The sequence below is a fragment of the Danio aesculapii genome, chromosome 18, assembly GCF_903798145.1.
Source record: "Danio aesculapii chromosome 18, fDanAes4.1, whole genome shotgun sequence".
Taxonomy (NCBI): domain Eukaryota; kingdom Metazoa; phylum Chordata; class Actinopteri; order Cypriniformes; family Danionidae; genus Danio; species Danio aesculapii.
The window spans coordinates 28,752,564-28,824,652 of record NC_079452.1 but is presented as its reverse complement, the minus strand read 5'-3'; the positions used below and the strand labels follow the sequence as shown (position 1 = coordinate 28,824,652).

The window sequence follows — 72,089 nt, the reverse complement described above, 5'->3', positions numbered from 1 at the left end:
CGCCATTCTCTCCATTTAGAAAATATTAAGAAGTATTATTGCAAACTAGTTTGATTTACATCTCTTACATTTTATTATTATTATTATTATTTTTATTGTAGTTTTGTGTTTTAGTATTTAAAGTTTTCAATGAGTTGAATATGTACAGTCATCCTCAAACGTTTGCACCTTGTTTTATTATGAATAATGAATAAAAGAAAACATGCAAAAATATGCAGTTGGCGATTAATTGTATACTAATTTTATTAATTATATATATATATATATATATATATATATATATATATATATATATATATATATATATATATATATATATATATATATATATGAATATATATACAATTAAAGACTTTTCATATATATAATATAAAGTCTTGTCACCTATCCAAGTTTTTTTTGGCCTTTTTTTGATAGGACAGTATTTAGACAGGAAGTGAAGTTGGAGAGAGAGTGAGAAGGGGGGGGGGGTGTCCTTAAGCTGGGATTCGAACTCAGGACACCTTGACGTGCTACTGCAACATATGTTGACACGCTAACCACTAGGCTATTGCGGCAATCTATCCAAGTTTTAGGAACAACAAATAATAACTTGACTTCCAGTTGATCATTTGGTATCAGAAGTGGCTTATATGAAAGGCAAAGGCCTCTAGATTACACTTATTTTAGCAAAATAAAATATAATCATGCCTTGATTATTAATGATTTTATTAGGACAGTAAGGTCTGGCTTTGCTTAGAAAAAAGTCTTGTCAATGAACAGAAATAATGTACAGTATAGAATATAAAGTCATGCTGCAGTGGAAACAGAACATGCTCAATAATGTTCATGTCTGGCGACTGGGCTGGCCAATCCTGGAGCACCTTGACCTTCTCTGCTTTCAGGAACTTTGATGTGGAGGCTGAAAACTTCTGTTTTCTATTTTTTTTTAAATATATTTATTATCTGTTTTATGTCCTGTCTCTGTTATCCTGTTGCACTGTAGAAGCTCTGTCACCAAAACAAATTCCTCGTATGTGTGAACATCCCTGGCAATAAAGCTCTTTCTGATTCTGAAGTATGAGACGGAGCGCTATCCTGCTGAAGAATTTGCCCTCTCCTGTGGTTTCTAATGTAATGGGCAGCACAAATGTCTTGATAGCTCAGGCTGTTGATGTTGCCATCCACTCTGCAGATCTCTCTCACGCTCCCATATTGAATGTCACCCCAAACCATGATTTTTCCTTCACCAAATTTGACTGATTTCTGTGAGAATCTTGGCTCCATGCAGGTTCCAGTAGGTCTTCTGCAGTATTTGTGATGATTGGGATGCAGTTCAACAGATGATTCATCAGAAAAATCTACCTTCTGACACTTTACCAAATGATCAACTAGAAGTCAAGTTATTATTTGTTACTCTTACAACTGAGATCAATGACAAGACTTTTGTCAGGTAGTGTAGTATATGAAAAATCTTAAATCACTTAAGAGATTGTGTTGTTTTCTGCAAAAATCTATATAAAAATAATAAAAAGCTGTATAAATATAAGAAGTGTGTTGGGTGGTTCAGGAATGTAACTTTGTTTTCCCTTTAATTAAGTTTATATTTCTGACTCCAGTGGCATATATATTTTCTTGTTTAACCAATAACTTAAATTTTCACTTATACTTAATAATTTGTCATACAACATAGTAATAATGTCACTTTGCTTCTCAGGTACTTATTCAGCATGTTTGGGCATTTATATTGGAAAACCTCATAAACAAATTGAGTAAGATTATGTTTGCAGTGTATTTTGTTAGGGCAGCATAGTGACTTAGTGGTTAGTGATGTCGCCTCACAGCAAGAAAGGTACTGGTTCGAGTCTCGGCTGCACTCTGTGTGGAGTTTGCATGTTCTCCCCGTGTTGGCGTGGGTTTCCTCCTGGTTCTCCGGTTTCACCCCACAGTCCAAACACATGCACTATAGGGGAATTGAATAAGCTAAATTGCGTATGAGTGTGTCAGTAGTGTGTAAATGAATGTTTGAAATGGGTTGCATCTGGAAGGGCATCCGCTGTGTAAAACATATGCTGGATAAATTGGTGGTTCATTCCGCTGTGGTGACCCCTTATAAATAAGGGACTAAGCTGAAGGGAAATGAATGAGTGAATGTATTTTGTTATATATTAATTTATTGGTATTATATCATGCAGTTCGCACTATCGTGCCTCATATATCTAAACAGAACAGGATATTTCACAATTATATTTACTTAAGCAAAGATGGTTTACACACGTTCACCAACTAAAATATTTGCTAAGAGGCTGAATTATTTTTCCGATGTTTAAGTTGCATGTCTTGAGGCACAAACCATAAATATGTGAATGTCATGTTATACCGCATTATATGATTCGAGTTCATCATATTATCTATAAACAAGCTCCACTAATGACTAGCAAACTCTTTTAGTTCTTTATCTGATCTGTTGTTTGCTCGTTTTAGACTCACTGTCAAATTATTAGCTCGGAAAGTGTGCTTGAGTGTCTTTATGTAAATAAATGCAGCTTGGTTTGGTTTTTCTCATCGAATGTAATGACATTCACATATTTTAACCTCCTAGGGCTTGAGTGTCCACATACTTAGCGGCTATTTACTTAAGTGGTTATTTAAAATACTTTCAATGCTTTATATTCTGTTACAGACATACAGTGTCATCCTGCAACTGTTTTGCAGCGTATGAAATGTCCCAAACCCTATTTTTAACTGTCCAAAATGGGAAAAAATGTAGTTTTTACTCTCTGATAGTCAAAGCAAGTGCAAAAAAAAATTCTATGTTAAATATGCATTAAAAAACATTCAGGAAAACTTGTTTGATGTAAATTTGGACCACGAGTCCACATATATGGACATCATTTTTCTCTAAAAGTACATCATATCAGTCGGCGCCAATAGCCTAGTGGTTAGTGCGTCGACATTTAGCACCCAGGCGCTCGTGGCGATCCCAGTTTGATTCCCGGCTCTAGGTCCTTTCCGATCGTTCCCCACTCTCTGCTCCCCACACTTTCCTGTCTGTTAATCTCCACTGTCCTATCATTAAAGGTGAAAACCCCTAAAAACAATTATAAAAAGTACATCATATCAGAAGATGATACTTAGATTTTTATTCTAATTAAAGAGAAGAAAAAATGCATGTAAAAATACACCTTGGACCTGAAGAGGTTATAGTGTGACAAAAGGTGTCCTGTACTGTTGGGGGTCGGTGTGTGACAAAAGGTATCCTGTACTGTTGGGGGTCGGTGTGTGACAAAAGGTGTAATGTACTGTTGGGGGTTGGTGTGTGTATTTCATATTTCTATTTTGCATTTAAATAAAAACATCAGGTGACTATTGTCCCACAGTGTAAACCATAGGTCTCAAACTCAATTCCTGGAGGGCCGCAACTCTGCGACTCTTTTCTCCAACTCTAATCAAACACAGCTGATCTAGTAGTGTCTAGTAGTCTAGAGCACCTTGGCTGTTTCTCAATATGCGTTCTTGTGTCCTTGTGTTCTCGTGTAACGTCATCATCAGCTGCCAAAGTTCAGTTCCAATACTCAAGACCGCAAGAATGGAGGACGCGTGAAACTTCCCGGATGTGATCTTGATATCGAGGACGCACCAATGCAGACTTGAGCACCGAACTCCCTCTAGAAGTCTCAGAAGTCATTGTGACTGGAGGAGGGAAGCGCAGCATTTTATTTAGATTTATTATTAAAGTTTAGAGACATCACTTATTTACCTCAGGAGTTTCCCTAAATGAAACGGTAAAAGTAAACATGACCATGGACATCTTAATAAAGGAATGAACACATTAAGGGTGTTTGTTTGCTGAAATTAGTATTAAAATCTGTTTTATTTATAGTGTGCAACGAATATTTATAATGTTTTTATGCAGAGTATATATTTTGAAAAGGGGAAAACAATAAATCGTGTATGAATGCTGTAATGTTTAAATAATTTTCGTGAAGGTCACGTGACCATCAGGAAGAACGCAGCATCTCATTTCTCACAGGACGCGTTTCTCTGTTCTCGTGGTCTCCCGAGTTCGTTCTTCCGAGGACACCTGGCAAGACCGGTCTCCACAAGAACGCAAGTCCGTTCTCTGCATTCTTGGAATTGAGAAACAGCTCTTGATTAGTTGGATCAGCTGTGTTTGATTAGGGTTGGAGCAAAACTGTGCAGAGCTGCGGCCCACGAGGAATTGAGTTTGAGACCTATGGTGTAAACAGTATAGAAATAACAACAGCACAATTGATTAGAAAATGGGCGGGATGGTGGCTCAGTGGTTAGCACTGTCACCTCACAGCAAGAAGGATGCTGGCCAGCTTGGCCAGTTGGCGTTTCTGTGTGGAGTTTGTTCTGGTTTCCCCCACATGACTAGGACACTCTAGGACTATAAGACGCGCACTATTGGTGAGTTGAGTAAACTTGGCCGTAGTGATGTCAAACTCCTGGAGGGTCGCAGCTCGGCACAGTTTAGTTCCAACCCTTATTAAACACACCTGATCAAACTAATTGAGTCCTTCAGGCTTGTTTGAAACCTGCTGGTAAGTATGTTAAAGCAGGACTGGAACTAAACTGTGCAGAGCTGCGGCCCTCCAGGATCTGAGTTTGACACCCTTGCTGTAGTGTATAAGTGTGTATGGGTGTTTCCCAGTACTGGGTTGCGACGGGAAAGGCATCCGCTGCGTAAAACATATGCTAAACCGAAGAAAAATGAATGTATGATTAGAAAATGCATTTTCAGGCATTCACAACCTTTTGATTACGAAAGTATGATGTAATATCTCATATATTAGCAAAGACTCAATCAGGTTATTTTGCACCATCACCTTCAGCTCTCCAGCTTGATTGGCTTTGTTTAGTTATATAATAGGTAAGTCCTAAACGTGAATCAGAAAGCTCACTTTAAATCGTAGGATATAATAAGATCATTTTATTTCTGTTAGGCTAAAAAGTCAGCCATTAGAGATCACACTTGGGAAACCAAAGTGGGCAATGCTAATGATAAAAGATCATTAATGAAAGTTTTCTATTGTCCATCAGTGTTTTTCTGTGATAGCCTAAATTGAAATGCATTAGTTGCTTATTTTAATGTGCTTTCAGTGTTGACTGATAAAATCATGACTAAACAGAATAAAATGACTTCACTTATATAATAAAATAATTCACTTCAGTAGGCTATTTAGAAAACAATATTTAATATTTTCAGTTATTTCAATTGCTCTTAGGAAAATGTCCTATTTACATCCCTCCAAAGTTATAAAACAAGTTTATTTTGTCGAATTATACATTTGCTGTGTCCCAATTCGCATACTTATACTACAACCTAAAAGTATGTGCTTTTTTTAGGAAGGAGAAGTGCACACTTTTGAGTGTGTAACAAGAGGATGCAAGCTTTTGGGATCATACTACCCCAAGTATAGTAAACCATACGGGAACCTTTGGCATACTCTTTTCAACATACTACGATTTGGGACATACTAATTCTACTTTCAAATATTATTTAGGACAGATAGTATGCGAATTGAGATGCAGCATAATTCTCAGTGTCATCACGCGTTTTTTTTCTTCTTCTTCACATATTCGTTCTTTCTACCGCGCTTTTTTGCAAGCCTACTCCGCTCTGATTGGTCAGCAGGCCATCCAGACTTTACTCTGATTGGTCAGACCGCCGTGATAGAAACGTCTGTTACTTGTAAATAAAATTTACCTCAGGATGCTTGCTTTCTTTTCTCGTTGCTTGTAAATACTGTAAAAAAATTAACCTGACCCCGAACAGGACAAATATTTTGTTAACAAGCTAGTAAAGAACTAACTTAGTCAGTTTAGCAACCCAAACCACTGACAACAAGACTTGAGCAAGAAGTTTCCAAATGGTAAGTTCAAACTTTGTGGCACTTTATGTTGTAGTTATGTAATTCACCACCATTATTAATGTCAAATACTACAGAATACACTTTTAACACCTTAAGACCTTAAAAAGGCTTTGTTAATGAGCCCATTCCTATGATTAAGGTTGCAAGGGCTAACTTAAGTGATCAAAAATGCACCTGTAAGTTATAGAAAGACAACAAATATTACGATTAAATGTGTATATGAAGGAAAATTTCATTACATTTAGGTCTGCACGTATTTTGTTTGTACTTGTAGCTTGCTGCAGCGGTGAGAATAATAACCAATCACACACATTTATGTTGAGTTTTGGAACGCGGTAGCCAATCAGATGCGTTTAAATTAGTCGCTGATGTTTTATTGAGTCCACGCGAGCTCACCGGCCAATGACAAACAACAAGAGCAAAACCGCTTAATTTTAAGAAGGGAAGTGTTAGAAAAACACAACATGGACACTTTAAGAATGTTTAAACAATACAAAATATACTGAGAGCCCATGTATGAGAGGAATTGTTCATTTTGGCTTGCATTCAGATGTATATACATCATATTTCCATGGAAGTTATGTATTTCAACGCACAGATGCAACAGAAGCAAGAAGCTACTAGATATGAATGAGTCAGAGGATGTGCTGCTGTACTTACTACTACTGAACTGGAGGGATTTACTGCTAAAATAGTTTTACAGACTTTGATAGTGAAAGTATTGCCTTCAATGGAAGTTTCATCACAACATACTGAGGTAATTGAATCATATATAATGAAATATGCATATGTATTTCGTAATTTCCCGTTTCCACTGTATTATTTGTTTTCCCAATTGTGTTTGTAACTGAGTAAGTAATGATAGGCAAGCATAACATTTGTCTTTTGTTACTGACACTCACAATTTATATAAAGAGAGTATTTTGTACATGTATGCTTAATACAACATATGAAATGAATACCCATAGTGAGAGACACATTTTTCTTACATGAATAAACTTGATGACAAGGTAAAGTAAAACTCAGCTTTACAAAGATTTGCTTTCATATATCATTATAATGTTTATTTATATTGTTGAAATAAATACATTTACTGCAGTATTTGAGATCTGGATATTCATTACATTTCTTTATTTCTATATCTTTTTATAGGCTTAAGTGCAATAGGACTGGACAATGCATTGAATATTCACCATACTCTAGCTATTCAGGTAAAAAAAAATACTACCATCCTCAAGTTTAAATGAATTAATACAGTAAAACAGTCAATAAGATATTATTACAATTTAAACTAACTATTTTCTTTTTGAATGTATTTTAAAATAGGGCTGCACGATATTGGAAAAGTCTGACTGTTATGAAGCGGACAGGAGACAGAGGTAAGGAAACGTTAGGGTGTTTATTAAATGACAACAAGGAGCACATGAAGGATAGCCAGGAGGATCAGGAATGATGTTGGGGTCTTTTCCTCCGTGGCTGGGTAACAGGAATACACGAGGATGGACAGCACACACCAGATACAGCTGACAGAGGATGACACAGACTTGGAAGGACTGGAAGACAGGACGATTCGGGAGGACCAGGAAGACTAGGAGGAATACAAAGAGAACAGGTAAGTAAATCGTTTGTTTTAGCTGAGGATGACTACGCTGAGTGGTCGCTCAGTTGTCCGCTTTCGTCGAGACGAGCCCGGACAATGAGCGACTGGAGTGCTGTGCTTTTATCTGGTGCTCGTGAATGTGATGCAGCTGTGTGCTCATTAGAAGTCAGGTGATGGTGATCTTCGTGAGTGGGGGTCGTGAGAGCCTGACCAATCCATGACAGTACCCCCCTCCCCAGGGCCCGCTCCTGAGGGCCGACACCTCCGACGCCGTGGTGGTCTCCCTCTGCCTCTAGGCGCTGGGAACTCAGGGTGGCTCTCATGAAACTCCACCATGAGACTAGGATCGAGAATATCAGCTCTGGGAACCCATGTCCTTTCTTCGGGGCCGTACCCTTCCCAGTCCACCAGGTACTCCAACTGGCCACCACGACGTCGGGAACGCAAGATCTCCTTCACTGCGTAGACGGCTCCTTCTTCTAGGAGCAGTGGAGGAGGGGGTTCCTCTTCGTGGTCAGGCTCTGTGGAGGGAAGAACAGGATCGTGATAGGGTTTCAGGAGTGATACGTGGAATGTAGGGTGAATACGGTAGTGAGAGGGTAATTGCAGTTTGTAGGTGACGGGGTTAACCTGTTCCACGATGGTGAAGGGACCAACAAATCGGGGACTTAACTTGCGAGAGGGCAGTCGCATGCGTATGTCCCGGGTGGATAGCCACACCTTTTGTCCGGGTGTGTATCTGGGTTCTTCAGACCTTCTCCTATCGGCGGTTACCTTGCTTCGACGGACTGCCCTCTGCAGATGTTGATGAGCCTCGTCCCAGACTCTCTCGCTCTCCCGGAACCAGTGATCCACTGCGGGGACATCAGATGGTTCGCCATCCCAGGGAAAGAGCGGTGGTTGGAAGCCCAGGACGCACTGGAATGGCGTGAGTCCGGTGGAGGGTTGCCGCAGTGAATTTTGGGCATATTCTGCCCAGCCCAAATACTGGCTCCAGGAGTTCTGGTGACCACTGCAGAAGGTCCTCAGGAACCGTCCCACCTCCTGAATCTTCCTCTCTGTCTGCCCGTTGGTTTGGGGATGATATCCAGAAGAGAGGCTGACGGCCACACCTAGGAGCTTGAAGAAGGCTTTCCATAGACGTGAGATGAACTGTGGACCTCTGTCCGACACAATATCTTCTGGAATACCAAATGACCTGAAGACTTGATTAAAGATATTGTCGGCAGTTTCAAAGGCTGTGGGAAGACCTTTCAGAGGGATTAGTTTGACAAACTTTGAGAATCTATCTACTATGACTAGAATACAGGTATTACCTTCTGACGAAGGGAGGTCAGTGATAAAGTCCACTCCTAGGTGTGACCAGGGACGGTTCGGAATCGGCAAGGGATGGAGCTTTCCAGCGGGTAGATGACGTGGGCTCTTGGATTGGGCACAGTCCTTACAGCCCTGAACATATTGCCTCACATCCCTTGCCATGTTTGGCCACCAGAATCGTTGGGATACTAGCGAGAGAGTATTGTTGATCCCTGGATGTCCAGTGCCTAGCGAGGTATGTAAGGAGTGGATCAGATCTACCCGGTGTTCAGGTGGTATGAACTGCCGATGAGGAGGGCATCCCGGCGGAGCAGGGGCTTCCGGAGTGGCAACGACTGGAGGAGCGTTCCAGGTGATCGGACAAATGGAGATGTGTTCGGGAAGAATCTTCGTTGGGAGTTCTTCATGATCGTGATGCTCGTGTAAACGAGAGAGAGCGTCTGCTCTTAGATTCTTGGGTCCTGGACGATAGGAAATGGAGAAATCAAAACGTGAGAAGAAAAGTGACCATCTGGCTTGACGTGGACATAGTCTCTTGGCCTCTTTGATGTATTGGAGGTTTTTGTGATCTGTGATCACCTGGAACGGATGTTTGGCTCCCTCCAACCAGTGACGCCACTCCTCCAAGGCTAGCTTGATTGCTAGAAGCTCCCTGTCTCCTATGCTGTAATTCTGCTCCGCCGGGCTCAACTTCCGAGAGAAATAGGCACAGGGATGCAGTCGGGGCGGTGTATCATGATGTTGAGATAATACTGCCCCGACGCCGGTGGTGGATGCGTCCACTTCCACCACGAAAGGAAGATTTGGGTCAGGATGAGTCAGGAGTGGGGCCCTTGTGAACTCCTTCTTAAGAAGGCGGAAGGCTGCGGCTGCTTCTTTGGTCCACTCCAGTCCTTTGGGTTTACCCTTGAGGAGATTAGTGAGAGGTGATGTAATCCTGCTGTAGTCCTTGATAAACCGTCTATAAAAGTTAGCAAACCCAAGAAACCTCTGGAGCTCCTTAATGGAAGTGGGTTCTGACCAGGATAGAACAGCCTCAATTTTCTTCCCATCCATACGTATACCGGTTTGGTCAATGATGTATCCCAAGAAATGAATCGACTTCTGGTGGAATGAGCATTTCTCCGCTTTGAGGTAGAGGTGATGTTCTCTCAATGTGTGTAGGACCTCCGCAACGTGTTGGCGATGTTCGGCCTCACTCCGGGAGTAAATGAGGATGTCATCTATGTACACTATTACACAGTGGTGAAGAAACTCCCGGAGGACTTCATGAATGAAGTTTTGGAATACGGAGGGGGCGTTGACCAGACCGTAAGGCATGACCTCATATTCATAGTGGCCAGTAGGGGTCACGAATGCTGTCTTCCATTGGTCCCCCTCACGTATTCTTATCAGATTATACGCGCTGCGGAGGTCCAATTTAGTGAAGACTTTAGCTTCTCGGAGCTGTTCCAAAGCGGCTGGTACCAGAGGAAGGGGATATCGGTATTTTACTGTACCGTTATTTAGGACCCTGTAGTCGATGCATGGACGCAGCCCTCCGTCCTTCTTGGCCACAAAGAAGAAGCTTGAGGCGGCTGGTGATTTTGAGTGACGTATGTACCCCTGACTCAGAGCTTCCCTTATGTAATCTTCCATTGCCTGATTCTCTGGAAGCGAGAGCGGGTAGATCCTACCTCTTGGCAACTGGGCATCTGGAACTAGGTCGATCGCGCAGTCCCATGGCCGATGCGGCGGTAGCTGGGAAGCTCTCTTGGGGCAGAAGACATCATGAAAGGAGCTGTACTCCTTAGGAATGTGGATAGACTGCTTCTCAGGAGGGCTCTCGACCGATGTTGCAAACAAAGAAATGGGGTTCCGACCTTGAAGAGGGAGATTTGGAAAACAGGCAGGTGTACATCCAGATCCCCATTTCTTTATCTCTCCTGTGCCCCAAGAGATGATGGGATCGTGCTTCACCAGCCACGGGCGCCCTAGAATGATGTCCATATTTGCACCCTCCAGAACCAGAAATTGAATCCTCTCTTGATGTAACAACCCCACTTGAAGAAGGATGTCTTCGCATTGTCGATGGATACGGGTCGAAGATCGAGTGCACTGGGTTATCGGTTGTATCTGGTATATATGCGAGGACGCCTCAGTACGGAGGTGGAGTTGACGACAGAGGGATTGGGAGATGAAGTTCCCTGCTGACCCGGAGTCGATGAGGGCTGTGACAAGGAGAGAAATAGAGGCAGTAGTTATTTGTACGGTGGTAGTAAGTGGTTTACATTGTTCAATATTCGTACTGAATACACTCACTGAAGTCCGAATGGGACGAAGGGGACACTCCATACGGGTGTGTCCACTGACACCGCAGTATAGACACAGACCCCGGGTCAGCCTCCTCTGTCGTTCCGCTGATGTCAGTCTTCCAGACTCTATTATCATGGGTTCTGGTTCTGGAGAGGCTGTTGACTCAGGCGATTGGAGGAGTGCAGACGAGGGGGTGATGGTGTCCTGTTGATAGGAACGGAGACGATCGGAACATCGGAGAGAATGTTGGATGAATCTCTCCAGACCCATTGTATCATCTAATGTGGCCAGTTGGATTCGGAGAGTGGGTTCCAAGCCGAGCCGGTACGTGGTCAACAACGATCTCTCATTCCATCCACTTGCAGCTGCTAGAGTGCGAAACCGGAGAGCATATTCCTGTGTAGATAGAGTACCTTGCTTTAGATGATACAGCTGCTCTCCAGCGGCTACTTCCCCATCAGAACGTCCAAACACCTCTTTGAAATACTCCGTGAAGGTAGTGATGGAATTCATGACCGGCCCGGCTTGGTTCCAGATCGTCTCAGCCCATTTAAGTGCAGGTCCAGAGAGTAGAGATACGATGTAGGCGATCTTCGACTTATCTGTGGGATATAGAGAAGGTTGCATTTCGAATATGAGGGAACATTGTAACAGAAAACCATTGCACTCCCCCGCTCCGCCTGAGTAGGGCGCTGGTCGGGCCATGGGACTGGAAGGAAGGGCCGAAGAAGAAACTGTGGAGGCGGAAGTGCTCGGTGCTGGTGGTGCGTTGGAAAGTGGAGCTGGTGGCTGTAGAATCCGCTTCAACTGGTCCACCAGCTCTTGAAGGTGATCGGGGGTGCTCATGTTGTCGTCGTTATGGGTCCGGGCTTCTGTTATGAAGCGGACAGGAGACAGAGGTAAGGAAACGTTAGGGTGTTTATTAAATGACAACAAGGAGCACATGAAGGATAGCCAGGAGGATCAGGAATGATGTTGGGGTCTTTTCCTCCGTGGCTGGGTAACAGGAATACACGAGGATGGACAGCACACACCAGATACAGCTGACAGAGGATGACACAGACTTGGAAGGACTGGAAGACAGGACGATTCGGGAGGACCAGGAAGACTAGGAGGAATACAAAGAGAACAGGTAAGTAAATCGTTTGTTTTAGCTGAGGATGACTACGCTGAGTGGTCGCTCAGTTGTCCGCTTTCGTCGAGACGAGCCCGGACAATGAGCGACTGGAGTGCTGTGCTTTTATCTGGTGCTCGTGAATGTGATGCAGCTGTGTGCTCATTAGAAGTCAGGTGATGGTGATCTTCGTGAGTGGGGGTCGTGAGAGCCTGACCAATCCATGACACTGACATTGCGATATTTTTTTTTCTTCTGCGATATATGTTGCGATATGAATACAGTTTCACTAGAAATAAAGAAATCATTCATTAGGATTGATTGGGGGATTTTCCAAAGGGTGTAAATTATGTATAAACAATAATAAACAAATTGCAAGCAAAATAATTACAATAGAGCCGTGAAATAATCAAATAAACTGCTTTTCCAGAGAGTCAAAGAATATTCAGATATGGAAATTAAATAATGTAATGTAAAATAACACTGTATAGTCTTCATTGTATTGAAAATGAAGCACCCGAATGCTCTAAACTCTCTTGAAATGCCTTTAAAACACATGCAACTGATAAACTTTCACTCTGTTATGGTTCTACTTTACAGTGATTCCACAAACGCATGTATTCTCAACTGTTGTGCTGATCAACTATAATCCCAACTCAACGTTGCATATCCGGCAATGTGACTATTGCAGACACAAGCAAAAAACAGAAGTGTGCGCACATCAGACAATCTCAAAGACAGGTGCTCGATCAAAAAACAAACATTTGTAGAAAAAGATCCAAAGGAAATCGGCACACTGCCACTTTAGCTCTCAAAACTATTTTTAATATCACAACGATTCAACCAACATGGTCTTCATCAGGTAAAGCATTTCAAATGGAAGTACTCAAGAAATAGTGAAACAACTCTACACAGCACCTGCAGTCAATCATCACAGTCAGCCAACAAGCCAACAAACAGGAGCATTTACATACAATAATATACATATGACAATGAGATGCATACATACTATTACACAAAAGATTTAAAATACAGATCCAAATTTTAACTTTCTCGGAGTCATAGAGAGTATTCAATATATAAATATAGCGCATCACACCTGCACAAAATCACATCAATCAACCACAAGACCAGTGGACCTAGGGGAAAACAATTGTGTACACATATTTAGTGTAGAATATAAATACACTTACAAAAAGGATTTTAAATCAAAATCCATATTTAATCCTCTCGGGGATAAAGTATTGAGTGTGTAAATGTAAAACGCTTCCCTCTGTAAGAAAAGTCTGTCAATGTCCCCACCCCTCCTCGGCACCTTCACTTGTTCAATGCCGATATATCGTAATGTCGCAAGGTTATGTTTCGATGCATTAAAATGAACAGAAATAGGATTTCGTTGATCGTTTTATTGTATATTACTTCTGTGTTCAGCAATTCTTAATTTACCGATGTAGGCTAAACCACAAGGACATTTAATCATATAGATCACATTTTTTGTATTGCATGAAATCACGGCTTTAATTTTTAATTGCTTAACTGAATGGGGATGACTAAAAAACTGACATTTGGTTGTAAAATTACACTGCGCGCATTGACCACATCTATAATTACCTTCAGGGACTGAGAAAGGATTATCAGACTAGACACACACATTGCGATATACATGAAACGATACATTGCGCAGTCCTATTTTAAAATGTAGTTTATTATTAAGTATTCATCGATTAGTCTGCTAAATGACTAAATGTCATTGTCACTCGTTTGTGAAAAGGAAATGCATGTTCAAAAAAATGTAACAACAAAAAACAATTTGCTTTTCAATTAATTTACAATTTCACATATTTTAATATGAAAATCCACAGAAACTCACATCACATGCTATTCAGGACACACGATATACAGATTGTTACATGATATTCCCTAAAAATATTAGGAAATAAACATCGTATTTTATAAACAAAACATTTTTTTCCCTGCAACATATATACATAAAGTACAGTATAGACATACAAACATTATATACAGCTTTAGGTGAAAATATGTCCCTTTAAATTGATATAATTATTATTTTAACACACTGAATTTTTTCAGTTGAATGCCCTTTACATGCTACTTTAAATGTAGATAATTGTAGCTTTACTTCAGTTAAAAAAAAAAATGAAATTACTCACAGTCACAGCTAGAAGTCAAGTTAAAATATGTGTATACCCGTTAAGTGTGAATGGTGAACTGTCATACATTTTAGGCTGTATAGTTTGTATTGAGATTATTTTTTTTTAATTCAGTGGAAACGCCAGTCTGAATGAGGAGTGGTTTCATTCTAAGGGTGCTTTCACACCTGTAGAACGATTGTTTTGTTCTGAAACAGGGATTAAAATTGTTACAATGACTACATTTACATGGACATCAGTAATCAAATTATTTGCCTTAATCTGAATGAGGCAATAATATGATAAAGGTGTTTACATGTTTGAATGTTCCTTTCGTGATCTCGTTTTACATGTTATAGCACATAATTCGATTAACGTCATTGCGTCACCACAATATCCACATTTCCTCCGGAGTTTCATGTACTTTCAGGTTTTTGATTTTTAATTTGTCGACTTTAACTGCAGTTTGGCACGTTCACTTTCATTCAGGAATATTTCATGCATGCCCCCATGACAAACGAGAAATTGGGTGCGAGTATGAACTGCTGGAAGAGGGTAGTTTTAATGGAGTTTGATACCGCACGCCGTATGGGGGAAAAAAAGACACATTTCACAATGCAGGTGTCTGTGGTCCTTCACTGACTCAGTAGATGCAGAGAATAGTGTCAAACAGCCATGTGTGTATAGATAATCCTGTCACAAAATGTGATGAAAAGTCCTACACAATGATAATAGATCGATTGCGTTGTTAACATGTCTGTACTGCACTTCAATACTGTCACTTCACATGTCTTAATCCGATTTCTGTTTAGTTCGATTACGACTGTAGTCGGATTAAGGTCATCAAAAATCACATGGTTTACATGGTAGACTCTTAATTTCTTAATCGGATTATTGGTGTCCATGTAAACTTACTCATTGTTGTACTTTGTTCTTGGTGCGGTTAGCTTTCTTACAGCAAAGTTTCTAAATGGACCAAAATAGTTAAAACTGACTTGTTTTAACTATTTTGGTCCATTTAGAAACTTTGGTAAACTCTCCTCACATTGGTCAGAGTTCCACGGTTTGTTTTTCCGTCCTGCTCAGCTGCCATGTTAAATTATGAGGATGAGCAATAAGACATTATAAGTAAAAAGCTTTGCTTTAATTTTGAGCGGTGACACCCAAAGACATAGTCACCAAATATAAATCAGAGGTAAGACTTTGTCATTCATAGCCGTTGGCTTATGCATTACAGACTTTACATTATAGAGAGAAATAAAGGATAAACCAAGACTGCTATTCAGTCTATTTTCCTAACGGATAAACAGCTCTCGTTAATAGTTCAGCATGCGTATTTGCTTTCAAATACGTAACAGCTTTCGTATTTGACATGAAATACATATTTACCAGTAGGAATGACATCCCACCCTACTCATAATTCTCTCTTCACATAGCCGTATATGCCTATTACATACACTGTGATATAGCCTGGTTCATTAGTTTGTTGGATCGCATTGCTTTCTCACTAAGATTAAGGTTTTAACGGTATTACTACTTTTATCGGAATCAGAATCAGAATCAGAAAGAGCTTTATTGCCAGGTATGTTCACACATACTAGGAATTTGTTTTGGTGACAGAGCTTCTACAGTGCAACAGGATTACAGAGACAGGACAAAAAACAGATAATAAATATATTTAAAAAAATATAAGTAAGTAGTGAGTGCACAAATTGACAAGTGTATGTACAGTTATATTACTATATACAACGTTATATGTGCAGCTGTTATGTGCAAATTGGCATGTAAAGTGTGTTGTTAAATAAGTGTATATGTGTATAAAAGTGTATAGCAAGTAGTGATGTTGGTTCAACAATTATTGTCATCAAGTGTTCATGAGATGGATTGCCTGAGGGAAGAAACTGTTTCTGTGTCGGGCTGTTCTGGTGCGCAGTGCTCTGTAGCGTCGACCAGAAGGTAAAAGTTCAAAGAGGCAGTGTGCTGGGTGTGAGGGGTCCAGAGTGATTTTGGCAGCCCTTCTGCTCGCTCTGGATAAGTACAGTTCTTGGGGAGTAGGAAGGGTTGTACCAGTGATTCGCTCAGCAGTCCGAACTATTACCGAATTATACCACTTATCGGTACGGTACTTTAACGGTTGTGTTTTTGTTATGAAAAAACAAATTGAACAAAATTAACAACACTTTATTATTACGTTTTTAATATAAAATAAAACAAAACCAATAATCATGAAACAAAAAAATATTTTTTTTTCCTGTAAATGAATGCACAATGGTTTGAAGGAAAAGGACTTTCAGTTTTTAACCATTCTTCTGGAGAAAAATCAACATGTTTGCCTTTTCTGGCAGAAGTCGGGATCTTTCTTGATTTATTGTGCTCCCTGTAATTGAAAATGCCCTCTTTGAGTTGCAAAATGCAGTTAAATGAGATAATGTTTAAGATTTTTCATTACCACATCCACATAAATTATTTAACTGTATTTCGGAAGTTAACTGTGTTTTTTAATAGTTTTGGAGCATCTTGCAATGTAAACAATCAGTTTTTTTTATAATTTCTTAATATGCATAGTTTATTATTAGGCTATTCATAGGCTATATTTGTAAATACAGCTGATGTAAAAGCATTTTAATGTTTAAGATTTATTTTGGCTACTGCAGAAAAAAAATACTGTTTTCAGTGTAACCGAATGTGTGTGTTAAACCGAATGTGTGTGAGTGCACGTGCACAGCTGAAAACTGTGAAGGCTTTTATACTTAATTCCTCATGTGAGATTGCCAACTGTGCATACGAATATCAAATATTGCACATTAGAATAGGTTGGTTAAATAAATAATGCTACTGTAAGTAATGTTTATTCAGCAAAAATTCTCCAGTACCGATAGCAGAACCATCAACGCCAGAGCTTTTTTTTTTCCACATTTTTTTCCGCATCTGTTTACATTTACAGATATTACCAACATTGTGAACTTGCTGTATTATTACATTAAGCTTGTGTATATTTAAAAATTGACAGGAAAGAGATCAGTTGTCTTTCCATGAGCATTTATCAATTGTAAATACACACAAACCAATGTTAACCCAACTGTTAATGTGTGAAACGTCAGGATTCATCATAAACATTTGGTAGCATGACTAATCTATTTCAAAGTAGTTTCAGTACGTTGAGATGGATTTATTATAGTGTTGGCTTGATGTCTTTTTGATGCTTTTTCTGAAGCTCTGTCCTGCCATGAAGTAGAGGATTGGGTCAATGCAGCTGTTGAAACTGACCAGAGGCCGTGTGGCCTTGTAGACATTATTGGAAAGCCGTATTATGGTGCAGTTCGCTTGATCCTGGTAGCGGAGTGTGTAGTATATACTGCGGTTCACATGAAAGGGCAAGAAGCACAGCATGAACGCCAGAAGCACGATTATAATCATCTTTACAGACTTCTGCTTGGATCGCTGGGATGTTGGTCCATTGCCAACACCTGGTTCCCGAAGTTTCCTAACGATGAGGAAATTGCAGACCAACACGACCCCAAATGGCAGGATAAAGAGCAGGAGCATCACCACCGAGCTGTAGACCAGAAAATCATCGAAGAGCTCCTTGATAGTGGTGTCGTGACAGACCAGAACTTCTTTATTCAGTCTTGTCCTGGAGAAATAAAGAAGTGGGGATTGTAAGATGAGTATGATCACCCATATTCCCACAGAGATCCAACGAGCAAGACGGGCATTCATCCAGGATAAAGATCGCACCGGATGGCAGACGCCTATGAATCTGTGCACGCTGATGCAGCTGAGGAAGAGGATGCTTCCGTAGAGGTTCGTGTAGAAGAAAAAGCGAATGAATCTACACATCGGGTCACCAAATGGCCATGCGTTCGCACCAGCGTAGTAGTAGATGAGAAACGGAAGCGTGAGGATGTAGAGAGTGTCACAGGCGTTGAGATTGATCATGTAGATGGTGTTGGGTTTCCAGTGTTTGGTTCGAAATATTATGAAATACATGGCGGTGATGTTCAGTCCGAGGCCGAACACAAACACCAGACTGTAGCTTACCGGGAGGAGAATGTACTTGAAGTCTTCCTTTAAAGTACAACGGTAAATGTCAATGTCATTCGTTGATACAGTGGTGTTGTTCATTGCCATTCTGATCCAGATCTGTCTGAGAATAAGACAAAGAAAACATATTCATTCATTCATTCTTTTATTTTCCTTCGGCTTAGTCTCTATTTCAGAGGTCACCACAGTGGAATGAACCGTCAGCTATTCCAGTATATGTTTTATGCAGCGGATGCCCTTCCAGCCGCAACCCAGTACTGGGAAACACCCATACACACTTATTCTCACACACTCATACACTACGCCCAATTTAGTTTTATTCAATCCTCCTATAGCGCATGTGTTTGGACTGTGAGGGAAACTGGAGCACCCGGAAGAAACCCACGCCAACACAGGGAAAACATGTAAACTCCACACAGAAACTGGTCCAGCTGGGACTCAAACCAGCGACCTTCTTGCTGTGAGGCGACAGTGCTAATCTAAGCCACCGTGCCGCCCAACAAAACATATATATATATGTATATATATATATATATACAGTGTTGGGGAAAGTTACTTTAGAAAGTAATGCATTACAATATTGAGTTACTCCTCAAAAAAGTAACTAGTTGTGTTACTTAGTTACTTTTTTATGGTAAGTAATGCGTTACATAACTTTTTGTGTTACTTTTTAGTACCTGGCTGAGGCTTGATCTCTTTCAGAATTAGTATTTCTTTTTGTTTCTTCTTTTAAATAGAGGAACACTGCAATTAACAACATACCCTATAACCTTCACCTACATTTACACATAAAAATATATTTTAGGATAATGAAATCTGAGAACTTCCTGACTTTAGAGCTCTACATGCCGTATATACAGATTAGTGATTTATTTATCTTAAAATTACTGTCTATTGAGACGGTCACCTTTTCCTTTTCTTCGATGCGTTCAAAATAATGAACGCTTCCTCTCATTGACTCATTGAATGAATTCATTTAATTCATTTTTTAAAAGTTAATTAATTAAACTAAAAAGTAACTCACATTACATTTTCAAAAAACATAACTCAAATATTATTACTTTTTTTTTAAAGTAATGTTACTTTACTCGTTACTTGGAAAATTAATATTATTATGTAACTCACTCGTTACTTGTAATGTGTTACCCCAACACTGTGTGTATATATATATATATATATATATATATATATATATATATATATATATATATATATATATATATATATATATATATATATATATATATATATATATATATATATATATATATATGATGTTTAACAGAGCAGAGAAATTTTCACAGTATGTCTGATAATATTTTTCTTCTGGAGAAAGTCTTATTTGTTTTATTTCGGCTAGAATAAAAGCAGTTTTTAGTTTTTTTAAAACCCATTTTAAGGACAAAATTATTAGCCCCTTTTAGCAAGTTTTTTTTTTACAAACCATCATTATACAATAACTTGCCTAATTACCCTAACCTGCCTAGTTAACCTAATTAACCTAGTTAAGCCTTTAAATATAACTTTAAGCTGTATAGAAGTGTCTTGAACAATATCTAGTCAAATATTATTTACTGTCATCATGGCAAAGATCAAATAAATCAGTTATTAGAGATGAGTTATTAAAACTATTATGTTTAGAAATGTGTTGAAAAACTCTTCTCTCTGTTAAACAGAAATATATATATATATATATATATATATATATATATATATATATATATATATATATATATATAAAAACCTGGTCGTCCATAGTCTAATTAATAACATTTGCCCTGTTGATAAAGTTAAATGGAACAAGATATCACTGTGGATATCACTGTCTCATTTCCTAGATCACGCACCTTTTTCTCTAAAAGGTGGTCAATATCTACAAACTCTACACACCCATATTGATACTGTCATGCATATGATAACCTACAAATATTCCAGGAACACTGTTTATAATGGACAGCAAAAGTAACTTCATATTGTTTCTATCAGACTCAGGGGACGAACAAATGAGCTTTTAAAGAAATGGACTGACCAACTTTCTCTACCAACAGCCAACAGCACTCTCATTTATGCCAGAAAATAACACATTAGATTGATAAGAAATTAGAGCAGAAGTCAAGCAATCAAGCCACAAAGTATCTTAAAATCTCCCGAGAACTTCCTCTCAACATCAAATGCCAAATGATGTTCAGATAACAGCTAATATCACAAAAAGCCTCAAGACACTTTTAATGTATGTAAAAGTCTTCCTACATAAAAACTTCTGATGCAAAAACCTCTCTGATTGAGATTTTCTATTTTAAATTAGCATTTTAACAGGGTCCTGTGTTTAGGTTTAGCCAGGAGTCTAATAAAACACAATTTTTGACATCTGAATATTTCATATATCTTTAAAAAAAAATTAAAATAATGCCTGAATTTGTGTTTATTAGTCTAATCGACCTTGGCCATTCAGAAAATGTACTGAATTTGAAAATAATCTTTCATTTAGTGTTTTAAAAGTGTATTTTTTATTCTTAACTTAGGCTAAACAAGACAATTATTAATTCAACATTGAGATTTTGGCTTTTTCCAACTAAATTAAATGTAGTTTCACAGTGCATACACACACATGCACCAGTCAAGCAGTTTCTATATTCAACACAACACTATTTTCATTATAAACAAAGATGACAAGATGATTTACGATTTGTGGTCTCAAGTTTGTGGACCCCATACATACAGTAGTATGCATATATGCTGTATTTTTAGGATGAATCGTTTGAGTTGTATCATTCATTAACTGTAAGTGACTTTTGGTAGAGGGAACTTCACCAAATTGAACTGAATCTTGATAGCAAAGTGAAATAAACAATCCCACGATTCAATAAATTAAATGTATACACATGTGAACTACTCATTTAGAAATAAAGAAGTCACATACTCACGTGTTTTTGGCAGCTACTTTCAGGAATGTCCCCTCACGTTCTTCATACCTGCACAATCCTGCTCTTCCTCTGTCTGTTCATGCTGCGTTTCTTCATTGTGGGAGGTACTTCCCATGTAAACACACCTCCGCTTGCTCTCACTGGTCAGAGCATCAGTCAGTCACTCAGATTGTTTATCAGCAGTTCCAATAGAGATAGCTTTCCAGAACGCCTCTCTTAAGCTCCACCCACCACCAGAAGTTGACAGTCAGATCAAAACCAAATCAGTCTGGATTAGAGCACTGTAAACTATAATCCTAATTATCATTTTATTGTGCTCCTACATGATGCTAGCTCTTTAGTCTACCAGTCTTTTACCTGCATCTTTAACATTATTAAATGTCACTCTGGACTTCATGAAATAGTAAGCGCTGCCTTCTTTGAGTCAATTTAACACTGATGAGTACTGTTTTGTCATTATAAATACAAACTGAGCAGCATTCATCTAAAATATTAGTGGACATTTCTAATTATATCTATGGTGGTTATAGTCCTGGTTTACAGAAGACATTAAAGGTGCACCAAGCGATTTTTGAAAAACACTTTTCAACCCAGTGTTGGGCCAATACCGAAACACATTAGCAGCCAATCAACAGTAAGGGCCATATCTAGTATTGATATTGGAGATATTAAAAGGGGCAAGGTCCAGTTGGGTTATAATTAAATTTGTTTAGGGCTTTCAAATATCAACAAAATGTGCCAAAAAAAAAAGGGAATGTAGAATAAGAGTTTTTTTTATTCATAATAGATAGGGCTGCACAATCCTGGCTAAAGTGAGAATCACAATTTTGTTTTGCTTAAAAATAAAGGTCACAATTTTCTCATGATCCTGTAGATGTAAAATAAAGGTTAATATGAGTGGGCTGTTATTATTGTTAATTCTCAAACATGGTAAAACAACAATAATAATGTGTAGGTCTACTGTTGGTTAAAATGCTAAATTTTGTATAGACTTACAGTTGTGGACTTTAAACTTGTCCTGGTCATTAATGCACAGTGAAGTGATCAGAAGTCTACTGCAAATACTTCACTACATGAGGACAGAAATGACATTTTTGGGTGAATTATACCTTATAATTATAAATATACTATGTGACTCTTTCAACACTATTTGGAGGTGTCCACATTGCTGGGAAACATGATATATATTATATTTAAAGGGCACCTATGGTGAAAAATCTACTTTTTAAGCTGTTTGGACAGACATACGTGCATGTATGGTGTATAGACTGTCATATTTGGGTGATATAAGCACACCCAGTGCTTTTTTTTTTTCAATTTAACAACATAAAAAACAGTGGACCAATTGGAGCGGTTTTCAAATCGACCGCAACTTTACGTAGGAAAGCGGTCCCCCCCGCCCACCAATATTGATTGACAGGCGCGTCATCATATCCTCAGTTTGTTGATTCACGTCTGCCATTTTCAGCGTGAGTCGAAGCGATATCACTAAAGGAACACGCTAGCTCTATTTTTAGATGCAAGGCTCATTGGGCTCAACACAAGATCAATATTCTCCACATTATCGCTCTAATCGGAATTATTGGTTGTATCTTTAGGTAGGTTTGCAAACATGTGTACTTCTCATCGAGTCTACCTTATACTTCAGCCGTTTGCATTTCTCGTGATCACAGTAGCTCCCTGTGATCTTAACTAGGTGCTGCTGTACCTGACGCTGTGCCATGCATTTTAGAATTCTAAACATAGGTTTCTATCAGGGTACACACAACGGCGCTTCAAGTCGGCGGCTGGGCACCGTTGTGTGTACCCTGATAGAAACCTATGTTTAGAATTCTAAAATGTGTGGCGCGACGATTCGGGACACTTCATGTTTCTGCCGCGCCACAGAGAGTGTCTGGTGTGCCGAGTCGCGGCTTCGAGCGGCGCATCCGGTGCCTTAGTCAAAGTTAATTAAGTGTGCGTGGTTATTAGTCTCAGTGTACAAGCTCGGCACTTGAAACTAGCACACGGTTGGCTGTAAAACTGTACAAAGACACATATGATTTTGTACTCTCTGCTTGATCTGTGTCCGAGTCGTATATGTACGACTGAATGCGGATCCTCTCACTCCTGCTCCTTCTCTCAGTCTGCCTGTCTGACTCTGTTGCAAACACAGAGCGGGTGAGCTCATGGCCCCGCCCCCTTGTTACGTTGGAGGGAAGCCAAAACTAATTTACATGTGAAGCAACACACCCCTAAATCAGCGAGCTGTGGACACGCCCCCAACATGACACTTTTTAACACATTATAATAAAATAATCTGAATTGTGTTTTAAACTGAACCTAAACTGGCAGAAGAACCATAATATTCATATTAAATCATAAAAAAGAGGTAAACTATGTACCCTTTAAGATATATTAGGATCATGTAGGGCAGGACTGTTCAATTGGCAGCCCGCTATTCAATTGTTACCCAGTTTAAAACAACATATGAATGTGTGTGAATGTAGTAGAAGTCTACTTTACCAATACACTGATTATGTTGTGCTTCGAAATACAACATTTGAATATGTTTGTAAAAAGCGTATTGTACAATGCAGTGATGTTATGTAGTTTAAAAATACAACATATTAACATTTTAATGTAGAAAAAGCCAACGTGGGTGTCTTTATGAACAAAAATACAGCACATGGGCTCTTATATAGTGTTGTGTCATCATATTGCAAGTCATATCTCTCCAGCCCCTTGTTTGGGATGCTTTTCATGAATTGGCCCCCATGACAAACTAATTGAATAGCCCTGATGCAGGGGGTCAAATCGAGATCACAATCTTTTTTCGACTAATCGTGCAGCCCTAATAGATAGACAGTGGACAGTACACTCTCAGAAATAAAGGTACGAGAACTGTCACTGGGGCAGTATCAGAGATACAAATTTGTCCACAGTTGTACCTCAAAGATACATATACCCAAATACATATACCCAAATAACAAATACCTTTATTTTAGAGTGTAGTGGTGTGCTTACAAAACCAATCAGCCATTAAACCTGAAGTATACTTTGTTTTTTCACGGTGTGCACATAAACATTGTGTTTTCTCCTCCAATATATGACCAAATTGTTTGTGCAAGAATCGTATTGTAATATATAGTTATGCTTTACAGTTTGATTAAGTTAGGAGACCGTGTAGACTGTTAACAATCAAAATAAAAGATCGCTAAACCCCAAAGGTGGAAGTTTCCATACCCACTTTTTTCAGGTTTAAATGAACAAAATTAAAATGTACGCATTTGGTAGAGGATTTAAAGCACAGCAGTCTGTTTAAGGTACACATTTCCCAGCACATGTGATACTATAGTGCACAGCTCTACCAATGAAGCTACATGAATCCAGAGTTGTTGCATTGTTTTTGTCTTATTTGCAGTTGGTATACTATGTTATTAATTGCTGCTATGGGTTGTATTTTGAAAAAGTGACCAACGACCTATAAATTTGGAAGACAGGTTGCGCTTAACAAACATGCACTTGAAAAGTTGCTTTAAGTGGAAATTATATAGTCAATAGCCGCATTTCCACTATCGGGCCAGTGCGAGCCAGGGCTTTAATCGGGCCACGCCGGGCCAATAGCCCGGGAGGTTGAGAAATGAGGCCGAAATCATGTTGCGTTTCCACTGTCGGGCTAGTTGCTCGCAACGCGTCACGCAAACACCGCCCCCAGAGCGTCCCCCGAATCAAACGTCACACAACCCGTCACACAACCTGCCCACTTCAGCGGGAACAAAAAACTCTAATTATAACCACAAACACAACCTGGCATCACTACGAGAGCTGGAAGATGGAGAACAACGAAGCGATTGCTTTTTTACTGTTTGTGGTCTGTTGGTGTAAGGCCAGACAGCGATCCCTGGATAAGGACATTCGAGTTCGGCGGCATTTACTTCAAACACAGATTTAGGCTGCAAGGCGCAAAAGAGCAGCCGAGCGACGAGAACGACGATAGCAAAACAAATGTAATGGAAGAAAGCATCTTGTCTCCTCTTTACCTGACAGGAAAACTCCACCTTTGTACGTAACCCCGCCCCGAAGACCCAGTTGGCCCTCCTTGGCCCAAGGTATTCGGCGGGCCGAAAAAGGCCGGAAGCTGGCCCCAAGGAAGCCCCGCTTTGGCCCGATTACGCCCCAAAGTGATAGTGGAAACGCGACTGGCCTTGGCTCGCCCTGGCTCGCTCGCTTTAGGCGCGATAGTGGAAACGCGGCTATTAAGTGCTTATATTATATTATATTATATTATATTATATTATATTATATTATATTATATTATATTATATTATATTATATTATATTATATTATATTATAGTGATTATTAAGTCATTATTTTACTGTCTGAAGCAGTTGTTCCATCTGTTCAGTCTCTTTAATGGTCTGGACACCCAAGCTGTTGTGCTTCGTTGGGTCGTTGGTCAGCGTCGGTCTTGCTAGTTGGTTTGTTGTGTTTCACACATCACCACTTGTTGGGTTATTGTTGGGCGCAGAACGTGCACTCTCATTTCAGTTAGCTGCCATCCAATTGGTGTGTTCATGGACAGATTTTTGGTCCAGACAAGACCAGATGCGAGCCATCACAAGCCCACAACACAGTTTTCATCGGTTTGGTGTCTACTTGTTTGGTGTTAGCTTGGTGTCCCGACCCTGACAACTGTCAAACAATCACACAGTTCAGTGCTGACCAACCAAGTATTGAAAAAGCACATTACAAGCTGCCCAAACATTCCCTGGCTGCAAAAAGCATGCAGTGCACAGCCATTTGCCATGCAATTTGCGTCATGCTTGCAGTAAATAGATTCTCATCCATGCATAAAAAGTACACTTTGGCATTAAGCCATCAAACAGCACTTATTAGTGCCAAAATGATTGAGATGCATCCCATCTCCAAATATCGTTATGACCCCAATTAACAGTTATATTAGGATTTGGGTAAAGAATAATAATCAAATAATATATTCCTCAATGCATTCCTTGGGAGTAAGGAGTCATGTAATGAAAGTGATTAGACCGACTCAGAAGACCATGGTGATTCTAATTTAAAATGTGTGATCAGTACTGCTTGCCATTGTGCACAGAATACACATTAATATACACTACCTGACAAAAGTTTTGCCGCCAATCCCAGCTGTAAGGGCAACAAATAATAACTTGACTTCTAGTTGATCATTTGGAAAAGTGGCAGAAGGTAGATTTTTCTGATGAATCATCTGTTGATCTGCATCCCAACCATCACAAATACTGCGGAAGACCTACTGGAACCCACATGGAGCCAAGATTTTCACAGAATTCAGTCAAGTTTGGTGAAGGAAAAATCATGGTTTGGGGTTACATTCAGTATGGGGGCGTGCGAGAGATCTGCAGAGTGGATGGCAACATCAACAGCCTGAGGTATCAAGACATTTGTGCTGCCCATTACATTACAAACCACAGGAAAGGGCAAATTCTTCAGCAGGATAGCGCTCCTTCTCATACTTCAGCCTCCACATCAAAGCTCCTGAAAGCAGAGAAGGTCAAGATGCTTCAGGATTGGCCAGCCCAGTCACCAGAAATAAACATTATTGAGCATGTCTGGGGTAAGATGAAGGAGGAGGCATTGAAGATGAATCCAAAGAGTCTTGATGAACTCTGGGAGTCCTGCAAGAACGCTTTCTTTGCCATTCCAGATGACTTTATTAATCAGTGATTTGAGTCGTTGCAGAGATGTATGGATGCAGTCCTCCAAGCTCATGATGGAGTCAGACACAATATTCATTCTGTTTCCACTGCAGCATAACTTTATATTCTACACTGGACATTATTTCTGTTCAGTGATGAGACTTTTATCTAAGCAAAGTCAGACATTACTGTCCTAATAAAATCATTAAAAATCAAGTCATGATCATATTTTATTTTGGTCAAATAAGCGTAATCTAGAGGCCTTTGCCTTTCATATAAGCCACTTCTGATACCAAATGATCAACTAGAAGTCAAGTTATTATTTGTTGTTCCTAAAACTTAGATATACGATAAGGTAGTGTATTCAAGCGAAAGTGCACATTTAAAAACAGCCAGCACCCACCATTATAATGTTGAGATGGATCTCTCTGAGGATGGGTTTGATCTTGTGCTGTTGTTTCTGAAGCTCTGTCCTGCCATGAAGTAGAGGATTGGGTCAATGCAGCTGTTAATGCAGAGCAGAGGTCGTGTGGCCTGGTAGGTGAGGTTGGAGAGACGGAGCTGGTCGCAGCTCTTGTCCATATAGCGAAGGGTGTAGTGAATAATACGGTTCACATGGAAGGGAAGGAAGCACAAGATGAACGTCAGAAGCACTAAAATGATCATCTTCACCGACTTCTGCTTGGATCGCTGTGACGTTGGTCCTCCGCCAGCTCGAGGTTCAAGGAGTTTCTTTACCATCATCGCATTGCAGTAGAGCACCACCACAAACGGCAGGCCAAAGAGCAGAAACATCACCACCGAGCTGTAGACCATGAAGTCATCATAGAGATTTTCACGGGTGGTGTCATGACAGACAATGTCCTCTTTTTGTGTTGTCCTGGAGAAAAACAGAATCGGGGCCTGTAAGATGAGTATGATCACCCATATTCCCACTGAGACCAAACGAGCATATTGGGTGTTCAACAAGGATAAAGATCGCACCGGATGGCAGACGCCTATGAATCTGTGCACACTGATGCAGCTGAGGAAGAGGATGCTTCCGTAGAGGTTTGTGTAGAAGAGAAAGCGGACTAATTTACACATCAGATCACCAAATGGCCAGTCGCTCTCATCTGCATAGTAGTAGATGAGAAACGGAAGCGTGAGGATGTAGAGAGTGTCACAAATGCTGAGGTTGATTATAAAGATGGTGTTGGGCTTCCACTGTTTGGTTCGAAAAAAGATGAAATACATGGCAGTGATGTTCAGTCCTAGGCCGAACACAAACACCAGACTGTAGCTCACTGGAAGGAGAACGTGCTTGAAGTCATCCCTTAAATCACATTCGGTCTCGTTACTGCCATTGGTTGGTCCAGTGTTGTTAAATGCTGCCATTCTGATGCAGATCTGTCTGAGGAAATGACAGTGAAATCATAACAAAGCAACTACAAGCTTAGGGTGTACTCACACTAGGCTATTCTAACCGTGCCCATTTCCCGGTTCGTTTGACAAGTGTGAGGGCTCTGAATCATGTGGGGTGCGGTTCAATTATCCGGCCCTGGCCCAGTTGAAAGAGGTGGTCTTGAGCACGGTTCGGTTGGGCTTTGGTGCGGTACACTTTTAGTGTGAGTACAAACTAAAGATGCTACGTCACTTTTAAGAGACTGTTTTATCACTCATTCTTACTTTTCAATGAACGCAAGCTGTCTTAGATTATTAAAGATGCAAACCCAGCACTGCACGTCAGCTGCCACCTTCAGCAAACCTCCTAATGCCTTATTCACACTAGCAGTGACTTTGTAGCTTTGTCGCTCTGGGTGGCGACCTGCTGCAAACTGGTCTGTGTAGGTCTACAGCACAAACAAAACAACCGGCCTCTGAGTGAGCAGAGTGCTCCTATTGGCTGTCTCTCAAGAAAGTTGCTCTTCATTTGCATAGTTGAAGGATTCTCAACTTTTGTCACGTCACTCGACACGCCAATGGTCGCCAATGGTCGCTGGCATTGACAGAGGTCGACAGAAGTAGCTCGGTCTCCGCTGAAATGAACACCCGCTTGTCGCTTTGCTGCTGCGAGTTGCTCGTCGTGTGAATAAGGCTTAATACGTACAGCATGACGACTTTCTTGAACGTTTTCGAGCGTCAAAAGTGGTGGATCTGTTCAGCAAAATATTTGACTGTGTGTTACAGCATTCCACACGACTTAAAATAATAGAAAACAATAGAACTTAAGCAATATTCACTGTACTGAGCAAGAGCGCTTCTCTTCCTTACTGAACAGTCGCATCATCGATGACTTAAGCGTGCTCCGGCTCAGAAGGTAAAATTGCAGTGTGAGTGCAGGCCGAGGGGGAGAGGGGACTGAGGACAATCGCACCTGGGCACGGTTTTAGACAATCGTGCCTAGTGTGAGTACACCCTTGAATTTAGAGAATGACATTTATTTGACATGCAGGTTAATCTTTTCTGAACGTTAATTTTCTTTGTCTACACACAATGTTTGCAGTAAAATGACACAGTTTTAAACTTTATGAAAGAAAGAATTATGAACGTGCTGCCATACGTTCACAGTGCCAGAAACTTTATTTAAATTTGACTTTCTTTATTGACCACATGTGGAAATTTGTCTTTGGCTTCACTACATAACTAAATCAACATTCACATCACATATATCACAAAAAAAAACACAATACACTCAATATCATCACATTAATCGCTTTAAAACGCAATTATGGCAGTTGCCACAAATGACATATGATACCCTTTTTTTTTATTAAGGTTACCTAAAACGTTTTTTTTTTTCGATGGCAAAAGCTGAAATTTTATAACTGAGAGATGGGAACAATCTTGTGTGTGTTTCTGTTTAATTCTCAATAGATTAATTCAATTTAGTTGTCTTTGTGTCTTACCTACAATTGCACTGGCATTTTTTTAACACAGGCTCATTGTGAATATGTACCCCTGTATACATTTCTGGAGAGCACGAATTATGTAGAAAGAGGTATGTATGGCTGCATTTCCTCTTTAAAATGTGTGCTACAGGGCAGTATGATACCACTGACTGCTTTCTTTTTGCGCTACCAGTGGCTCGCCACATACGTCAGCGGACTTTAGACGCAGAGAGGAGTTGACGACGATGATCTGAAAACGGGTTAAAAATCAGGCGGTCGTGAGGTCTTTTCCTTTTCTGGATTTCTTACGAAAACAATATCGGTTGGGTTTAGGGAAGGTGATCGGCGGGTCAATCGGTGCTTTTGAAAATACTATTGGTTGGGTTTAGGGAAGGTGATCGGCGGGTCAATCGGTGCTTTTGAAAACACTGTCGGTTGGGTTTAGGGAAGGTGATCGGCGGGTCAATCGGTGCTTTTGAAAACACTGTCGGTTGGGTTTAGGGAAGGCTATCGGTGGGTCAATCGGTGCTTTTGAAAATATTGGTTGGGTTTAGGGAAGGTGGTGGGTGGGGGTATCGGTCGGTCAGTCAGTCAGTAGATAGCGCCATCTGGTGGATTTACGTGAGAAGAGCAGGCATGAATGGCACAAGAAATTTGAGATCTGAAAAAGTGTACACAGCAGCCGAAAACAAAAACTGCAAAAAACAGAGTGGGGTCTGGATGCAGACCTGGTGCAGTGCAATCTGAGCTGCATCCAATGCTTATCCAACTCACCTAACCCCACCCTTAACCCTACCCATCACAGTGACGTAACTCACTCCATTGAGTGCATTTTGTCTGACATTGCATCGCTGAGTGATGCAATCTCAGCTAGCATCATAAAGGCTGCATCCAGAAACCTAGCTCCTGGGATGTATTTCGCACTCTCCAGAAATGTATACAGGAGTACTTATCCATGATGAGCCCGGGCTGCAATTTTTACTACTCGACAGTTTTTGCTTGTCTTTAACTGGCAATAGTCCATACAACCCAATCATGTTAACACTTTTGACCAAATCTTTATATACCATCTAAAAGATGTTGACTCGCACCAATATGTTGTAACCCACTAATAAGATTCAAACTCTGCATTGTTTTTTTAAAAATACATTCTACTTTCCAGCAAATGTCAATTTACTATCAATAAATGTTTATTAATATTCAAAACGTCCAATTTTATACATAAAGCACTCTTTTTTTAATGATCTAATCACATGGTCTATAGCGCAAGGAGCAAGTGCACTTTGTCCAAGTCCAATTTTCGCTATTTTAGAGACAGAAAAAAATGGTGGCGTATGGTTTTAAATGGTTGTAGTTATTTTCTTAATGAGTTATGGGTGTGTTTTGGGCATAACATGCATTAAACCAATTAGAATCTCATTTCCTATTCCCATTAAGAGCACGTTGTGGTCGTGCGATTGCATTCGCTATTTACGTAGCATACTTTTATCAGCGAAATAGACCTTAATCTAGTTCAAGCAAATTGATGGCAGATTGCTATAGTTAAATGAATTAAGCACCCACATCCATCTCCTTTTAACACAACTGTGTCTCTAAGAGGTGCTAAAACATCCATATGGTTTTTATAAGAGCATAAAAGGAATTTTAAACAGTTTCTGCCAAGCTCAAGGGATGAACAAACATGCTTTTAACAGTTGCTCTCCTCAACACATTGACCAACAACACTCTTATGTATGGCAGAAAATCATACACAATGCCAATCAGCGAACAAATTAGGCCACGGAGTAGCTGAAAAACTTCCTCCCAACATCAAATGCCAGCTTAATGATTTTAATGTTCATTTAATAACCTCAAGATTTTCCATACTCTTACATGTGCTAATATTTATACATTCTTAGTGTAGGGTGGGGAAAATAAGGGAAACGTAGAGTTTTGTAACAGCCTCTATTAATAATTCATATCATCAGTACAAGCTTCACATTTATTTAAGCTTTTATTCACATTACAATAGTGTTTTGATTGACTTTTTAAATTAGATAATTTTGAAAGAATTTGATCATATTCAATCTTTAACAATATAATTAGTCTACATTATGTGCTCGGTCTAGAGGGTATACATTGACATCACTTTCCCGCCAGAATACCATTCATTTTTTATAATTGTGATTTAAGATCAGACCACATTTTATCAATAAGCAATGCAGATATACAAATATTTTCAAAGGGTTTACAAACTTTTTTCAGCTGTATGTATTTAATATTATTTTAACATATAAAACAACATTTGATATCTATTAACAAGTTTGTAAACCCTTTGAAAATATTTGTATTTCTGCATTGCTCATTCATAAAATGTGATCTGGTCTTAAAACACAATTATTGAAGAATTATGGAATTATTATGAAAATATATATTAAATGCATAATTAAAAATAATAAATACAGAATTAAATATATATTAAATGCATGATTAAATATAATAATACAGAATTAAATATATATTAAATGCATAATTAAATGTAATAAATACAGAATTAAATATATATTAAATGCGTAATTAAATATAATAAATACAGAATTAAATATGTATTAAATGCATAATTAAATATAATAAATACAGAATTAAATATGTTTTAAATGCATAATTAAATATAATAAATACAGAATGAAATATATATTAAATGCATAATTAAATATAATAAATACAACATTAAATATATATTAAATGCATAAATAAATATAATAAATACAGAATCAAATATATATTAAATGCATAATTAAATATAATAAATACAGAATTAAATATATATTAAATGCATAATTAAATATAATAAATACTGAATTAAATATGTATTAAATGCATAATTAAATATAATAAATACTGAATTAAATATGTATTAAATGCATAATTAAATATAATAAATACAGAATTAAATATATATTAAATGCATAATTAAATTAAATACAGAATTAAATATATATTAAATGCATAATTAAATATAATAAATACAGAATCAAATATATATTAAATGCATAATTAAATATAATAAATACAAAATTAAATATATATTAAATGCATAATTAAATATAATAAATACAAAATTAAATATATATTAAATGCATAATTAAATATAATAAATACAGAATTAAATATATATTAAATGCATAATTAAATATAGTAAATACGGAATTAAATATATATTAAATGCATAATTAAATATAATAAATACAGAATCAAATATATATTAAATGCATAATTAAATATAATAAATACAAAATTAAATATATATTAAATGCATAATTAAATATAATAAATACAGAATTAAATAAATATTAAATGCATAATTAAATATAATAAATACAGAATCAAATATATATTAAATGCATAATTAAATATAATAAATACAAAATTAAATATATATTAAATGCATAATTAAATATAATAAATACAGAATTAAATATATATTAAATGCATAATTAAATATAATAAATACAGAATCAAATATATATTAAATGCATAATTAAATATAATAAATACAAAATTAAATATATATTAAATGCATAATTAAATATAATAAATACAGAATTAAATATATATTAAATACATAATTAAATATAATAAATACAGAATTAAATATGTATTAAATGCATAATTAAATATAATAAATACAGAATTAAATATATATTAAATGCATAATTAAATATAATAAATACGGAATTAAATATATATTAAATGCATAATTAAATATAATAAATACAGAATCAAATATATATTAAATGCGTAATTAAATCTAATAAATACAGAATCAAATATATATTAAATGCATAATTAAATATAATAAATACAGAATTAAATATATATTAAATGCATAATTAAATATAATAAATACAGAATCAAATATATATTAAATGCGTAATTAAATCTAATAAATACAGAATCAAATATATATTAAATGCATAATTAAATATAATAAATACAGAATTAAATATATATTAAATGCATAATTAAATATAATAAATACAGAATCAAATATATATTAAATGCGTAATTAAATCTAATAAATACAGAATCAAATATATATTAAATGCATAATTAAATATAATAAATACAGAATTAAATATATATTAAATCCATAATTAAATATAGTAAATACGGAATTAAATATATATTAAATGCAATAATAAAATATTTTTCTTTTTAATCTTGTGTTTTAGTGAAAGGAAAATGGTCAGTAACACTCATTCACTCTTTGTCTTATCTATATCATAGTTTTCTTGTTTAAATTTTTCAAAAATCCTAAAGGTTGTTGTTCTGTTGTGAATAAAAGTATTAATCAATATGCATTTGAGAAAGTATACTTTTATTTTCCATATTTCAGTGAGAGGTTAGAAATTCTGAACCACATTGTAAAATATTGAAAACTTTTTGTTAAATAAATCAAATATATATAAATCAAAAACGCATGACATATATTTTAGGATGACCTGCCTGTCTGAAGCCTTCTCTCTGAGCTGAATAAAGAATAGCAATAAATAAACAATATTCTGCAAACTGCTGATCAAATAGTTTGAATTAAATATTTATTAAATGCGTAATTAAATATAATAAATACAGAATTAAATATATATTAAATGCATAAATAAATATAATAAATACAGAATTAAATATATATTAAATGCATAATTAAATATATTAAATACAGAATCAAATACATATTAAATGCATAATTAAATATAATAAATACAGAATCAAATATATATTAAATGCATAATTAAATATAATAAATACAGAATCAAATATATATTAAATGCATAATATCTATTTATCTATTTGACTGTGAAAGTAAGATCAAATAGATAAAAAACAGATGCATTTCACTCATTCATCATTTAGTAAGTTAACAGTAAATGCAAACATTCACATACTCACATGTATTTTCAGTAGATTAAATGAAGAAGCTGTGTCCTTACTTTATACCTTCATAATCCTGCTTTTCTTCTGTCTGTGCATGCTTTATTTCTTCAGTCTGGGCGGTACTTCTCATGTAAACACGCCCAGCCTGCTCTCATTGGCCAGAGCATCCGTCAGTAGCATGTCAGTCATCCACACAACTTTTCATTCATTCATTTTCCTTTGGCTCAGTCCCTTTATTCATCAGGTGTCGCTACAGTGGAATAAACCGCCCACACTACTTTTTCATTCATTCATTTTCTTTTCGGCTTAGTCCTTTTATTCATCAGGGGTCGCTACAGTGGAATAAACCGCCCACACTACTTTTTCATTCATTCATTTTCCTTTGGCTTAGTCCTTTTATTCATCAGGGGTCGCTACAGTGGAATAAACCGCCCACACTACTTTTTCATTCATTCATTTTCCTTTGGCTTAGTCCTTTTATTCATCAGGGGTCGCTACAGTGGAATAAACCGCCCACACTACTTTTTCATTCATTCATTTTCCTTTGGCTTAGTCCTTTTATTCATCAGGGGTCGCTACAGTGGAATAAACCGCCCACACTACTTTTTCATTCATTCATTTTCCTTTGGCTTAGTCCTTTTATTCATCAGGGGTCGCTACAGTGGAATAAACCGCCCCACACTACTTTTTCATTCATTCATTTTCCTTTGGCTTAGTCCTTTTATTCATCAGGGGTCGCTACAGTGGAATAAACCGCCCACACTACTTTTTCATTCATTCATTTTCCTTTGGCTTAGTCCTTTTATTCATCAGGGGTCGCTACAGTGGAATAAACCGCCCACACTACTTTTTCATTCATTCATTTTCCTTTGGCTTAGTCCTTTTATTCATCAGGGGTCGCTACAGTGGAATAAACCGCCCACACTACTTTTTCATTCATTCATTTTCCTTTGGCTTAGTCCTTTTATTCATCAGGGGTCGCTACAGTGGAATAAACCGCCCACACTACTTTTTCATTCATTCATTTTCTTTTCGGCTTAGTCCTTTTATTCATCAGGGGTCGCTACAGTGGAATAAACCGCCCACACTACTTTTTCATTCATTCATTTTCCTTTGGCTTAGTCCTTTTATTCATCAGGGGTCGCTACAGTGGAATAAACCGCCCACACAACTTTTCATTCATTCATTTTCCTTTGGCTTAGTCCTTTTATTCATCAGGGGTCGCTACAGTGGAATAAACCGCCCACACTACTTTTTCATTCATTCATTTTCCTTTGGCTTAGTCCTTTTATTCATCAGGGGTCGCTACAGTGGAATAAACCGCCCACACTACTTTTTCATTCATTCATTTTCCTTTGGCTTAGTCCTTTTATTCATCAGGGGTCGCTACAGTGGAATAAACCGCCCACACTACTTTTTCATTCATTCATTTTCCTTTGGCTTAGTCCTTTTATTCATCAGGGGTCGCTACAGTGGAATAAACCGCCCACACTACTTTTTCATTCATTCATTTTCCTTTGGCTTAGTCCTTTTATTCATCAGGGGTCGCTACAGTGGAATAAACCGCCCACACTACTTTTTCATTCATTCATTTTCCTTTGGCTTAGTCCTTTTATTCATCAGGGGTCGCTACAGTGGAATAAACCGCCCACACTACTTTTTCATTCATTCATTTTCCTTTGGCTTAGTCCTTTTATTCATCAGGGGTCGCTACAGTGGAATAAACCGCCCACACTACTTTTTCATTCATTCATTTTCTTTTCGGCTTAGTCCTTTTATTCATCAGGGGTCGCTACAGTGGAATAAACCGCCCACACTACTTTTTCATTCATTCATTTTCCTTTGGCTTAGTCCTTTTATTCATCAGGGGTCGCTACAGTGGAATAAACCGCCCACACAACTTTTCATTCATTCATTTTCCTTTGGCTTAGTCCTTTTATTCATCAGGGGTCGCTACAGTGGAATAAACCGCCCACACTACTTTTTCATTCATTCATTTTCCTTTGGCTTAGTCCTTTTATTCATCAGGGGTCGCTACAGTGGAATAAACCGCCCACACTACTTTTTCATTCATTCATTTTCCTTTGGCTTAGTCCTTTTATTCATCAGGGGTCGCTACAGTGGAATAAACCGCCCACACTACTTTTTCATTCATTCATTTTCCTTTGGCTTAGTCCTTTTATTCATCAGGGTCGCTACAGTGGAATAAACCGCCCACACTACTTTTTCATTCATTCATTTTCCTTTGGCTTAGTCCTTTTTATTCATCAGGGGTCGCTACAGTGGAATAAACCGCCCACACTACTTTTTCATTCATTCATTTTCCTTTGGCTTAGTCCTTTTATTCATCAGGGGTCGCTACAGTGGAATAAACCGCCCACACTACTTTTTCATTCATTCTTTTCCTTTGGCTTAGTCCTTTTATTCATCAGGGGTCGCTACAGTGGAATAAACCGCCCACACTACTTTTTCATTCATTCATTTTCCTTTGGCTTAGTCCTTTTATTCATCAGGGGTCGCTACAGTGGAATAAACCGCCCACACTACTTTTTCATTCATTCATTCATTTTTTTTTCGGCTTAGTCCCTTTATTAATCAGGGGTCGCCACAGCGGAATGAACCACCAACTTATCAAGCACATTTTTTTTATCCTGGGAAACATCCATACACACTCATACACTACGGACAATTTAGCCTACCCAATTCACCTGTATTGCATGTGTTTGGACTGTGAGGGAAACCGGAGCACCTGGAGGAAACCCACGCATGTCATCATGTCAGTGTTCAAAAAAAAGTGGTCAATCAAATCAAAGAAGGCGGGGTTCTGTTAACTTTAGCGTGAGGTAAAATATAATTAAGTAGCTAAATATTTATTATTTGCAACAAAAAATTTTATTAGCAACCACTCGACGACATGATGCTTTAAAACAAAATAAGACTAATTAATTAATAGGCTAAAACTTTAGGAGTAAAAGCATTTCAATACAGCATTGATTGAATGTTTTGTTTGTGTACACCTCGCTACAGGTATGCTCTATTCTTTTGTCAAATTAATATTATAGAGGCATATTTGTCATATTTGACAGCCAGTTTGGTTTACAACAACCCAGCATTTTTTATGACATGTTTTGTTTTGTTTTCATTCATTCTCCTTCAGCTTAGTCTCTATTTCAGAGGTCTCCATAATGGAATGAACCGCCAACTATTCCGCAGCGGATGCCCTTCCAGCTGCAACCTTGTACTGGGAAACACCCATACACACTCATTCACACACATAAACTACGGCCAATTTAGTTAATCTAATTCACTTACAAACACTTACAAATTACCTGCTTCTGCCATACATCAGCCTTCCTATATCCAAAGTAACTTAGTCCAGCCTGATCTCACGAGAAAACGTACGTATTTTACGTTTTGTCAGTTTAGTGGCTAATTCGTATAAATTCGTATAGTTCAGTCGTACGAAATTGTACGATTTTAAAAAGGAGGCTTGGCACCTAACCCCACCGCTAAACTCAACCGTCATTGTGGGATTTGCAAATTGTATGAATTAGATCGTATGAATTCATACGAATTAGCCACTAAATCAAAAAGTTACGAACTGCCATGAGATTGTGTTGCTTAATCCCATACCACAGATGTTGACTCTTTTGGCAACAAGTTCTCCTGTGCTGAACTCATCCTCCCTGTATCACAGGCTATATTCAGTCTCCTGTTCTCGCACTTTGTTTAGGCGCGCTGCGTTATGATTGGTTCAAACAGCCTACTGCAGGAAAATCGCGTAATAAGACGATTTAGAAATCGTACATGTCCAAATCACGATTTCGATACGATTTCAATTAATCGCACAGCCCTAGTTACTGTATTTTACGTTGTCATTGTTTAATCTTTTACGGCTTACGGCTGATTTATACTTCTGTGTGAAGCGCATACGTATGCTCCGGCGCAGCCTTTGCATGGCCGCATAGCCCTTGTCGTGTCTTGATGTGCACCTCTCAAAAAATATAACTACACGTTGCAACGGCATGTAGCGCAAGCTCTGTGATTGGTCGGTTAGTTAGCTGTGACGAATTTAGTCGGTGCTGAGAGCCAGGTTTACAGTGTTGAGTCCCTTGAAGGAGCTCCAGATGGAAAGTTTTGTTTTGTGTTTACCTTATGATTAAAGTTGTTGTACATCCGCCGGTTCTCTCCTCTGAATGAGCGAGTTTTAGCTACTTGTACATTAAGGAAGCGTTTAGTAAAACAAAACACCATGAAAGAAACTCGACACAAACAGCAACAGAAGTATAAATGCACGACTACACGTAAGGCAGTCACCGTGGGTCACGCAGATCACTGGACGCAGAAATATAAACCAGCCTTTAATGCACTGTGTTCATATGGTTTGTTCATCTGTGTGCCTGTATCACCAATAAGGTAAATACAACCGTTTCAACACAATATTCAGTCATTTTAATGATTGAAATAATGTGAAAGGGGTTGTGTAGGGATTACGAGTGTCTAAAACGAGCCTTTTATTCAGATATATTTGTTTTTCCGTCTTTGAGAGGTGATCTAAACATTTGTGGCTTGAAACAAGCTGAAACTTGACAGGTCTGTACCACAGTTTAATGGATGTTTTGCCCTCCATACATGACTAGAATAGATCCGGCTGCATGTGAGACTTCAGTTAACATTAATCACTTTTCTGTGCATGACATTGACATCACTGTGCAGAATGTATTTTGCTGCATTGTTTTGAGCATAACCAGCTCTGGTTTTGAGTGTAACAGAACACAAGCGAGGTCTTAGGAGTGTTACGATTAAGTTTCATTTCAAGCTGTTCACAAAATGGAAGTAAAAATTACCAATACACAAAAATTCCCACATAAAGCCCTTTTAAAGCTGAAGCATGCAATGTTTATTCTGTGCCATAGCACTGTCTTCTTTCTGGCTTAATACAGTCTAAAAATGCTGCCTTGTTTTAACCCAACATTGAGTCAAATATAGACAAACCCTGCATTTTTAAGACAGTATGTAAAGACAACTATAGTGAGCCATTCATATGTATTTTTTTATTTCTAATGCTGTGGAAATTATTTTATTTACTTTGACGAATCATTTAGTCAATAGAGTGAGTCAGGGGTGGGACTATCTCTTTATTTAGTCAGGGGTGGGACTATCTGTTTATTTACCAATGGCAAGCTCGTTTGAGAACAATGAATGAACTAATTTTGGTGTATTATTGACTGATTTGTATGAATTTGATAATCTCATTCATTCACACAACCAAATGTAAGATTAAAAAAAATAATAAGGCCATCCTTAAAGGGACAGTACGCCCAAAAATGAAAATTCTGCCATTATTTACTCACCCTTTTCTGGCACCCATTGAGTTCCATAGTAATTTTTTGTCCAACTATCGGTAATGTATGGAAATGAGTGCCAGCAACCAGCATTCTTCACATTATTTTCTTTTCTTTTCAATAGAAACACATGAACTCATAAAGGTTTAAAACCACATGAGGGAGATTAAATGATTGTGTCATTTTCATTTTTGGGTGATCTGAACTGTATGTTTTGAGTGTTTGGGAACAAATAATTGGACAGCAAACAGAATCTTAGTTTTATTAAGGAAAACTATATACTGTACAAATCTAAAGTTGTGTAGCCCATAAATCAAAAACAGTACAGAAAACTTTTTTAACAACCCACCAATTTTAAATAAAATGAAATATTATTAATGTTCAATCTCTTTACAATCAATTCCTGTTGACATATAATTGTTATGACATATAATTATATAAAAATGACATAATTATTATATAAAAATTATTATATAAAAATAATATATATATATATATCATATATATCATATAATTATAGTTGTGTTAAATAGTGCTATATAAATAAAATTGACATATAATACAATTTTCCACGACTCTGCAATCACTGTAAAAATATCAATATCTTAACAGTTTCTTGTATTTTTTAATCATGGATTTTCATTTATTTATGCTTTTGAATTGGATTATGGTACATCGATCTTTCCTTCATCAACCAATAATGTTGAAAATTCTGAAAAAGTCCATTTTTATTGATATGTTTAATAGTAATGTAATGTGTATTTATATAGTGCATTTATCATGTATGGCCATGCATAATGGTGCTTTACAATCATGAGAGGGGTCTCCCCACTCCACCCCCAGTGTGCAGCATCCACTTGGATGATGCGGCGGCAGCCACAGGACAACAGCTCCTTTGCGCTCATCACAAACCAGCTATAGATGGAGTGGAGAGACAGTGATACAGCCAATTCGGTGGATGGGGATTATTGGGAGGCCATGATGGTTAAGGGCCGATGAATTTGGCCAGGACCCCTACTTTTTACGAGAAGTGCCATGGGATTTTAAATGACCACAAAGAGTCAGGAACTCAGTTTAACGTCTCATCCGAAAGACGGCACTCACTGAGCAGTATAGTGTCCCCTTCACTTTTCTGGGGCATTAGTACTTACACAGATCGCAGGTTAAGCGCCCCCTGCTGGTCTCACCACTTCCAACAGCAACCTAGTTTTTCCACGTGGTCTCCCATCCAGGTACTGACCAGGCTCAGCCCTGCTTAGCTTCAGTGAGTAACCGCTCTTGGGCTGCAGGGTTATATGGCAATATGTAATAGTTTGACATATTGTCTGGGTTGGTGTTGTAATTTACAGTACAAAAACCTGGTAATAAACTGACAATAATCTATCTGTCATTTTACTTAAAGGGCACCTTTTTACCTCTTTTTCAAGATTTAAGAGAAGTCTTTTATATCTCCAGAATTTGTTTGTAAAGTTTCAGCTCAAAACACCCATCAGATTATTTATTATACCCAGGGCTTAATTAGTGCAGGAACAAGCCGGATCCAGCACCTCTGAAATCTGATCCGGCACCACATTACCGATCCCCCTCCTCACACTACTCTTCAATTTCTTCTGCGACTCCCCAACCTACTTCACTTTCGTCCATGACACCCCCCCCCCCCTGCTCTTCATTTTCGTCCGCGACATCCACCCCACCTTTCTTCAATTTCGTACGCAACATCCCCCCAATAATATCGCGGTAATTCATTACAAACATGCACTGTTTTATTAACATTTTAAACTTGTAAAGCTCATTCTTGATCACGTTTGATGATAACTGATGATCACAGAGAGCTGAACAGATCTTTTAATCCCTGTTGCTTTGCACACGTCCAGTCTTGTTGATATGATCATACGCAGTAATACGGAGACATGTTAATACGCAGCTGTCAATCAATCCGGTGGGCTGGGGGACCGCACTCCTACATCACGTTGTGGTGCGCCTCAAAATGGGAAGGATTTGGATCCTATTTTAACTTATAGTCTTTATATCACCACAATATTACTGCGGACACACTATACCTATACACAGTTCTGTCCAAACAGCTCCTAGAAGATGATTTTCATGATAGGCGCCCTTTAATTCTATTCTATTTACTTAATACTGTACATCATTTTAGACTTAATTCTCTATATTTTATTTCATTTGTTGTTTCAAACTACTAAACAACAAAAGTCACTTTGTTAAACTGACAAAGCAGACATCAATGTCTCATAATTCAATTCATAACTGTAAATAATGATAAAAAACTAAATACGGAACTTTATAAATGACAGATATTTTCCACAGAGATGTTTTGACTGCCATATTTGATGTCCTCGTTCACTGAAGACATGTAACGACAGCTCTCTTATATCACTCCTGACAATATCCTGGAACCGAACCAATGTCTAGTCAATTATCGTAAATGCCGTTTTATGCTGGCACTAACCTTCCAGACACACCTCTTTTCAAAACTTTATTAGCCTACATTCCCACGGATCTTCAAAGACAATGGCACTTTGTAAGGATCCTTAACAGAAGCAGAGTTTGGTACCTTCACCAGCACTGCATCACTTATGCAGCACAAATAGAGAGCAGCATATTGTTGGGTCAAAGAGCAGATATATAGAGACACGTCCTTCACATTCAATAAAATGTCCTTAGGAGGGGTCATGAAGTCCTTCTATTTATACAACCCCAAATTGGTCCTTATTTAAAAGTCACCAGGTCACCAAAAGCTTATTTATTCAACTTTCATGTGACATATAAATATCAGTTTCATAAAATTGACACTTATGACTGGTTTTGTGGTCTATGGTACCAAATTTGGGCGATCAAACGTTTTGCATGATAATACCATTTCCTCACACAGATTTTGTGGTTAGTGAAATTTCGAGGACAGCACTGTGAGGTCATGATTGTGAGGTCAGGTAGTTCCCCTTACAATTCCAACAGCAAAATACAGTCATCATAATTCAAAGTTACACAACTGGCCAATTGAGGGTGAAAAACCTCCCCACACAGATTTTGCCGTTCAGTGAAATTTTGAGTCAAAGTAATTTGCATGCACAAAAGTTTTGCATGAGGGCAATAAAAGGTCACTATACCATCGATGAAGGCTTTGTGCCTTCAAACCAAGCAACTTTTGGTTCATCCTCTCACAAAACTCCAGATTTTAGGTATTTCTTTTTAAATGAATAGACTTTGCATGTGAAAGCAATGGTAAATGTGGCTGCACCTTGGAAATCTAGAATCTGATGGTTCGAAAAATCTAAATATTGAGAAAATCGCCATTAATGAAGTCAAGTTTTTAGCAATGCTTGTTTCTAATCGAACATTGTGTTTTGATATACTTCCAGTAGGAAATTTACCAGATATTTTCATGGAACACGATCTTTACTTAAAGGTCCCATGAAATTAGAATAAAGGTATTTAGATGTTAGTATCAGTATTGTTAGTTTTTAGGATATATATTAGCTACAGCTTACCAAAACAGTGACAACATTTGAATTTAGGAGATATAATAATAATAATAATTTCTTACATTTATATAGCGCTTGTCTGGACACTCAAAGCACTTGAAACATTTTTAGGGGGGAATCTCCACACACCAACTGATTGGTGGAGAGGAGACAGAGCGATGAAGCTAATTATGTTATGGGGATGGTTAGGAGGCCATGAAGGGGCAAATTTGGCCAGGATTCCGGAGTTAAACCCTTACTCTTTTTCTGAAGGACATCCTGGGATTTTTAGAGACCACATCGGGATTAACATCTCATCTGAAAGACGGTGCTCGCTAAGCAGTATAGAGTCCCTATTAATAAACTGGGGTGTTAGGACCCACACAGACCACAGGTTGAGTGCCCCCTGCTGGTCTCACTAAACTAGCAGCAACCTAGCTTTCCCATGTGGGCTCCCATCCAGGTACCGACCAGGCGCAGCCCTGCTTATCTTCAGTGGGCGACCATGTGAGAGTTGCAGAGAGCTAGCTGCTGGCAATTTGAAACTGTTACAAACATGTAAACCTTGCAGTCTGTCACTTCCAGCTTAATGGATCAACGGTTTGATTCATGTCCGCAATCTTCAGTTTCTCATCAAATCTTCTGACCAATCAAATGCTCTATTACGGCTTACCTTGAATAAAAATGCGCATTTCAAAGCACTTCACGAATGAAAAATCAATCATTTTGACCCACACAATGTATTTTTGACTATTGCTAAAATATTCCCATGCAGCATGAGACTGTCCAGGATCACTAATGTGTATGTACCTTTAGCAGCTCCCATTTAGATTTTTGTTTGTGCTTTTGTATTCTAGACACACAAAATGGGCGTTTTAATTGCACCACATTAAAGTCTACATGAACTTGAAGCTGCTACCTTTTTTCATATTCTGACACAGCTCCTAGAGAAATGGAATATTAAATGGGAAAACAGTGGGCGTGGCTTGTTTTTTGTACAGCAAGCTGATTGGATGTTCTAAAGTAGGCATTTTATTCAGAAAGATCTGGGAAAAGTGATTGAGGAGAATTATTACAACCTAACAGACTCCTCAGAACAGAACAAAACCATTTCTGTTTGTTGACTGACTGAGTTAGAGGCCTGTATTCCGATAAATTCCGATAAATTTCCAAATAAAGCGCGGTTGCGGTCGGTAACTGTGTAATTTGAATGGGAGCAAGCGGTCTAACAATATTTTGAGGGATGTAAACAAAAACAATGGTCCCAACGTATTTCCTGTTTCACATTTTTTAATTTCTACAGGTTCCAAGAATCCAAAAAGAGCCACATATTGATAAATAATGTTATGATAGCTGTTTTAACATTAAGATGCGGTTGAATTACCTCTTGTTACAGTTATGAAATAGTTCTATAACAAGCAGGAAATGTTAATGGGCCAGTGACATGAACATTGACATTGAAATGGTCTATATATATAGAGAGAGAGAGAGAGAGCGCACCTCCGCCGTTGCGCTTTATGTATGTATGTGTGTTTGTGTGAGAATGAGAGAGAGCGTGCGCATCCGCCGTGGTGCTGTGTGTCACTTGTTATAGGCTGTCTGGACTCTGTAGCATCCAGCTAGGTGTTTATTTTGGGAGGCATATTGAATCGCTATACATTTTACATTCTTCCTTGGCCCAATATGTACCTGCTATGTTTGTAGAAATAATGCTGATATGATATATAAAACACAATGGGTAGTTGTCAAATATACTGAGTGAATTTGTTTGTAAATCTGACTTTGAAAGAGTCAGTGAGTCACCAGCCACAAACCTCAACACACGTCATGTCTCACCACAATGGGGAAAAAAAGCTAACATTTAGCCTACAGTCCTTACACAACCTACACTTCTGTTCTCTCTCTCTCTTTTGGTAGTGCCCAATTTTAACGTGAGATTTTGGAAACCAGATCTAAATTTAGCAGGAATAGTCAGGTTGGATAGAAAACGAGCAGCGGGTGAACAAAGACGGAATATACGGCGGGAGCGTTCGGGTGCGGAATAAAACCTGGCGGGAGCGGAATTAAAAATCCAGTCCCACGCAGATCTCTAGTTGGAGGGGTGTGGTTAAGTATGTTAGCCCCGCCCAATACCTCAGACAGATGTAATCTGAGAATGTAACTGAAAAAAGGAAGAGCATTTTCATCATGGTTAGTTTTAATTTCATTTCTACTTTAATGCCAGTCATTGACCTTAGGTCACTTCCCTAAGTAGTAAGTAGTCTGAGATTTGATTTCTTGTTTAAGCAGATTATAAAGAGGTTGAGGGTGATTTCTTTCCAGATCTTGCTATTGGCGATTTATTCCTCTTGATGCTGCTTTTGAAGCCTTGTCCTGCCATGAAGTAGAGGATGGGGTCAATGCAGCTGTTGGCGCTGGCCAGGGGTCGAGTGATCTTATAGGCCATGCTGGCAATCTCCAACATTGAGCAGCTCACCTGATTATCCATGTAACGAAAGCCGTAGTATATACTGCGGTTCACATGAAAAGGCAAGAAGCACAGCATGAACGCCAGAAGCACAATTATAATCATCTTTACAGACTTCTGCTTGGATTTCTGTGACATTGGACCATCGCCAACACCTGGCTCACGAAGTTTCTTCACCATCATCGCATTGCAGACCAACACGACCCCAAACGGCAGGACAAAAAGCAGGAGCATCACCACCGAGCTGTAGACCAGAAAATCATCGAAGAGCTCCTTGCTTGTTGTGTCATAGCAAACCATCGTATCACTTTTCATCCTGGAGAAATAAAGGATCGGAGCCTGGAAGATGAGCATTGTTGCCCAAATGCACAATGAGATCAAACGAGCACGACGGGCATTCATCCAGGATAAAGATCGCACCGGATGGCAGACGCCTATGAATCTGTGCACACTGATGCAGCTGAGGAAGAGGATGCTTCCGTAGAGGTTCGTGTAGAAGAGAAAGCGGATTAATTTACACATCAGTTCACCAAACGGCCATGCGTTTTCATCAGCGTAGTAGTAGATGAGAAACGGAAGCGTGAGGATGTAGAGAGTGTCACAGGCGTTGAGATTGATCATGTAGATGGTGTTGGGCTTCCAGTGTTTGGTTCGAAATAATATGACGTACATGGCGGTGATGTTCAATCCCAGACCGAACACAAACACCAGGCTGTAGCTCACTGGGAGGAGAATATACTTGAAAGTCTCGTCGAATTTACAGGAGTATGCATCGCTGGCATTGGCGATGGTAGTGTTGTTAATTGTGGCCATCGTGGTCCAGATCTGTAGGGGAAAAAATGTAAGCAATGAGATACGAGTTAAAGGGGACCTATTATGCAAAAATCACTTTTAGTGATGTTTCATAAACAAATTTCGGGAGGAGCACGCGCAGAAGTTCAGTATCAAATACGTCATTGACAATTATTCTATTATGCAATCAGTTCTTGACCAAACCCCTATATATACCAAAGCTGTCTTACCTGCAGCATCTTACGACTTTAGCATCCCTCCACCACCCCGTCACCTCACCTCTTAAGCATTACAATCCCGGGGGGAGCGTTCTGGGGCCGGGCTAGATATTTCGCTTGAATCCCAATTCCTCTCCGTTTCCTGATAAGAGGAATAACTCGAGTTTGGGTGTCTTCCCCGAGCTCAGAGCCCTCTCCCCGGACAGCACGCCAAATACGCTTTATTCTGAAACTATTGCAAGTGTGAACTCGTGAATAAAGGGTTTAAACACAGTTGTGTGGCAACAGTCTGTGAATATAATAAAAACGTATACATTTTATTTTTATAATCACGCTTGATAAGAACAGTCTGCAGAAACACTTTGGCTGCAGATCTTAATGGTCAATTCCGATTTTGTGACTGGATCCGATTTTTCTGATAACCAGCTTACATCAGCTTTTAAAAGTGACTGTTATCCAATTGTCTGCATTTACAGGGAACATGGCACAGATGCAATTACCCAGAAAATAAAGAGCAGGCGCTGACTGACAGCTGATAATTAAAGAGCGCTCTTTTCTCTATTCCTGTATTTAATCTGTTCGCAGGGTTTAATTATTTTTATTCTTTTTGACAAGTTGTTTTGATATAGTTTATGCAACCCAGGCTCACTCTGAGAACGTAGTCCCGTGGACGTTTCTGGAGACCGCGAAATACGTCCCAGGAGGTACGTATTTTGCAGTTTTTGTTTTCGTGAATCCGCGAGAGGCCGCTGTGCGCGCTTTTTCCCATGCCGTTTTCGCGTAAACCCGCTAGAGGCCGCTGTCGAACGACCTTCCGACTGTCTGCCTGGATGACAGGATGATTGACCGTGCGACCGGCCAATCGGCTGACCCACCCTCCTCCGTTCCTAAACCCAACCAACGACGATTCACAAAAGCTGTCCAGAAAAAGAAAAGCCCTCGTCTAATTTTTACCACGTTTTCGGATTTCGACCACATTCTTACCCTGTGACAAACTTGTTCGCTTTATTTTTTGGATTTTTCTTTTTGTTTTCTTACCTGATTTCTGGAACCGCTCTTCCCCGGACTCGAACCTCGAGTCCGCCAAAGTACACGAAGAGCTAACCGGACAAACTGGTTGCAGTGGGAAATCCCTCCACACGGAGGCGAGCGACCGGCCAGCAAGCGCCGAAAGGAACGGCGTCACACCGCCCCACAGCGTTCACGTAAAAAAATGAAATGCAGCCGTATGTACCCCCGGCTACGTATTTCGCGGTCTCCAGAAACGTCCACGGGACTACGTTCTCAGAATGAGCCTGGGTTGAGATTATGACACAAACGTTCTCAATTGGCCATCTTCTTTTAATCTAGGCTTTTTTAAACCAGTGGTTAGGCATCTTAATGTAATGTCTCTCCCTCGTGAAGCTACTACAGAAGTAACTGAAATGACAATTCATCAAAATTCCTCTAGGCCTGGCTCCATAATTCAGCACATTTCTATTGACCCCAATGTTAAAATGACCAACTTTACAGCAGAAAAAAAGGTGTTTACAGCCTGGTACAAAAGATGGTTTTGGCGCGGATAAGTAATAGTACACTGAAAAAAATTATTCAAAGATGATTCCTTGGATTTAATGGATGTAAACAATTTATTTGGGCTGAATTTAAACAAAAAAATTAAGTTGAACATTGTTAAATTTAATTTGTTTGTTTAAATTCAACACAAATAAATAGTTTGCAACAGTTTTGCATGCAAGACTTTTTTCAGTGTACACATCATGACAACTGTGAGGGGGGTGAATTTTTTTTATAACTCATCTGTTTCATTTACTCTAGTTAACATGCTTAAATACTTGTATGCAACATGACAATATAAAGGCTTTTTTGTTGTATGACATTTGAGGTTTGGGACTCTGCTGAAGTCAGAGTTGACATCATTTGCTACGGTTTTCAATGCTGCATGACTCACATTGACAGGTGAAAATCCAATCTACCTGCTTACACTGCAGACACGAGGGCACAGATCTGATGCATAGCGGATAAATATCCACATATGAACACGGCATGAATCTGATTTGAGTAAATCAGAATCCATGTGATTTTTTTCCTTCTTACACATACATGGGCCATATTCGTTCTGTGCCACATGGGAGAAAAGAAATCGAAATTGGGTCACTTGAACCATGCAGTGTAAATGCAGCCTTTGATTGACATTCTCCCTTTGTATGTGTCATCAAAGTAGAAAAACCCCGCCCACTAGTGACAATCTCTCGCCCATTAGCAAATGATGTTAGCCTTGTTTTGGAATCTGCCACTATGCTGACACATAGGCATTTGTAGCTCCGCCCTCTTTTAAAAGTTCAATGTGAATTGTCATTTGAATTTAAAGTGACAGTCACCAAAACACCACAATTAGGATAAAATTCGAAAAGGGGTAGTGTCAGAGTTATAAAACCTTATTTGTGGAGTATTTTGAGGTAAATCGTCACATACACACTCTAGAGACATCAGAGACTTATTTTACATCTTGTATAAAGGAGAATATTAGGTTCTCTTTAAGTCTAAAAACATAAGAATTGGCCAATGAATGAATACATTATATTAATTACATTATTATAACATATTATTCTTGATAACATTATATTATTCTTGAATTATATTATGCTAATAACATATTAATTTAACCCTTTATATTTTTAAGCCAACTGATTTGGTTAAATCGTGTTCCTGACATCACTCTAAGCAAATTTTGAGTTATTTGATAACCTGTGGTCAACATATTAAATATTAGTTGACTCAACCAAACATTTTTTGTTCATTTAAAGTCTGGCCATCATTAATGATAATGTTATTATTTTAATATTTACGCAGTTGTTGCATGTTTTTTAAAAACCTAAACACTGATTTTCTCCAAGGGTTTTTAAAGGCGGTCAGGGTTTTTGAATGTCAAAATAAGAGTCTCTTCTGGGGAAAAAAAAGTTGGGAACCACTAAGTTAAAGTAATAGTAAAGCCAAAAACAAATAACCTCATTATTTACTCTAGTTCTTGTGGTTTTAAAGCTTTATCAGTTTATTTTATCCATTAAACACAATAGAGGATATATTAAAGAATGCTAGATAAGGAACAAATACTATGCAAGTCAGTGGGTCCCAGCAACCAGCATTCTTCAAAATATCTTCTTCTGTGTTCATCAGAGGAAAGAAACTCAAATAGGTTTTGAAGAAGTGAAGGGGAGTAAATTATAGCAGAATTTTTTTTGGCAAATCATCCCTTTAAGGCTAAAGGAAATGACTTGATTCATCTTTTACCACACTCATGGTTTATTCCCACAGTCATAGTTTACTAATAACTATTTGCATGCATTTGATTTTATTTACATAAATGTAAGTAAACATATTTTCAAAATGCTATTATTGAGAATCTGAATTGGTTAATTGTAATAATTATTACACTCATTCAATTAAACAGTACATACAATATTAATAGCCGTGTAACGAGTATCATTCAGTAACCTATACTAATATTAGGCATGGGCCGGTATACGTTTCTGACAGTATGATAACCTTGGATAAAAGTATCACGGTTTCACACTGTATTGAGATTACTGCTCTAAAATATAGTCTTTTTGAATATCTGGGTAAAAAACAAAACCTTTTCCCCCTTTGTACACAATGTATTTTATTTTGAGAACCATTTCAAATATTTTGGATCAGTAAACATGTCAGGCTAAATAATTCAAATGAATCATTGATTTCTGCTGTCTGCATTTGTTTCAAAAACACTGATTTATATTTACAATTTAAAACGGCATCTTTGGAGATCTTTTCTGCTGGAGATACTGTCCAAAACAAAAAAAAAAGTAAATAAAAAATCGTACTCGTACCTTAGGAACGGTATAGCAGAAAATGTTGACGTTTAAAACCTTGACTTTTCCAAACCACGGTATACCTTGAACACTAACTAATATAAGAGATTAAAACATATATATATATATATATATATATATATATATATATATATATATATATATATATATATATATATATACACACATATATAAATATATACAGACACACACACAGAGGTATATCATATTGTGATTAACATTCTGTACAGATATCGTACCAATTTTTTCAAGTTTGTCTTACTAACAAATTTGCAATACATTACATTTATTAGACCATGTTAAAAATGTGCAATACAAAAACATGGAAATCCAATGCTGGCAATGCATAAATCTAAATGTAAACCTAAATCTAGTGGGCAGAAATTAGTAAAGCAATCATACAAGTTGGAATTTTAGCATATTCTGTGAAAGATCAGCGTGTATTAGCTTGTGTACATCAGTATGCTAGAGTTTCTGTAACCTTCTGTTATTAACAGAGTGTTTGCAAGTTTTTCACGGTTGTTTTACAGAGCCTAAGGCAGAAAATGAACACTAAAGGGTTGTTCTGGTATAGTCACACACCCCTTTGTGCTTACATTGCTGCTAGAAATGCATATGAATCTGTGAAGCGAAACAAAGTAGCTGAGAACTCTGTGCATTTCCTCAGAAATTCTTCCAGTTATTCTTGCAAACCTTATCTGTATTAAATTATGATTGTCATTCACAACTATTGGAACAAAGCAATCAGACATCTTGACAGATATATGGTAAAGAGATTATAAGCAGTACAAATGCATAGTTTAGGTCCTGTTCCTTTATATTTAATGTATAAAATAAATGTTTTAACAATCATTTTCACACTGGAAGCTAAATAAACCTTAAATGCATCAAATAATAGTAGAAATAACTCAAAGTAGTGAAACGAATCAATCAGACATCTTGACAGATATATGGTAAGGAGATTATTAGTACAAATGCATAATTAAGGTGCTGTTTCTTTGGATTTAATGTATAAAATAAATGTTTTAATGATCATTTTCACACTGGAAGCTAATGAAATAACCTTAAATGCATCACATAATAGTTGAAATAACTCAACGTATTGATAACAAAGCAATCAGACGTCTTGACAGATATATGGTAAAGAGATTATAAGCAGTACAAATGCATTATTTAGGTGCTGTTTCTTTGGATTTAATGTATAAAATAAATGTCTTCAGAATCATTTCACACTGGAAGCTAATGAAAAAACCTTAAATGCATCACATAATAGTTGAAATAACTCAAAGAACTGCAACGAAGCAATCAGACATATTAATTATTAGTACAAATGCATAATTTAGGTCGGATTCCTTTGGATTTAATGTGTAAAATAATTGTTTTAACAATCATTTTCACACTGGAAGCTAAATAAACCTTAAATGCATCAAATAATAGTAGAAATAAGTAGTGAAACGAATCAATCAGACATCTTGACAGATATGGTCAGGAGATTATTAGTACAAATGGATAATTAAGGTGCTGTTTCTTTGGATTTAATGTATAAAATAAATGTTTTAAAGATCATTTTCACACTGGAAGCTAAATAAACCTTAAATGCATCACATAATAGTTGAACTAACTCAAAGTACTAGAATGAAGCAATCAGACATATTAATTATTAGTACAAATGCAATATTTAGGTCCTGTTCCTTTGGATTTAATGTATAAACAATGTATTTTAACAATCATTTTCACACTGGAAGGTAAATAAACATTAAATGCATCACATAATAGTTGAAATAACTCAACGTATTGATAACAAAGCCATCAGACATCTTGACAGATATATGTTATACAGATGAGTATTACAAATGCTTCCTTTAGTTGCTCTATCTTTGGATAGACATTTTGAAATGATCGTTTAAAGGAAACTTTCACAGTGCAAAGTAAATAGTCATTAAATAATAAAAACCCAGTGCATTTCACACTGAAGTTAAAGGCAAAAAATGCATACAAAAGCATGCATGTTAATCTCAAATGTGTGTCAGATCAAAAGGAAACAAAAAATCCGGCAACACCGCGGGTTCTGTAAGTACATTTGTTATATTTTTGAAGTCTTGGTCTTTCCAATCGGTATCAAATTATAATTGATATTCACAACTATTGGAACAAAGCAATCAGACATCTTGACAGATATATGGTAAAGAGATTATAAGTAGTACAAATGCATAATTTAGGTGCCGTTTCTTTGGATTTAATGTATAAAATAATTGTTTCAATCATTTTCACACTGGAAGCTAATGAAAAAGCCTTAAATGCATCACATAATAGTTGAACTAACTCAGCGTAGCCATTTTAAGCAAACAAACATTTTGACAGATATATGTTAAGCAGATTATGAGTATTACAAATGCTTCCTTTAGTTGCTCTATCTTTGGATTGACATTTTATAATGATCGTTTTAAGAAACCTTTCACAGTGCTAAATAAATAGTTATTAATTGATAAAAACCCAATGCATTTCACACTGAAGTTAAAGGCAAAAAATGCATACAAAAGCATGCATGTCAATCTCAAATGTGTGTTAGATCGAAAGGAAACAAAAAAAATCTGCAACACCGAGGCTTTTGTAAGTACATTTGTTATATTTTTGAAGTCTTGGTGTCGTCAGCTTTGCATTTATTTCTTTTTCTATACTCTATACTTTAATCAGCATGATTTCAAAGTCATTTAAAAGTTAAAGTAACTCACTTAGATACTTTCATTGGTTTCTCCAGGAGTCTAAGCAGCAGTTTTGCGTCCTCTCGGTTTGCATACCTACACAGACCTGCTCTACCTCTGCCAGTTTATTCTGTATGTCTGCACAGTGGGTGTGTTTACATGCCTCAGCCTGTTCTCATAGGCCACAGCATCAGCCAATAATACGCCGTTCACTCAGAGAGCCTCAAATAACATGAGGTTTACAACAGTTCCTTTAAGGTTACAACTGAACATCATATTTCAGTGTTCACATCTGTTGCTTTTCTCTTTCTGTTTGTTTTTACAAATGATGCATAATATTGGTTTTAGCAAAATGGGAATATTCTAGTTTTCAAATGTCTAAATCTTTCGTGCTTTACAGAACAAAGACTATTCCAGATTTGAAATGAAATGATCACAGAACTTTCATTTCTAGGCAAACTGTTCATTTAATAAGCTCGTTGTTTGATTCATCTGCACTAAGAACTGAAAAATGTCCTTGTTTTGAATTATAACGTTTCAGAAAAAGCGCCCTTGGCTAAAACCCTGCAGCGTCTGGCAAAGGAGAAAGGCGTATGCTAATTATCAATAATTAACGTCTTGGCTAAGAGTACAGCGAGAAAACCTGAAATTCTGCTCAGGCAGAATATGTGATTTGCTTTATATATATTCAATCATTCATTTCCCTTCGGCTTAGTCCCTTTATTTATCAGGGGTCGCCACAGCGGAATGAACCGCCAACTTATCCAGCATATGTTTTACACACTCATTCACACACACTAACACACTATGAACAATTTAATTAATTCAATTCACTTAAAGCGCATGTGTTTGGACTGTGGGGGAAACCGGAGCACCCAGGGGAAACCCATGTCAACAAGTGGAGAACATGCAACCTCCACACAGAAACACCAACTGGCCTAGCTGGGACTCGAACCAACAACCTTCTTATTGTAAGGATTCTTGAAAACCTTAAGAATTGTGTTGTTTCAGCTCATTTTAAGTAAGTAGATAGAACAAACACCAAAATATATTGTTTGAGTGTATATGGTCACTGTGTTTATTAAAACTAAAATTGTAATATCTTATTATATCTTAATGCACTGTTAAAATTCTGGGTTCCACTCAATCGATTTGTGTTGGGAGGACTTGAAGGAATTAAGTTAGCTTATTCGTTTTTACAAATTCAGTATGGATTGAACAGTAAGAACAATTAAGTTGTCCCAAAACAAACTCAAGAATTGTGTTGTTTCTGCTCATTTTAAATAAGTAGTTTGAATAAAAAGCTAATATTTATTTAGTATATAGTATGATTATTTAGTAAAATACTACTTGAAGCATATTGTTGGGTTTCCTGCAAACCGTTTTACAGTGTAAATATCCATCTTACAGACAAAATTCCTGAATAAATAAATGTTTTGTACTGACCTCTTCCTCTGTTTCTGTTAGGCGGAGTTCATCTATCAGACCTTCACCTCTTCAGACCTGCAGGAGGTCTGTCATTTTCCTCTGAGACTCAAAGTAAGAAAGAACGGCAGGGTGTTCGACTGCTGTTTTACTCTCCTAACAATACTGTATTAATAATTAGCTCTGGTCAGCAGAGTTATGAACCTGAGCTTAACCTTATGCGGTCAGTCTCTGAATCTGCACGTATACAGCAAATGTGACACACTTGACTGAATTTATGTTCCTCATGATCAAAAAAATCTAAACGTGCATGGACGAATGGTTGAATGCTTAGTTTTGTATTTACAAGACGAATCATTTGATAGTAGTCCACAGTGCAGCCACAAAAATATGCAATAATTGTCATTTTAAATCGTTATCCTTTTTCCACATTACTAACTACACTGGACAAAATTCTTGTCGCCTATCCAAGATTTAGGAACAACAAATAATAACTTCTAGTTGATCATTTGGTATCAGAAGTGGCTTATATGAAAGGCAAAGGCCTCTAGATTACACTTATTTAACCAAAATAAAACATGATCATGCCTTGATTGTTAATAGTTTCATTAGGACAGTGAGGTCTGACTTTGCTTAGATAAAAGTCACTGAACCGAAAGAATGTCCAGTATAGAATATGTCGTCATGCTGCAGTGGAAACAGAATGAATATTGTGTCTGACTCCATCATGAGCTTGGAGGACTGCATCCTTACATCTCTGCAATGACTCAAATCACTGATTAATAAAGTCATCTGGAATGGCAAAGAAAGCGTTCTTGCAGGACTCCCAGAGTTCATCGAGATTCTGTGGATCAATCTTCAATGCCTCCTCCTTCATCTTACCCCAGACATGCTCAATAATGTTCATGTCTGGTGACTGGGCTGGCCAATCCTGGAGCATCTTCACCTTCTTTGCTTTCGGGAACTTTGATGTGGAGGCTGAAGTATGAGGAGCGCTATCCTGCTGAAGAATTTGCCCTCTCCTGTGGTTTGTAATGTAATGGGCAGCACAAATATCTTGATACCTCAGACTGTTGATGTTGTCATCCACTCTGCAGATCTCTGGCACGCCCCCATACTGAATGTAACCCAAACCATGATTTTTCCTTTACCAAACTTGACTGATTCCTGTGAGAATCTTGGGTCCATGTGGATTCCAGTAGGTCTTCTGCAGTATTTATGATGATTGGGATGCAGCTCAACAGATGATTCGTCAGAAAAATCGACCTTCTGCCACTTTTCCAATTGATCAACTAGAAGTCAAGATATTATTTGTTGCTCTTACTTTTGTCAGGTTGTGTACTCTGTTAAAATATCTAATTAATTCAGTAACAGGTTCTGTATTTTGTGATTCACAAGTATTTTCCATTTATTTATATTTGTGAATTGCATTATGGGATGTTGATCTCTGCTCTGTCGACTTTTGATGCTGAAAATTCAGCTCAATAGTTTAACAATGTGACTTTTATTGACATTTTAGTTGTTTGAAATAATGTAAGAAATAATATATAGAGAAATAAGTCTGTAAAATAACAGAAAATGTATTGGGAGTTCATTACAACGTTTCTGTAGCGTAATATACAACACCAACACAGACAAAATAGCACTTTCAGCTATTAAAAATGTCAATAAAAGACCAACTTTTACCAACTTTTTAAGATTAAAAATGCAATTCAAAAGCATAAAATAAACGAGAAAAAAACATGAATCACAAAAAAATGGAAAACTGCTAATTTACATATATTATTTCAGTGTATAATCCTCTGGGTTTTACCCCAATTTCAGCCATTTTAATAATATAATATAATAAAATAGAGTAAGGAAAAGTTCAGTTCAATTCAAGTTTATTTCTAGAGCGCTTTTATAAGATTGTGTCAAACAGAAATTCTAGTAAATTGAAACTGTCAGTCCAGAAAGTCCAAACACTGAAGAGCAAATCCATCGATGCGTAGCTCCACAAGTCCCAAACCAAACAAGCCAGTGGCGACAACGGTGAGGAACAAACTTCAGTGATTGACAAAAGTGAAGGAAAAAAAAAACTCGAGAGAAACCAGGCTCACTTGTGCACAGCAAATTCTCCTCTGGCCAAACGTCTTGTGCAAAGTTACAGTCTAGGCGCCTTGGCTGAAGAACACCGGACGTCCATTGTGAAGAACTGCAGGTGTGAGTAGGGCACCGGCGGGTGTACAGTCTGGCCCACGTGATTAGATTAGATTAGATTCAACTTTATTGTCATTACACATGTACAAGTACAAGGCAATGAAATGCAGTTTCGGTCTAACCAGCAGTGCAAAAGCAGCAAGTGCAGGATACAGGTATAAGTTATAAAGTGCAGTCATTAAAAAACTATGGTATTATTTACAGATGGATGTACTATGAACATTATATACAGGTTATATTAGCTATGAACAGATTTACAATAAATGAATATATGTACAGGTTGCTATTAGTAATCAGAAGTGATCAATGTGGAGTCTGTCACTGGGGTCTTTCAGGAGGAATCAGTCTCATGCTCTCCACTAATCCATGCTCGGAATAGCATCTGCTCAGGATACGGCCTGGTCCAGGATTATGGATACCTCTAGAAGTCCCCTGGCATCATCTTCACAGGACTTGGAATAAGTGTGTTTTCATTTTACATATAACATAGATTAACAATTTCGGTCAAATGAAGCACATTTTTAGTTATTTTAAACATTAAAACATACATTTTACCATCATTTATTATGCCTTCTGTGTATATCATTCACTGGTGTGGATATGTAAAATGTAAAATAAATAAACTAAGAATTAGTTGGGGTTTCAAAATGTAGTAGTAAATACTTTATCTTTTTTATGAAGAATATAGTCATAGTAAAGATTGGTTTAGGGTTTAATGTAGTTTTGACTGCTCTTTTTAATCATTTGTTTCATTCATGACTTTGTTTTCTTGTGACAACCAGCCTTGGGCTATTAGAAGGGAGAGAAGTGCATTCTGAAAGGAAATAAAATCACTGCTTCAAAACTGTGGTTGTATTGTTATTTCACGTCATAATTCTAACCTGGGGAAAATAGTCATAATGAAGTCTAGAGTAGTTTTGAGTGCTCTTTGAAGGCATCTTTATTCCTTTATTCATTTCTTCTCTTATGACAACAAGCCCCGACCTGTTAAAAGACATCTGCTGCTTAAAACATATACTGGAATATTTGGCGGTTCATTCCAATGTGGCAACCCCTGGTAATTAAGGAACTAAGCTAAAAGATAATTATAGAATATTGTAGATTTATAAATGGTGTGAGCATTGATTAAATAAAAGTGTTCGATCTGCATGTTTAAGTAACATCTTTTTAAAAGATATACTGTATGTTGCAACAATTTTTGCCCTGTTAAATGTACATTTCAGGAGCTTTATGATAAATTTAACCAAAAAAAATCCTTTATTTTTCTCTCAGTCCTATAGTGGTTAATATTTTTCACAACTGTTAGATTTTTTTTCTACACTCCAACAAGTACTGGGTTATTTCAAGCCAAATTTAGGTGAAATATGGACAAACTAAAATAATTGGTTGCATCTGGGCTATACATTTCTTTTAAATATTAACCAGTAAATGTGTTGTCCATATTTAACCTAAAATCAGTGTTGAAATAACACAGCATTTCTTTATAGGGTATAGCAATTCAATCATTTAGTGTCTATTTTACATAGTTAATCAGTCGTTAATTAATATTTGCAACTCTTGTCAGAATAAATCACAATTTAATTTGTGTTTATTATTTGGATGAAGAACTTTACTACGGCCAAGGCGTGGATAATGAATATTAATAGAACTCCCTTCGACGTTGGCGCATTCTTGAACCTCCCAATCATCTTCCCTTCTTAATATTCAAATGACCATCTGACCGTTACCCACGCGCACGCTTCAGCCAATCAGGAACGCGTAGTGAGCGAACTTACGTTACGTAATTAATATTCATGAGCTAAACCCTCGTCGTAGTAGAGTTCGTGCAGCGGGGTTCGGCTTGTCCGGTCCGCGGCGCTGTTGTACTGGATTTCACGGTTCGAGGCTGTTCTTTGGAGGCATATTCTCTTTTTCATTACTTTCTCTCCTGATCCGCAGTGTTTGTTGAGCGTCTGCCTGACTGGACCTGCTTCATCATGGCCGTCTGAATCCAGACCCGAACGCCAGTGTGATCCCCGTTTTCTCAGTCATCCACCCCGATCGCGCTGGGAATCATTTCTTTGGGATTTTACTTCATTTGTGCCAATGTTCAAACATGCAGCCCCCGCCAAGAAAGGTAAGAAAATCGTCGTTTGTATCAGTGTGTGCTTTTTTAAAGAATGTACATTGTTACGTCGTTGTAACTTTATGTCAAAGCCGCGGTTTGTTTTGAAACAATGTACGGGTTTGTATTTTGTAGCGGAAACAATGCATCAAGACTTTTCTCGAGCAGCTGTGTTTTATTGTTGTTTTTAAAGCTCTAGCGTCTGTTTAAGAGGCTGAAATCCGCCTGTTTTTTTTACTAAAGTGTGTTTTAAGCTCGATTTGCTCTCAGATAACGGTTAAACCATGCAGCTATGAGAGTCGTCTTGTTTTGTGTGTGTGTTTTTTCCTCTCAGATTAAACCCAGTCACCATGCTTTTGTCAAATGAACGGATCACTGCTCGTGATTATACCCTTAAAGTCTGACATTGTGGTGCACATCTCGATTTAATGTGTCCATATGTCAAGTACAATGATGATAAAAGCATATACCTTACTGAAAGATGTGTTACTGTCTTTCTCTCAGAGGTGACAGCAGGGGTGTTGGGTTTCAAACTCATGTCCCACAGGCGGCTGTATGGAGGAATGTGAAATTACCACACACACAAAACACATCATATTCTAATCATTCCGCAAACATTTTTGTATTTTAATCACCAAAGCATTGCATCAGAGTGTGAAATCCTTAAAGGTGACGTCTTTCTTTTTGCAATTGCTTTGTCTAGTGAAGAGCAGGAAGGCAGACAGCATGTAGCAGAGGTTTACCCCCAAATAAACCCTGTTATTTTCGATCAAACGTTGTCATTGGATGCTAATATTAAATAGAGATGCATGCAATACTCGTTTAGACACACTCCTCATGCTTTTATTTCATTGATAAATGCACAATATGCTGTAATAGTGTATAGATCGGAGATTAAATGCTAGAGGATGTATAAAGATGTCATTTGGTGTCTCTTTTGAATCCTATATCTGATCCCTGTTTTAACACAAGAGTGGATGTTTCCAAGCCTGCCTACTATAAATGTCTGGAAAATGTGCTGTAGTGTTTTGCTCTGACGCAAATGCTGCTGCTGTGAGTGTTTCCTCCATCTCGGAGTAATAATAATAATGCTTCACCTGTACTGCTCGAAGTGTTGATGAGAGCCGGCTGTCGTGGCGTGTGTGTTTTTGCTGCAGACTGTACCATTGTGGCCTGCTGATGGTGTTGGGGATTGTGGTAAAGTTGGTTTTAAATTCGCACTTTTTTATATATTACATTTTTTACCACGGTACTTTGAATAATTGGTCTGAAAGCGCATGTAAATATGACTTCAAAACAACATTAGCACTATTTCATTGACTTTACTTTGATAGTCATTGGCTGCTAATATGATTTCCCTATTTAGAATATCTTTCTGAAATCCTATTATTAAGCAGAAAGTCTGAATGTGCGAATGTATAACAAACTTTACCTCAATGTGTTATGGTTGGACGACAGAGGGTTATTTTCCATCCTCCTTGGCTTTAACCTTTAGGGAGTTGTTACAGAACCAATTATCTCCTCACCTGGCAAGTGGAGAACTTCTGTTGTAATTAACAGTTCCTCCCCAGGTATTAGTCAACCTGCCCGGGCTCATTGGTCTGGTCCCGTTGGGTTTTTCTTGGCCTTTTGTGGAGCGGGTGTCTCACCTTTTATTAAGTTCTGAATCTCAGGTAGTTGTAGGTGTTTTGTAGGGTTTGTTGACCATTAGTAGGGCTGCACAGTCTATCGTTTCAGCATTGATATCGCAATGTGTGCATCTGCAATTGTCACGTCGAAAGATATGCATTTGAGTCTTGATTATAGTTGGCCAGGAGCTACACAATTGTATTTATTTATTGTATTGATACAGAATCTATATGATATATGCTAAAACAATTTTTTTGGGGGGGAAATTCTGGCATTTACTCACCCTCTACTTGTTTTATCTCTCTTCTGTTGAACACAAATGGAAAATATACTGCTCATTGGTCTGGTCTTATAAAGTTTTTCCTTGGCCTTCTTTATAAAGTTTTGAATGTCATGTAGTTGCAGTTGCTTTGTAGGGTTTGTTGACCATTTGTAGGGTGTTCTGTAGCCGGTTCTTAAAGGCATAGTTCATCCAAAAAATTATAATTTGGCATTTTTTTTACTCCCTTTTAGCCCCAAGGCTGCAGTTTCAGTTTAAAATCTAAACGTCTTTAATTATAAGTACTAGAAAAAGTTTCCTGATATGTTAATGACAATACTTCACCCAAAAATAGAAATACTGTCATTATTTACTCACCCTCCACTTGTTCCAAACCTGAGATCTCTCTCTCTCTCTCTCTCTCTCTCTCTCTCTCTCTCTCTCTCTCTCTCTCTCTCTCTCTCTCTCTCTCTCTCTCTTCACAAAGGAAGAATATTGAAAAAAAGAACAACCATTGACTGGGCTCATTGGTCTGGTCTTATTGAGTTTTTCTTGGCCTTCTGAAGTTCTGAATCTCAGATAGGTGCTTGTTGGGCTTGTTGACCATTTGAAGTTGGGCTGCATAATATGTCATTTCAGTGTAGGCATGGGACGATAACCGTTGTCAAGGTATACCGTGGTTTTGGAAAAGTTAAGTCTTCTGCTGTACAAAACTTGTCCGTAAAATATGAGGGCGAAAAATAAATAAATAAATAAAATAGTCATTCCTTAATTGTAATGGAGTAAAAATGTTCAGTTAATTGAGATTTAGATTTTGACTTCCATAGTATTTAGTTTCATTTTATTCTTTAGTATTTTCCTACTATAGATGTCAATGGATGCTGCTTTCCAATATTCTTCAAAATATCTTGTTTTGTGAGAGGACATTCATAAAGTGTAAAACCACTTGAGTGTGAGTAAACGATGAGGATATTTTTGTGTGAACTATCCCTTTGCCATTTCATCTTTATGACAATAAAATTACATTGTAATACATGTTTTGGTGGGATGCATGGGCTTTCGTTATAAGAGCATTTCACTTAGGTACATGTATTGTTATCAATGCCGTATTTCCTGTAATCAAGATTACTTTATGGATTTCCGGACAGTTGCACCGGCGTAGTCATTCCAGCACAAAGCCGTTTATTGATTTAATCTATATTGATTCATAATTGAAGCGTTCGATATCATTCCATGCTTTCATAAACTTGAGGATGTGAGCTGTTAAAGGTTATAAATGAAGCTGTAACCTTTTACTGCTGACCTCAAAACATTATGTTTGCAGCTTCCTGTAGAGAAACCTGTCGATTTTCTCTCATTTTACTCGGTTGAAATCAGAGTCATTAGCCCTCCTGATTTAGGCATTGCCAATTTATGTTTAACAGAAAGATTTTTTTCAACACATTTCTAAACATAACAGTTTTAATAACTCCTCTCTAATAACTGATTTCTTTTATCTTTGCCATGATGACAGTAAATAATATTTGACTAGATATTTTTCAAGATACTAGTATTCAGCTTAAAGTACAGTTTAAAGGCTTGATTAGCTTAATTAGGTTAAAGTTAGAGTAATTAGACAAGTCATTGTATAACAGTGGTTTGTTCTGTAGACAATAGAAAAAACTAATATTTCCTAAAGTGGCTGATGATATTGACCTTAAAATGGTTTTTAAAAATGTAAAACTGCTGTTATTCTAGCTGAAATAAAACGAATCAGACTTTCTGAAGAAAAAATATAGGAAATACTGTGAAAAATTCCTCGCTCTGTTAAACATAATTTGGGAAATATTTATAAAAGAAACAAAAATCACATGAGGGCAAATACTTTTAACTTTAACTGTATATCACTATCAGAAATAAAAGTATACAAGCTGTCATCAGTGTAGTACTTTTTTTAATATACTGCCTCTGGTACACAGGGTCAGTGACAGTGCGACACAGCATTACTTTTTTTGGCTCTTATTTTTGACCATTTTTCACGTTACGGTGAGAACCAAAAATGCCATTTTTGGCCAATAATTTCCAGCGGCCGAAAAATCTGTGCATCCCTAATTTTATCAATCATTTCTTCCACTTTAATTTTCCACATTTTATTTTTGACACTAAGATGAAGCATTGTCTAATTAACAAACAGCAACTACATGTGTCTGGACAAAGCATTCAAAGACTTTGATTTTCTTTAACTGTGATTAACTAAACATTGTTGTCATTTGTTTAAATGAAGTTGTCAGATTAAGAAAATAACTACAGTATCTTAAATAAAATAAAATAAAATAAAATAATTTATATGTAAAACACTGTAAACAATTTTACATCAGTAAAACACTGAGGATAACCTACATTAAAAAATAAATAAAAGTGTATGTCTTTGTCTCTTTGTAAGGAGTATTTACCATGCTGTTATGCAAGAAACATTTCAGATGCAAGTCTGACAATAAAGTGTTGTGTTGTGTTGTATTGTATTAAAGTTGAAACAAGGACAGCAAAACTTTTGCCATTTTAAAGTGCAAAGAACACAAATAATTCTAAAGACAAAAGTTAAACAAGTAAACCTTCTCATTTCGATTGCATTACATTTTTCATAGTTCAGGATAATATGCTAATGAACTGTAAGAAACGCTTGTTACAGTATTTGAGTGCATTGAATGAATCACAGCTTTCAAAAACTCTTTCAAATCGCGATTTCGGTTTAGGAACAATTAATTGAGCAGGCCTACATCTGCACCTTTTGAACTTGTACGTGCTCATACGACCAATTTTCCTTCTGCGTTCACACACACACACACACACACACACACACACACACACTATTGTATTATATGTTAATTGTATGTTAATCATACATCGTCATTCCAGAAATTTACTGATATTGATTACTGAAAAAAACAAGGGCCTCTTCAAAGCATGTTCTCTTTTCCGTCTGTTTACAGTTAATTATGGGAGAAGTATGTGTGTGTGAACAGGTTTATTCAAACTGGGATGGGAAAAATACGGTGGCTGAGATAAAAATGCATGGAACTACAAAAAAACACAGACAATTTGAGCAAAGATCTGCATCGATTTAGCAGCATACATATAGCAAATTCTCACAACTCAAACAATGTAAGAAAACACACTGCAGTTTCTCACAACACATGCAAATAGTACAGAACACAGCGAAAATGTTTCAAGGGGACCCAAAAACGTGAAGGACCCGGCTGGGATTTGTTTATTGACTATTGCTCAGTGAAGTTGTGTGTGATCTTTAAAAGATGAGTTTTTTTGTTTATTTTAACATCCTGGCTACACCATTCCCTTGTCTTTTTGTATATTATAAACCTAAATAGCTGTGTCCATCACGTTTTTGGGGCCCCTTAAAATATTTCCGTTGTGTTCCATGCTATTTGCTTGTGTTGTGAGAAATTGCAGCACGTTTTCTTAATGTGTTTGCATTGTGAGGATTTGCAACACGTTTGCTGTCAAACCGAGGAAGTTCTGTTCCTAATTTGCTGGTGTTTTCTTGAAATTGCATGGGTTTTCTTAAATTGCAGCAAAATAAGCTCTCTTGGACAGTGGTTCTCAAACTTTTAAGCCAACGACCCCCAATGTAAGATCGTCAAGAACTCGCGACCCCCCACTACCAAAACATATCCAAACAATAAAAATAACTTATTTTAAGTTTTATAAACAGATTTATTGCGTTTAATATCAACACTAATCAAAACTAACAAGCAAAAATATATATATATGCATGCGTGACAGCGTTTGGCCATTAAATAAAGGATTAAACAGAACCTATCGTGCTTAAAATGTGTAGATGTGGCAAACTGTTACCTGAAAGTTCCGTCCTACAGACTTTACAGGAACGCTTTAGTTATTTTCATAGCAGACTTGAAGCCAATGGAAGTCTTTTATCCACTCTTGGAAAAGTGTAGATGGTGGATTAACATTCACCACGTGATCAGTAATCAGATGTGCCATTATTTGTAGCTTTAGCTGGTTTCTAAAACTAAATCTGTCAGTGTTGTTTTCATTCTCTCGTCTTCAGCGCGTTACATTTTCGCGGTTGTATCTCCTGTCATCTGAAGGCAGAAGGCGTTGACTGAATGATTCAGTCTAGCGCAGTGGGCCAATAAGAAGAGAGCGAAGGCGGGACAAGCGTTGCCGGCTTTGTTTACTGCAGCAAGTTGACATGACAACAGTTTTAAACTGTTCCTGAGCGTTGCGTTTTAAGTGCAAAGATGCATTCTGCCTGAATGTGTCCTAAATACTTTATAAATTCATCAGTGATATCTTTAAAAAATCTCAAAATATTAGCTTTCACTTATAATACTGAAAATTATATATTATAATCACTGAAAATTACACAATTTTTAAATCACTCTCGCGACCCCTTGAAATTATTCTGCGAGCCCCGCAGGGGTCGCGACCCCCAGTTTGAGAACCACTGCTCTAGGAGACCGTCGAAAAGACTTTTATTATCCTAAAAATGACACATCTCAGTTTTATTTACACTCAGTGGATTGACGCGATGACCATGAAAATGTTCCAGTTGAAGAGTTTGATTGCAGGAATTTTGTTGTTTGGGAAGATTGTGAGTTTGTTGTTGTTCAGCATGCAGCAGACTGGAGCTGGAAGAGCCCATAATGAGCTCATGTGGGACATTTTGTGTGTGTGTCTGTGCAGTTGGCATGTACCTTCCTTTCTCTGGCCTCTAATGCTTTGGTCTGTTCTTTAGGTAAAAGTGACACAGGAATTGAAGAACACACATGCGGAGCAGCTCGGCCGCCTGCACCTCAAACACCAGACAGAATGTGATTTATTGGAAGATATGAGGTAAGTCAATATGGTATTTCTTTTCTAATACTGCCTTCCACCGAATGTGTAATAAAGCTGTTTGTCAGTGTTAAAATGTATGTCTCCTTAAAGAAGGAAGCGATACTGAGCTGAGTTTTATTTCTGGCATAAATGTGCTCAATTCAAGACCTTGGATTTCATTTGTTGTCCACTTGCTATGTATTCGTTGCTTTTAATCGCTCTTCAGTTTAACGAAATGAGATTGATTTGAGAAATTCCTGAATTGCTTCTTAATGTGCATGCATGTGGATATTATCTGTGCTTCACCTCTTGTCCTGAAGACGTTGCCATCTTTCCAATTGCGTTGTATTCAAATTGTCCTGACTACATTGCAAAACAAGGCTTCTCTTCAAATTTTTGTCTCATTTTTAGCCGAAAGGCATTTTCTAGATGTGTAAAAGGGCACCTATGATGAAAATCATCGTTTGTAATCTGATTGGGCAGAACTGTGTGTAGGTATAGTGTGTTCAAAGTTATATTGGAGTGATATAAAGGCAGTAAGTCTCATTTTTTAAATTTCCTTACATTAAAACAGGATCCAAATTCACTGGTAAAATGAGACATTGGTGATTGTCAGATTACTTCCTGCTTCTCTCCTGACCGTGAAAATATAATTGGCAGAATTAAGATTATGTGTAGGGTTGAATCAAGATCGCAATCTTTTTTCGACTAATGGTGCTGTTTTATTATGTCTGAGTGTATTTAAAATTTTACTAATTTACTATTTTGATTCATTTTATCTAAATAGTACTGTTTTATTTTCTTATATTTTAATTTAAATTATAGAATTTTAAATAATACTATTAATTTGTCTAATTTACTCAAGCGGTTCCAAACCTATATTTAATTTTTTCTGTTTTGAAGAAAGATGAAAACCGGTTGCCATTGACCTCCATAGTAATGATGTAAGTCAATGGTTACACGTCTCCAACTTTTTAAGAAAGAAACTTAGGGTGCCATGGTGGTGCAGTGGTTAGCACAATCGCCTGACAGCAAGAAGGTCGCTGGTTCGAGCCTCGGCTGGGTCAGTTGGCATTTCTGTGTGGAGTTTGCATGTTCTCCCCGTGTTCACCTGGATTTCCTCCAGGTGCTTTGGTTTCCCACACAAGTCCAAAGACATGCGCTACAGGTGAATTGGGTGAGCTAAATTGACCGTAGTGTTTCAGTGTAAATGAGTGTGTATGGATGTTTCCCAGTGATGGGTTGTAGCTGGAAGGACATCTGCTGGATATATGCTGGATAAGTTAGCGGTTCATTCTGCTGTGGCAAATCCTGATGAATTAAGCCGAAAAGAAAATGAATGAATGAAAGAAACTTATAAGGCTTTAAAAACAAGTTAATGATGAGTTTTCTGCTTTGGATGAACTGTTCCTTTAAGAAAGCATAACTGGAGTACTTTAAAATAAAACGCTGATCCATGAAAGTAGATGCAAGAATCCAGCCGCTAAAAAAAGAGAGCAAATTCTTGTTTTTGAAGAGCGGTATGTGACGAAGGTATTTCCTTTGGACTTCCTGCTCGTGGGCCAGTCGTTCCCACAGCTGGAAGTCATAACAGAGCTGCTCTTCTCTTTTTTTCTCTCCTTGTTTTCTCTTTAAAGGGATTTGAGGGCTGTTTGAGAACAGGGGGAGGGAGTCATGTTAAAACCACTGCATTTGGACATGGAATTTATGTGCGTCTTATTGCGTGTATGTGTTTGTACATGTTTACGGGTGTTTAAGAAGATATTCGACAGTGGCACACCCTCACGGGGTAGCTGAGGACCAAAATTGCAGTGCAATCATAATCTGCTGCAGAGGCTATTTTGGTGGTGTGTGTTTGTGTGACAGAGTGAAAAGAAGACCAAAAGTGAGAGAGAGGATGAGGATGGGCTCAAGCACATATTTCTGCAAGCGATTAGTCGATGGATTGTCTGGAAAATAGTCTGCTTTAAAGGTGAATTCTGCAATTATAAGGGAAAGTCTTTCAAAGAAATTATCAATAATAGTGCATTTTTACAAGCAGGTTTTCTGACCATTCCCTCTTTGTTATTATTATTGTAAATTTTAATTGCAAATCTCGCTTTTTATAAGCTCAAAACAGTCATATAACTAAATTATTTAAAGGGCGCCGATTATACCTATTTTTGCAAGATTTAGAAGTCGTCGTTTGTGTCTCCAGAATGTGTCTGTAAAGTTTCAGCTCAAAACACCCATGAGATTATTTATTACACCTTTCACAGGGCTCGAAATTAACCTTTTTTTCTTGGTAGCACCTAACTTCAAAAATGTAGGCGCCCCAGACAAAATTTAGTCGCACCCACCAAATATTATGAGCACTGTTACTGCAATTTGTATATAAAAGGTTTATTGCAATTGAAATCAACTCTAAATCAAAACTAACAAACAAATAACAATCTGCATGCTCCCATCGGCCCTGCACACACTGCTTGACGTGAATAAGATGAACTGAGTTAATGATAATAACTGTGATGTTCTCATGGGTGGTGTCTGATATTGTACAGATGCTATTGACATATAACTTACTATTTGCATACGTCGTCTTAATAACATTATTGGTTTTTTGATGAGCTGAAATGTTAGCTTAATCTTAGCGAATGCATGCTCTTTAGCGATGGTGAATGCGGTGCCAGTCGCACGGCTGACAGCATCATGACGAGTAAATGAAGGAATAAATAGAACATCTCGTGCATAAAATGTGTAGATGTGGCAAACACAGTTACCTGAAAACTCCATCCTACTGGCCTTAAGGTGAATGCTTGAGTCATTTTCAAAGCGGACTTTAACCACTGGACGTCTTTTATCCACTCGAAAAGTGTAAATGCTGGATTAACATTCATTACATGATCAGTAATTATATGTGTCATTGTTTGTAACTTTAGGTGGTCTCTAAAACTAAATCTGTCAGTGTTGTTTTCAGTTTCTTGTATCCAGACCTTTACGTTTTTCGCGGCTGTAGCTCTCTGTCATCGGAACTGAGTGATTGACAGCTGATATTAACTAATCCATATGCGGTCTGTTTTAGCGCAGTGGGCCAAGAAGAAGAGCTTGAAGCATTGGGACAAGCGTTGCGGGGTTTGTTTACTGCAGTAAGTTGACATGTCAACTGTTTTAAACCATTCCTGAGCGTTGCATTTGGTGTTTTTAGGTGCAAAGATGCATAATGCATTCAGTTCAGTTTAGCTCAGTTCAGTGTGGCATAATATTCACTGCTGAGAGTCCAAACACTGAAGAGCAAATCCATAGAGGCTTCGACGCCAGTGGCAACAGTGGCGTGGAAAAAACTTCACCAATTGGCGAAAGTGAAGAATTAAAAAACCTTGAGAGAAACCAGGCTCAATTGGGCTCGACCATTTCTCCATTGGCCAAATGTCTTGTGCAGAGCTGCAGTCTAGGCGCCGGAGCCTGGAGAAGCTGGACCTCAGTGAAGATTCGTCTGTCCCTGGAGCGTCACAGGAATCAGTCTCATGCTCTCCACTCCTCTATGACCACCACAGCAGCTGCTCAGGATACGGCCTGGTCCAGGATTATGGAAACCTTGGGATCATCTCGTTGCTGGTCTTGGATAGAATCAGTGGCGCTGCGTGGTCTGAGGGTCTCGGGATGAGTATCCCCAGATAGAAATGGAGAATAATTGGCATAGCTGCTGTTCATAGTGGATATAAACGAGATGCAAAAACCTGCGTGGAGCACATTCATGTATCATACCGTTGTGATGCATTGAGTGTATGCTTTACCAAAAAGATAGGTCTTTAATCTAGTTTTGAACTGCGAGAGTGTGTCTGAGCCTCGGACATTATCAGGAAGGCTATTCCAGAGTTTAGGAGCCATAAATGAGAAGGCTCGACCTCCTTTATTTGACTTTTGAAAACTGGCTGTGAAAACTGGTCGCACGACAACAATTTTATGCACTCACACAAATGCTCCCAAATATATTTTGGAGGTCGCATGGATAAAATTTTGGGCGCATATGTGACCAAAATGGTCGCAATTTCGAGCCCTGTTTTAGAATATTGGATTTTTCTGCCCTGAACACAATGTAGCTGTTTTTGATGCCTGTGACCTGAATGCAAATGAACTAGTTCTCCCCGCCCATCGTTTCCACGTGCCTGTAAGAGTGTGTCCTCATCTCCTGCTGCATCAGATAAACAGCACATTGACAGACATGAAGGAAGCAGATCTCACGTAACGTTTGTGAGAGATACTACAGTAAGAACTTTACCAATCAATATTTGATGTAATTGTTGTGGAGTTAATTCAAGCCTTTCTGCAACGATGAGTCACACTTGTCATTACAAAATTCACGCACACTGTGCACTGTAAATATAACCGCATACATGCTAATATCCACTGTTGTATGGATTTAAGGTCCACAAACCGGGATTGAAGCATCATTTTTTGTAATTGTACTGACATGCGGCTGTGTTGATGAATTACAGCGTTTTTTTTTTTTTTTTTTTTTTTTTTTTTTTTTTTTTTTTTTTTAACTGTCTTTAACTTTCTTACAAACATGCATGGTTTTAAAAATGTTTTAAACTTGTAAAACTCATTCTTGGTCACATTTGATGATGATTGATGATAACAGTGAGCTGAACAGATCTTTTAATCCCAGTTGCTTTGCGCACGTCCTGTCTTGTGGATGTGATTAAACGCATTACTATGGAGACATGTTAATAAGTGGCTGTCAATCAATTCGGTGGGTGGGGAAAACCGCACACTTGCATCATGTTGTGGTGGGCATCAAAATAATTCCCCCCAAAAAATCCAAAAGGGATTTGGATCCTGTTTTAATGTCAGGAAATAAAAAAAAAAGATACTTATTGTCTTTATATCACCCCAATATGACTGTAAACATACTATACCTATACACAGTTCTGTCCAAACAGCTCCCAAAAGATGATTTTCATCATAGGTGCCCTTTAAGGTAAACTATACTTTTAAATGTAACATCATTTGTCATACATGCTGGAATAGTTCACCCAAAAATGAAAGTTCTTTTATCATTTACTCTCCTTTTACTTCTTTCAAGCCTGTTTAACTTTCTTCTGTTGAACACAATGGAAGATATTTTGAAGAATGCTGAAAACCTGCAACCATTGACTTCCATAGTATTCGTTTTTTATAATATCTTTCTTTGTGTTCAAGAGAAGAAAGAAACTCATAAAGGTTTGGAACCACGTGAGTAAATTTGAATCTTTAGGGTAAACTGTCCCTTTAAGAGAAAGGACCAACTTTATCGCATGTAAATACCTGTCATTCAGCCAGACACTAGCTTTGCATCTTTACACAGAACTGCTAGCAGCACACTTAAATAGCTTTACGCCTCATAGCCAAAGACCTTCAGCTGGTTTTTCTGCTGTCCTCGACTGTAGCCATAAAAGAAGACAAAAATAGTCAAAAATGAAAGTCAGTCGTGCCGTGAGTCAGCTTGCCATCTGAAATCCTGGAAGAATGTGCAGTTATGCTTTGTGTCCCATCAGCGGCCTTAAACATGCCATGTTTACAGTTCATGCTTGTAGTTTAATTTATATGAAAATTCTCTTTTTAAAATGCAGGAACCATTGTAGAAAATGATGATAAAATATTTGCTTTAGCTTTGGCCCAACCGTTGTTGTGAGCTTGAGCATAGTGTTTTGGTAACACTGTTAAAGATGGAAGGAATGGCAAAAAGGTCTCCAAAGAACCAGCAACCTTCTTGCCGTGAGGCGACAGTGCTAAGCACTAAGCCACCATGCCGCCAACTACACACTTACTTTACATATTATATATAAATCTAATATTATCTTATAAATGTCAAAAACACAGACCTACACAGGGATATTTTCAGATTTCTTTACTTTAAACTATAGGCTCATTCTCACTGCATTCTTCATTCATTCATTTTCTTTTCGGCTTTGTCCCTTTGTTAATCTGGGGTCGCCACAGCGGAATGAACCACCTAC

At 37.6% G+C, this 72,089-nt stretch overlaps 5 protein-coding genes across 8 annotated transcripts in view; 2 read left to right on the top strand and 3 right to left on the bottom strand.

Moving 5' to 3' along the window:
• Positions 1–211, top strand: part of relt (RELT TNF receptor) — a 64,785-nt gene extending 64,574 nt beyond the window's left edge. For both annotated transcript variants that reach the window (XM_056478734.1, XM_056478735.1), the window contains exon 11: positions 1–211. This exon is cut by the window's left edge and continues 444 nt beyond it. The gene's annotated coding sequence lies outside the window, so the exon portion shown is untranslated.
• A 16,700-nt stretch (positions 212–16,911) lies between these two features.
• On the bottom strand, positions 16,912–21,465 carry p2ry2.3 (purinergic receptor P2Y2, tandem duplicate 3). Of its 2 annotated transcripts, none has more exons than XM_056478558.1 (2): positions 21,320–21,465; positions 16,912–18,502 (listed from the first exon to the last, which is right to left on the bottom strand). In XM_056478558.1, the coding sequence occupies exon 2, from the start codon at positions 18,484–18,486 to the stop codon at positions 17,506–17,508; it is 981 nt and encodes a 326-aa protein (XP_056334533.1). In that variant the 5' UTR covers positions 18,487–18,502; positions 21,320–21,465; the 3' UTR covers positions 16,912–17,505. The 2 variants fall into 2 exon arrangements, with proteins under 2 accessions (XP_056334533.1, XP_056334534.1); XM_056478559.1 differs by having other exon boundaries at positions 21,324–21,465.
• A 5,943-nt stretch (positions 21,466–27,408) lies between these two features.
• LOC130245348 (P2Y purinoceptor 2) lies at positions 27,409–28,380 on the bottom strand. Its single transcript, XM_056478017.1, has one exon. It carries the CDS (start codon positions 28,378–28,380, stop codon positions 27,409–27,411), a length of 972 nt encoding a protein of 323 aa, XP_056333992.1.
• A 14,236-nt stretch (positions 28,381–42,616) lies between these two features.
• Positions 42,617–53,777, bottom strand: p2ry2.1 (purinergic receptor P2Y2, tandem duplicate 1). Its single transcript, XM_056478785.1, has 2 exons — positions 53,690–53,777; positions 42,617–46,906 (listed from the first exon to the last, which is right to left on the bottom strand). Exon 2 carries the CDS (start codon positions 46,892–46,894, stop codon positions 45,905–45,907), a length of 990 nt encoding a protein of 329 aa, XP_056334760.1. The 5' UTR covers positions 46,895–46,906; positions 53,690–53,777; the 3' UTR covers positions 42,617–45,904.
• A 5,416-nt stretch (positions 53,778–59,193) lies between these two features.
• LOC130245230 (F-BAR and double SH3 domains protein 2) overlaps positions 59,194–72,089 on the top strand; it is a 198,939-nt gene continuing 186,043 nt past the window's right edge. Inside the window, exons 1-2 of one of the 2 annotated variants that reach the window (XM_056477849.1) lie at positions 59,194–59,399; positions 66,032–66,129. In XM_056477849.1, coding sequence (XP_056333824.1) covers positions 59,379–59,399; positions 66,032–66,129 — 119 coding nt within the window. In that variant the 5' untranslated portion in view covers positions 59,194–59,378. The remainder of the gene's footprint in view (positions 59,400–66,031; positions 66,130–72,089) is intronic. The other variant, XM_056477850.1, reaches the window with a different exon arrangement.

Excerpts from the sequence above, each read along its gene's own strand:
- p2ry2.1 (XM_056478785.1), bottom strand. The coding sequence starts at position 46,894 with ATGGCCACAATTAACAACACTACCATCGCCAATGCCAGCGATGCATAC.
- LOC130245348 (XM_056478017.1), bottom strand. The coding sequence starts at position 28,380 with ATGGCAGCATTTAACAACACTGGACCAACCAATGGCAGTAACGAGACC.
- p2ry2.3 (XM_056478558.1), bottom strand. The coding sequence starts at position 18,486 with ATGGCAATGAACAACACCACTGTATCAACGAATGACATTGACATTTAC.